Here is a 72,089-nt window from a genome sequence, read left to right as displayed (position 1 = left end):
AGAAATGAAATGAGGTTGATACATTAAATAGTGATAACATTCTGCCTTAAAACTTTTTTGGCAAGAAATGAGCTAGGTTTTATTTTCAGCCCTATTCCAATTCCATCTGCTCATGGTGAGGAGTAATTATCTGGACCCTTGTAATGGAACAAATCCTGTTTTGTTGACTTAACCTGCGACTTGTCAATCAAGTGAATTGAATCCCCGAAATAGATGAACCATTCAGAAACCTACAGGATTCTCCTCTCTTGTCTGTCACCAGTAAATTGACCCCTTATTTGTTAAAACATATAAGTAAATCCATTATTTTCTGTTCTCTCCCTCATTATTTTTTAAATGCGTTGCAAAATGGCTATTTCCTCTTGAGCTGTGGTTACTTTAAATTATGAATTTTAAAATATTATCGAGCTTTTGTGATGTGGTTGGAGTGAAAATTCTGCAGATGCATTTAATTCAGAGTTGTCTTATTACAGTAGCTGGTCGCTCTCCTGACTGTGCTTGGAGTAAATTTTATTAGCTGCTCACTCGTGTCTCATATTGTGCTCCAGACAGTGGGAAATATGTTTCATCTTCTGTCTCCACCCACTCGCTCCACATTGGAAATAAAGCCACCTCCAGAATACAGATACCTCATATAACCCTGGCTCGTGACAAAAGCTTATCTTGCCATCACACCTGAATTTGCCATCCATTTAATGGGGAAGATTATCAAAGGATTCATTCCGGGAATAGGAGCAGCGGGAAGTGCTTGCAAATAGTAGTATTTGAAAACCCTTCTGTGCCGTTAAATCTTGCCATTATTTGTGTGATCTTTAACTTATTTGACGCACCTTCCTCTGATCATCAAACTAACATGTCTCTGCTAATTTCAGGAACCATTTAACCCTTTTTAATCCATCTTTGATCACATCTCATAAATTACTTAATGTCTTACTCTTATTTTTTCTCTGTAAACTATCGATTTACATTTCCAGTTGGCCATTCTGCGTGTCATTAGAAATGAATTTGAAGCCACTCTCCAGACTTTGTCTGTGATGGATCAATCTTTAATTAAGTAAAATCCCCTCAGAGACGCCTGCTGAGAGGGGGTGTTCATACTTGTAAAGTGAGTGAGTGACACTAATAGCATTAATGTTTTTGTCCTGAGGCATCTGATGAACTTTATCTGAAATTAGAGCCTAATTCAGCTGTAGTTTGCTATTATTTAGAAGGGTATCTGAGTCAGTCAACTGGTTCTCCACTTAGCACTGCAGAGACCAACTGTAGCAAAATTGTAGCAGCTGTTTTGAACATTTTGTTCTTTACTAAATGTTAAAAGCACTTCCCATGATTCCACATATTTTAGTAGTAACAGTTGGTTACAATTCCAATCTGCAATCTCCAATTTGTATCAAATCTGAATATTTTTTAAAGAAGTCTCACCAAGGCCGCTTTATTTGATCAAAAATAAAGTAAAAACAGTAATTACCATAAATATGTTTAGTTTTATTCTGTTTTAGTTTGGTTCTGTTCTGTTATTTGCCGGTGTTCCCTTTGCTTGTTTGTTTGTATGGTATCTGATTACTTACACACATGCTTCTGGTTCCAGTTAATTATCTTACCCTCTGTATTTAAGATTAGATTCCTTTGCTCGTTTTGTTTATATTATACATTGTGTTCTCTGAGCATTCTTCCAGTGTATGTCCAGGTTTATTTTTGTTATTAAAGACTTTATTGAATTTCCTGCACAGTATGATTATTACAGCCATGTTTGACAGAACACTGAACCTTAACAAAACCAAAATGGACATGCCAGCAGTCCACTTGCTCAGCCTGAAGCAGGATCAACAAACCCTCAAGGACCACACGAGAGACTTTATAGACCAGGCACAATACTTTTTTCCATGAACAAACTAAAGCATGTCTGCCTGGTGATGTTCCTTGAGGGACATTTTTCACATTTATGGAGTGGGTGCTGATGAACTGCAGGTCTTTGCTAACCATCTGCCCAGCTGAGGAGGACATTACCAGGCCCCCTCCAGACACAGAACCAGGCCAGCCAACTAACACACCCCTCACGGATGAAACACCAGGATCCACTACGGCCTGCCGCGATGCCAGAGCGGACGGCTGAGCCTATCATCGCCTCGGAGCCTGAGCCCAATGAAGAGTCTGACCAGGTGTGTGAGCCACCAACATCGTCCTTCCCAGTGGGTGTGCTCATGGAGTATGAGGACATGGAGGGAAGTCCTGCCTACACTGAGAGTGAGCCGCATATGGTCTCTGTATTAATTGATGAGGAAGTAGAAGAGGATACTCCCTGTGGTCTCCTGTCTCCACTGGTCCCACCCAGCTCCATGTCTCCTGTGGTCCCACCCAGCTCCAAGTCTCCTGCATTTTTGATGGACCCAGCCTCTCTCTCCGGCCTCTTCTACCCAAGACAGCTAGTTCTTCGGCTCCGCATCATCTACCTCCCTTCAGTTCCTCGGCATCTCCTCTGTTTACTCCACTCTGCTGCGCTGATCCGCCTCGGGTCTTCCGGTCGCCAGCTCTGCCTTGGCACATGGATCCCCTGTCTCCACCTCGGGCTGCCGAGGCGGTCACTCTACCTCTGCCCGTCGACCTGTCGGCTCCACCTTGGCTCCTCCCCCCCCTGGCTCCACCTGGGACAGTCGTCCTCATGGCTCTACCGGGATGTAAAATGAAATTTATTCCTGTGATGGCTAAGCTAAATTTTCAGCAGCCATTACTCCAGTTTTCAGTGTCATACAAACCTTCAGAAATCATTCTAATTTGCTGATGTGTTTCTTAAGAACGGGATTGTTAAAAACAGCTGTGCTGCTTTATTTTTTTTAAATGAAGAGATAATTCAAAAGAACAGCATTTATTTGAAAAAGAAATCTTTTTATAACAGAAAGTAAATGTAATAGATAAATGGCATATACATTTTCATTGTATAATATATTTATCGTAAAAAAAATCTTAGAGGAAAGCTTAGAGGATACTGCGCTGTAAGCTTATAACATAGTATTTTGGGGTATTATACCAGGGGTCAGTGTGGTATAGGAATATATGAAAGTTCATGTTCTGTGACATGAACATACTGATATTCCATCTTTCTAACTTACTCCGAAGTCAGCTTACTCTTGTGGTATTACTGATAAAACAAAACTTTATGTGTTTAACTGCAAGCATAAGCAATCATAAAGACAGCACATTCTCATATAACCTGACAGCAGCTTAGAAGCACCTGCAGCCCAACAATTATTCATGCTGTCTTAAGAATCATGACAGTTTTTTTTGTGTTGTATTTCTGTATTCCAGTATTATACTTTATTTTTAATATTTTTTTTCAAACTTGTCCTAGACCATTTGTCTGACACTCACAAATTTAGGTATGCAAAAGTTTAGAAGTTAACATTTATGATTCATTTAATGGTTGTGGAGATGTAGGCCGATATATTTTTGGGTGTGGCCCATAATTACGAAAGGACTCTATCTTGTGAATGCAATGTCCAGACTTCACAAAACTTGGTAAACATGAACAACAGGACAGTCTGAGAAAACATGCCAAATTCCAGGGCGTTGATCTCAAGGTAAACACATTAACAGTGTCTGATATTTAGTTTTTAAATATCTCGGATCTTTTCATTAATTGTATTCCTTTTGAAGTGTGAGGGATGGCAGATGACAGTAGATGTTTGGCCTGAGTTCATGCAGGGAGTTCTAGGGCCGTAGTGGGTTCAGAAAAAACAGAAATGACTTTTGAAGGAGTCTCAAGGTCTACTATATCAGGGCAATGTACTATGAAACTAGTGCAACAGTGCAATATAAAGATACATTTATAAGACTTTCATATACATTTTCTAACAAAATCTCAGAGTAAAACTGGGAGTTGTGAAAAATATGATAGACCAGTGTTTTGCCAGATGAGAAGTTTATCTATGTATTATCTTTTTACTCTTTTAATTCATTTTATAACTGTACCATATATCTCTTTTAATTTCTTTTATAACTGTTTTAATTTTCCTTGCTTTGTGATTATTTTAGTTCCTTTCTGTAAAGCACTTTGAATGCCATAGTGTATGAAATGTGCTATATAAATAAATTTGCCTTGCCTTCAATAGCATGTTGACTATATATATATATAGGGTGAGTTTCTAGTGAGCTAATTAACAAAGCAGTTTATAACACATACCACTGAAGACTTTGAAGGCTGATTTCTTCATGAGTGCACCACAGCCGAAGTCAATCAAATTAAACTCAATGGTGTCCTGCATGGTTCACCAGCAGGTTCTCCAGTTTGATGTCCCAATGGAAGACACCGCACTCACAGCAAACATTAGCGGCGTGAATGACCTGCCACATAACATGTTGTGCTGTCCCCTCATCAAGGTTTCGATGTCATCAATGTCAGGCCGATCTCCAAGGGGAGGCGTTTGGGATGACAAGGCTAAAAGAAACAAAATATGACAGTTACATGGAGGTGGTTTCCCAAATACGGACTTAGTCCATAAATCAAACAATTTGCCACTGAAAAATCATTTGTAGTCTGTGATTAACATGAATATAAGACGTTACAGTATATAAATTGGAAACAGTGACTGAGAAGCAATAACCACTTTGATATATGGCATGTCTAGCATCTTCACTGAAAATTTCACAGCCACCTGATCAACAAAACAAAAAATTAAGTGTGAGAAATTAAGTATAAGAGTGAATGCAATGTTTCTCGGGGGAACGCAAAACATTTGCAAGAGAACGCAAAAGCATTGCCAAATAAATTTTCCTCTCATCTCATTTTTGTTTTCTTCACCATGTCCCTTTAGGTGCTCCGTAATTTCCGAAATTCATCCCATAATAATTTCTTCTTTTTTTTATAATCAGTGAATTTTGAAAAACACTATTAAGGAAGGAGTAAAAATTAAAATATATTGACAATATAATTGGTTGGATCTCTGAAGTAAATTTATGCTACAAAAAAAGTGGACAACTTTTGAGTTCAATATGTTTACATCAAAGTGTGGATTTCAAACACAAGTCTCTTGAGTCAAGTGGAAAGGAGACTGGAGATGCAGTTTTTCTATACCTTTTGAGCTCTAAGCTTGTGTTTGTTATTGCTAGGGATTTGAAGAGAGAGTGAGAAACACACACACACAAAGATTTCAAAGTCTTTCAACTTTTTATAGGGATGTAATCCTTCCATTGAAATCTCCATCTTCCACCCTAATTGAAAAGTCGCTCCATTTGGATAGGTTGTAATTCGCAAATCCTTTTCAACAGCCCTGAACCCCTGAAAATCATCCTTCTCGGTAAGGCTTCTTAAGGCCATCAAAGACTATCAAGCTGCTCCTAAGTTTATTTTGTTTTATCCCACTCCAGTGCTGCCAACAGCCTTCTAAATAATCCGTCCAGCATTCAGCAGGAATGCTGCTCTCTATTGCCCTCTCAGATTCTTCATTTGTCCACACACAGTCCAATTACAAACAAACACAACACACCGATCTGTGATTGACAGCATATCTAAATGTTTCTCCGAGTTGTGCCGCTTCATTTGAATTCCTGTGGCAGTGAGGTCACAATCTGAGCACATACAGTGAGGAAAATAAGTATTTGAACACCCTGCTATTTTGCAAGTTCTCCCACTTGGAAATCATGGAGGGGTCTGAAATTGTCATTGTAGGTGCATGTCCACTGTGAGAGACATAATCTAAAAAAAAAAATCAGAAATCACAATATATGATTTTTTAACTATTTATTTGTATGATACAGCTGCAAATAAGTATTTGAACACCTGTCTATCAGCTAGAATTCTGACCCTCAAAGACCTGTTAGTCTGCCTTTAAAATGTCCACCTCCACTCCATTTATTATCCTAAATTAGATGCACCTGTTTGAGGTCGTTAGCTGCATAAAGACACCTGTCCACCCCATACAATCAGTAAGAATCCAACTACTAACATGGCCAAGACCAAAGAGCTGTCCAAAGACACTAGAGACAAAATTGTACACCTCCACAAGGCTGGAAAGGGCTACGGGGAAATTGCCAAGCAGCTTGATGAAAAAAGGTCCACTGTTGGAGCAATCATTAGAAAATGGAAGAAGCTAAACATGACTGTCAATCTCCCTTGGACTGGGGCTCCATGCAAGATCTCACCTCGTGGGGTCTCAATGATCCTAAGAAAGGTGAGAAATCAGCCCAGAACTACACGGGAAGAGCTGGTCAATGACCTGAAAAGAGCTGGGACCACCGTTTCCAAGGTTACTGTTGGTAATACACTAAGACGTCATGGTTTGAAATCATGCATGGCACGGAAGGTTCCCCTGCTTAAACCAGCACATGTCAAGGCCCGTCTTAAGTTTGCCAATGACCATTTGGATGATCCAGAGGAGTCATGGGAGAAAGTCATGTGGTCAGATGAGACCAAAATAGAACTTTTTGGTCATAATTCCACTAAACGTGTTTGGAGGAAGAAGAATGATGAGTACCATCCCAAGAACACCATCCCTACTGTGAAGCATGGGGGTGGTAGCATCATGCTTTGGGGATGTTTTTCTGCACATGGGACAGGGCGACTGCACTGTATTAAGGAGAGGATGACCGGGGCCATGTATTGCGAGATTTTGGGGAACAACCTCCTTCCCTCAGTTTTGAAGAGCATTGAAGATGGGTCGAGGCTGGGTCTTCCAACATGACAATGACCCGAAGCACACAGCCAGGATAACCAAGGAGTGGCTCTGTAAGAAGCATATCAAGGTTCTGGCGTGGCCTAGCCAGTCTCCAGACCTAAACCCAATAGAGAATCTTTGGAGGGAGCTCAAACTCCGTGTTTCTCAGCGACAGCCCAGAAACCTGACTGATCTAGAGAAGATCTGTGTGGAGGAGTGGGCCAAAATCCCTCCTGCAGTGTGTGCAAACCTGGTGAAAAACTACAGGAAACGTTTCACCTCTGTAATTGCAAACAAAGGCTACTGTACCAAATATTAACATTGATTTTCTCAGGTGTTCAAATACTTATTTGCAGCTGTACCATACAAATAAATAGTTAAAAAATCATACATTGTGATTTCTGGATTTTTTTTTTTAGATTATGTCTCTCACAGTGGACATGCACCTACGATGACAATTTCAGACCCCTCCATGATTTCTAAGTGGGAGAACTTGCAAAATAGCAGGGTGTTCAAATACTTATTTTCCTCACTGTATAGAATGATAACCATTGCTAATGGGAACGCTGAACTCTGATCCGTTTATAGACGTATTTCTATGCATGTCTATTTAAGCCTAAAACAATCATTTGTGTTCAAAATGTGAGGTCATTTATGGGAAACAACTGAAATTCCCAACCAATCCACATGCTAATGACAAATTTATTCCAAGGGCTGCAATGTGACGGGCGCTCATCACACCATCTCCAGAGACCTGTAGCCTAGGTAACAGGAGGTGTTTTCCCCCTCCCCCATCCACCTATTTTCTTCATTTATTTTGTTCTGGACATTTCTGATTTGAGTCCCCATTGCTGAAGTGACAGTCCGCCTTCAACCTCTCTCACATTTGTCTCATTCAAAATAAGAAAGCCGGTGCCCTGAGCAATGACAGTTCAGATCTCCAAGAGAGTTTTTCCACTGTTGTGGCATCTGTGTGACAGATCAAGCTCGGCAGTGTGAAGTCAGCACGGAGAAAAGCCAGGTTTGCAATCCATTCAAGCTGAAAGAGCCAGACAAATTCATGCTACCACAGAGAGGAACGTATTCTGCTGCCATACAGGGACATGTTGCATTTATTAACCATATGCTAATGAAAAAAGCCTGCAAATGGCAGGCAACTTTATGAATTAAGGTTGGAGAGATTCTGCCAATATGAAATGCCACTCTCTGGATAATGAAATCACAGGGAAACTAGCATTTGTTTGTATCTATCATCTATCTATCTATCTATCTATCTATCATTTGTTCGCAAATTGTTGAGGTATGGTTTTGTTTCCAGTTTTCTCAGTCGCTTTGGTGCATTTCTCAGATCACAATTGAAATTCTCAAAATTAACCTCCACATCATCTCACTAATGCACATCATAAAATCAGCTTATCATTATTTTGTACAAATTGCAAACGCTTTCATACATTCATGCAATTGACAATATATGTACAACTGTCTTCTGCTTCCTACGTTATCAATTGCGTCATGTTGATCAAAATATAGTTTTGTTCCTTGCACGAGTCATTAAATGCATAATGGTTGAACTAGTTGTCATAAACTGTCAAGCATTTTCTATACATTTCTATTACAGTTTTTTGTAAATGTGCCCTGAATTGCTAAATTGCAGAGTTGAATTTTGATTTTGACCAATGAAGGGGAATGTAGAGCATTAGATCAACCAATGATCAACCAGTTCTCTAAAATAGCTTGTGCATCTCATGAAGATTCATTTGGCAAGCATATATAGACAGAGTACAACACAGTGTTACACACTCTGACAATGAAAGAACAACAAAGAAACAAACAGGGTCAACAGCCGGGAAGAAGAAGAGGAGTAAGGATGCGTGGACGAAGGGTAAGGAAGCAAAACAGAGGAAGAGGTAGAAGAGGCCAAGATTGTAGAGTTTCTGATGAAATAAGAGCCACTATTGTGGACCATGTTCTCAATCATGACCGTATGGCCGAGGGCGAGGCGAGTCGAAAGGTACAGCCGAATGTTGGGAGAACAACCGTGTCCTCAGTCATTCAAATGTTTGTAGACAGAACAGGTATGTAATCAGTCAATGTTCACTATACTGTAATACTAAATACTATAAGCAATACTGCTGTATTACAGTAGTCCACTTGCATTTTACATTATACCGTAAATATACTTTATAGAGACATAATGTAACACACACACACACACACGCACACACGCACACGTACATACATAGAGTGTGTGTGTGTGTGTGTATATAAATTTTTCTCTTTATATCGCAGTGACATTGTACTGTAAAAGTGAACTGTGAATCCTGTCCAGTCTCTTACAATCAATATCACACATAGAGTAATGTGTAAATTTGTACTGTTCAAATTTATATATGTCATACAGATACAGTAAAGTCTTGTGCATTTTTAATCATTGTCATCAACATCGTATCCATAGTTTACATGTGAAAATGCTGACATAGTACACTATTATATTGACAACATGACTAAGCATTTTGACTATCATGTGAACAATGACACAAGTACTTGTCATTTTGTTGGCACTGAGATTCTAAGAGATGAACTAAGGATTTTGAGCAAGTTACAGGGTTTTGCAGGTAATCCACTGTGTGGTGCTGTTTGTATGAATTGTTTTGAAAAATGCACTTACTGATTTACAAATCTTAAACAGATAGTTACCCAAAAATGTAAATGTTGTCATAATGTACTCACCCTCAAGTTGCTCCAAACCGGTATGAGTTTCTTTCTTCTGCTGAGCACAAAGGAAGATATTTTGAAGAATGTTGGTAACCAGACAGTTGACGGTAGCCACAGAAAATGAAGAAAATACTATTGAAGTGTACTAAACTATCAACTGTCTGATTACCAACATTATTTAAAATGTCTTATTTTGTGTTCAGCAGAAGAAAGAAACTCATACAGGTTTGAAACTACTTGAGGGTAAGTAAATGGGGATAGAAATAACATTTTTGGGTGAACTATCCCTTTAAGGATGATTCGAGAAATGTATCAAAGCGACTGAAAGAACAAGCTCACTAGTCGTTTGTGCGTGAACTCATACACTGGTTGTGCAATGTTTTTGATTCACTAAAAGCAATTGTTTGTGAATTGGATTACAATAGTCATGCTGTATTTGTTTGTGTTTGTGTTTGCATGCAGCCTGCAAGGACAAATTAATATAAATACCTTTTTCTTCACATTATTTTGCAGTGCAAAAAAGAAAACAGTAAGTACCAATGCATATGCACGATAAAAATATATGTCTTTCTAACTGCATTATTAGTGGCGGTTTTATCTCTTGTCCCTATACAAATACTAGGGTCCAAGAAGGCTAATCACTACAACAAGCAGTGTCTGTCCATGGCCTCTTTAAGGGCAAAATCCAATCAATTTTAATTATCCGGGTTTTTGTGTGGCTAACAGAAATACGGTTTAAAAACAGCTGCCATGAATACAGAGGCCTGATAAAGCCTTTCCTTTGTACAAGTAGGCTATAGACAAACTCTCCCACCTGTATGAAGAACAGAATACATTTCATTTATGGTGTCTGGCCCAGCAAATCAATACTGCCATTCTGTAAGATTATGTCATTTTGTAATAATTCGGAGTAATAATTCTGCTCTCATGCTTTAATGATCCAAATCAAGGTACTTGAGGTGAGAATACACTAAAGATCTTGGTATTTGTTTGGAAAGATTGAAACCAAGAAGTTGGTATTAGATTTGGTCACTGTTCTCATTTTGATTTCCCTTCTCTTTTTTCTCATTTTTATATCTCTAGGTATAAGCTCATGAGTATTTATATTGATATGTGTGAATACCAAGATATTTATGTTGCCTGGAGGTAGCAGTATACCCAACATCCACAAAGTGGCTCATAGAAACATCAAAAAGCGTATTCAACTGTTTGTTTCCCCATCACCCTACTTCGCACTGCTGTCTTTTTCCAAAGCAAGGCATCAACAGGGGTAGCACAGTACAGACATTATATGATTTATTCACCCTGTGTTATTCTAAAATATTATAGCCAGAGGAAACTTTAAAATAGGATAGAGAGTCTCCAGCAGCACTGGAAGGATGAACAATTAACCATTTCTGAACTGAGAAAACACAGATTTGTTCTTTGGCTTGGCTCCATTGGCTGTAATGTAATAAATACTAAAAACATTTGATTTGTTTAACTTATTTGGTGCATGTTTTTAATTGAATGAATTATTTAGGATTTGTTTGCTGCTGTTTTCGCTTATATGTGCCCCTGTAATGGAGGCCAGCTAGTAAAGAGCTGTGCTCACCCTCCATGCCTCAAGAGGCGCACTTACAACTGGCTGTGGCCTTTAGCGTCCTTGCAGTGTTGCCAACTATTTTTGAAGGAAAGTAATAACAATAAAGCTGTTCTCATTTACATATTTTCTGTCAGACAACGGAAATAATATGATATAGTGACTGACTACATGTTAACTTGTAGTGCAAAAAGTCACTAGTTTGGTCGCTAGTCACTTTTTTAAAGAAAAAAAAAGTCGCTAAAGTGGTGTGAAAAGTCGCTAATCTAGCGACAAAGGTTTGGCATCCTTGTTAGCACACCTACCTCCCATGCTGGTGACGCTGGTTCGAAGGGAACGGTGCAAGTAGGACCAGTTACACCCCACAGAAACTGACTTAATTGAACCGATTGATTTAAATAGTTTGTTGTTAGCATGTTGCTAAGCTAGTTTTGACAGTCTAATAAGTAAAGAAAAATATTAGGCCTATTTAAAATAATAAATGATTTATCTGTGAAACAGAAATATTAAAAAGGAAAAGGAAAAAGGATAAACAGAAACAGATTTTCAGTTTGGGGTGAAGACCTGCATTTTTTTTCCAGAGGAGTTTAAACATAACAGGTGGTGAACATTTTGCAATAGCTGTTGAGAAATTATGTGAAATTTGCTTTATGGCTCCAGATCTTTGATTTGTATTTCCTTCAGATCCCTGAGATGACATAAAATTCTCCCAGAGAGATGTCTTTGGCTGCTGCTAGTCTTGCTCTGTGATGTTTGAACCGTTAATCTGACAAATTGCGGGAGGGATTTTAGAGTTGTCTTCTTCACACCTAATGCTTCAAACCCAGATCAATGACTCAGATTCACTGGTTTGATCAAGAGCAGTATGGCTCAGAAGAGACAAAAATCATATCAGTGTCTGGACACGTTTCATTTGTACTATTTTGATGGTAAAGTGTACATATGAATAACACTGGTTTTACAGACTTCACTGTCCAAAATGTTCATCTGTTCTAACAGTCAACTTGGCATTATGATAAATCACTGATGATAGATCTGTCTGGTTGCTGTTAAGCCAAAACAAATGATATTCAGAAGGACAGTGTCTCGACTTACTCTTAAATATTTTCATTTCAATGTAAAATGATATTTATAGGCTATTTCAAACCTTGCCTGAAATAAATAACGATTAATTTGAGCTAATTTTTGAAAATGTTCAGATAAAAACATCACAGGCATAGGAATATTTCATTAATATTCATTAAATAATTTAATTAGAAGTATTTGTAATTATACAAAATGAGAGTAATGGTTAACGATCTGAATAATTTCAAGCTGGTTTATTTGATATTCAGCTCTTAAGTTGTTTTGGACTTCACTGACACCTACTGATATGGATGCATGAAATTTGCTTACAATCTGAATGAATCAAAATGATTGTCCATTTAATATACTTTAAATTGTAATGTTGTAAAGCTTTATATTCTGGCTACAAAGACAAAACTTGGCAAGACTTATATAGCAAGAAAAACAAAATGGTTATTCAAACCGGGAGTCAATAAACAAGCAAAGACTGTTCCCCATCACTAAAGTAAGTGGTCCATCACTTCATTGAGTTATGCGCTCTGGCAAAAAATCCAGTTATATATAATCACTAGAACCACTTGAATCTTTTACTTTGTATCTGCACTTTGTTGTTTATGATTAGAGAATTCACGAGAGTGTAGAATTCAGTCAGGACTGCGCACTGAACAAAAATCTTTGTTTTAAAATGACTAAATCTTACTGGCCATTGCATTCATAAGCTCAACAGAAATGTGTGATATATAAATGCTGCCACAAATGATTAAAAAGAAATCTGATGCAGCTTGAAAAGATCTAAATGTAAAACCCCAATCGGGGTTGGTGCTATATAATATGGGGCTGAAAGCGCTATATAAAGTAAACATTATTATTATTGGTTAGGGACTACATTAATATATATATATATATATATATATATATATATGAGATCATTATAACACACACACACACACACACACACATATATATATATATATATATATATATATATATATTGTAATGATAATCAATTCAATAAAATACTCAGTGCACCTTGAAAGACTGTGTGACTAGACGTCGAGTGGTGAACCGTAACGCATGTACAAGCACTCTCTCAGGAGAGAGAGAGAGAGAGAGAGAGAGAGAGAATGCAGACAGGACATCTGGTAGCTCTTTGCGCTCCAAGTCTCTTCAATCAGCAAAATAACTCTTACCGAAAGATGAGAACGCGTCAAAGTGCGATGAAACCTATAGCCTACGGGAAAGAGAATGTGCAAGATGACAAATGATCAAAGATCTCACACGTGCACTTTCTGGAGATAACAAAAATGTTTTGCTTTGGGAAACTCTGCAGATTATCTCCATCTTGAATGCGAAATGAGAGGATCATTGAGCCTTGCTGCATGTACAAATGGATATTATTTTACCGCTTTCTGTTCCTACCGATGCGCATTTTCGCGCTTTTCCTCAGTGGAGGCGGTTGGAGTGTGACGGGTTTTCTTCGCGCTGGGCACCTGTTGTATGTTAGTTAGACGAACCAGTCACGAGTCAGTGCAACATCCAAAATCCAACAGGTGAGGTGATATTCTGTTATTTCATAAAAGGGTAGTTCACTTAAAAATGCTAATTCTGTTCTTTGCTTACAATCATGTTGTTCGAAACCTGAATTTCTTTCGTTAAACACAAAGGGGAAGGGGAAGGTGAAGGGGAAGGGGAGGGGGGGGGGGGTCATCTCAGAATACATCTCATTTTGTGTAACAGAAAAATAACTCGCACATGTTTAGAACAACACGAGGGTGTGTGACTGACAACAGAATTCATTTTAGGTGTTCGATTCCTTTAAAGTAACAACGAGTTCTATTTTATAAACGCGCTCCACACAGTTAAGGAATTATTGTGGTATTTAAAAATAAATAACCTATTAAATCTCAAGTAATTTAATGCTTAACATGAACTACAGCATCGCTTGAAGTGTTGCTTGTTTTCACAATAATACGAGCTGCCTACCTGTTTGTGGCATCATATGCGCGTGCATCATTTTGGGGCATTAGGTGCGCGTGTAGTATTTTTTGGACATTTTGCTAAATCGAAACGCGGCAAAAACAAGCATCTATGGCCAGAAATGCTGCTGAGGTAGACAGCTCACTATATTTTGAGACAACAATCATGAGTGGCGACTAAAGAGCGCACTGCGCACTGAGATGTCTGTGTTCATCAACCCCTTCTGCGCACAGTCTGAAAATGCCCTCATAATATAAAGCCTCTTCACAGGTAAAAGGTTCATAAATAGATCAAAATAATCTCATAATTCAAATCTACGAATTGCAACTTTGTCTAAAAAGCCTTTAAAATCGAAGAAAGTGGTTGAAGTGGACTAAAACTGCATGTCTTCCTCTTATCAAGTTCACATAGTCTTCTCAAAGTGTGGACTGAACCAATTCATTTAAATCAAATATGTTGTTTTTGCTTACTAAAACAATAGCAAATGGTTGGTTAAAAAGGGAATTATGAGTGGCACCTGGGTCAGTTATTAAATTCAGACTTCTCCTCACTACTTCATAGTGCACATACAAAAATATAAACATTTTTATTAAAGGAAATAACAGGCTAAATTCGACACAGGTTCACCAGAGGGAACACTATTCAGACTAATTTAAAGTATGTTTAACCAAAACATCATGATTACTTTTATTAATGACAGGTTTAGGGTTTACAGTGCAACTAACTTTATTAAAACTATAAGAATAGCAAAAAAAATTAGTTTAAGCTTTACAAATTTGTAACAGTAGAAGCCTATGGAAGGTCCTCATATATTGTAAAAGTTTGTACAAGACACGCTGAGAAGCCGAGAAGTGTGTTGGAGATCATAATGTTTTATCAGTAGACTATTTTTCAAACCACACATTAAGCACTGGTCATCATTATTTACAGGTTATGGTTATTTATATCTTGTCAATCAGCCACATTCAGCCCTTATCCAGATGACACATATGCAGATTATCAGATAATGAGTTGGATGACCCATGTTTTCTCTTCATTAATCCAAATGACAGTTTACAAGAGAGCATTTTCATACTTTTACTGTGGTAAAAGAGAGTAATTGTATTTGGCCCTCATCAGACACTCAGGACTGTGTAAGAAACCACATTATGAACATTAAACATATATCTACTAAATGTGTTTATAATTATCTTAACGATAGACGTCTCTAGGAGATAGTCACAAGTATAAGTGTTCATTTAGCTTAATGTACTGTATATTTGGATCATTAAAACACCATGAGGTCACTGAATAGTAACTGTTAAGTCTGTCGAGAACCAAAATGTTTTAACAGCATGTTTCTGTAAAGCACATAAGCACTTGCCATAAAACATCAGCATCATCTGCAGACCCCTGATGCCATGAACCTATTATGACAAATATCCAGCTCATATCCAAAGAACACGTTTATGCAGATTTCAGCGCCTACAAATATTTGACTCATGTTGTCTATAGAGTACTGCAGCGACGACATATCTGGGCCAACCCGGAAGTGAGCATCATCCTGGTTTCCTCAACACAAATCCAACATGATTTTGAAATATTTGCATTAATAAGCTCTGTGACCAACAACAGTTTAATTCATATGCTTTGTTCATCAGAATAATCTTCACAAATGAACACATTTTTTATAAATTTTGAAGCAGTCACCAGATGTAGGATATAAATGATCTACACCACTTTCATATGACTTCAACATCACTATCACTAAGCTTCTGACAACTATTTCAGTCTTTATTTAAGAAAAGTTTTTTTTCTTTTAGAATAGTTTGCAAGAGCATGATTATAAACAGTGAGGCTGTTAAAGTAGGTGGATAAGTTTAGACTGCCTTATTCAAGACAAGTGAAGCTTAAAAAATCACAAGGGGGTATTACTGATGTATTGTATTTTATGTTGTAGAATAAAACGTGAAAATATATTGAGCTTGAGTTAGCCACCCTCTATTGTGATCTATTGTGATCCAAATGACGCTTATAAGAGGGCATTTCCAGAGATCATTTGCGTGTTGAGGGAAAGCAAAACTGATCCCAACATTGAATATTAGATACCTGATATACAGTTTGGATAATCTCAACAGGTTGAATTCCCAGCAGATATTTTATTGATTAACATTAATGATGCATTTTGAAGGTAATGAGTTGCTTATAAACACCAGTCCATGGTATTCATTTATGCCATAATTTATAGCAAGTATTCTCTTAACTCCATTAAGAGCTTGTCCCATTAGAAGTATCTGAGGTTTTCACTGTGGCCTTCAACAAAAAAACTAAATCTAATAACCTCAGAGTCAACAGAAAACCAAGCAAATAAGGGCTGAGTGTCATGCTAATGGGATGTTGGGTGTGGAGATGATGGTTTACGATGCTTAAAGCCATTTCCTGTGTAATGCATGATTCCTACCCACATTTACCAGCATCTCTTCATTTTCTGTACTGGCTCTCTCTGTTTCCATCTCTCTCCATGCCCAGTCGTCTCACATGAAGGCATTGCAGCAATGTCACAGCTCTACTTCCGCAGAACGGACAACTTCGCGTACAGAGACCGGATCCCGCTGCAGATAGTTCGAGCCGAGTCTGAGCTGTCACCGCTGGAGAAGGCCTACCTGTGCGCTGTGGAGAAAGGTGACTACGCCAGCGTCAAACAATCGCTTATAGAAGCAGAGATCTACTTCAAAATCAACATCAACTGCATCGACCCACTGGGACGGACGGCTCTGTTAATTGCCATTGAGAATGAGAATCTGGAAATCGTCGAGATGCTGCTCAGCTTTGGCGTGTACGTGGGGGATGCGCTCTTACACGCCATACGAAAGGAGGTGGTGGGGGCTGTGGAGTTGCTTTTGAACCATAAAAAGCCCAGCAGGGGCATGCAGGTAAGACGGCAATCACTGACAAATTTACTTTAGAGTTTCCAAACCGAAACGATTTGATGTCTCTCCTACTGTAGCAGCTCTTGGGTCCTCCTTTCAATTCAACTTAAACATGCAGGAATTCACAGTTGCCTTGGTATTACTTTCTTTTGCGAAGCGACTGTAAATGTACAGATTACATCCAAACTGTTTCAGACGTTTCAAACGGTTTTCCAGACCATGTCGCAGTGATACCTGGAACCTGATAATACACTAATCCTCTCTGAAAGGGACATTTTTTCCCTGTAGACATGGCTGTTTAATTAAAAGTTTTGAAAGTAGTGTTCTTTTTAATAATATTAATAGTTCTTTTCTTGTTTTTGCATGAAGGTGGCTTGCATTATCTTTCTCACTGTCTTGCAGCTGAAGATTAATTTTTCACTTTGTGACTATCGCCACACAGTGTAGCAAGTTGATCATCATGAGCCATGTCACAGAAAAATAAGGTGAATTTGTCATTTTAGCTGGTTAGGTTTTTTGTGGGATAGCATAGAATAATTGAATCATGCATTGAGCAACTCAGAGGCTTTGCTCAGACGGGCAGCAAAAATCAGATTCCCTTTCAAGGGAACTCGAGCTGCGTCTAGACGATGTGGAACGTCCCTGCGTGATTGCGTCATGAAGCACGTTTGAAATCAGTCCAAAGGTGTGACAGAACGTCATAGGCGGGTCATAGACCAGGAAAATGAAAGCTTTAGCGTAAGTTCTGCCGGGAAGACTCAATTGTTTCGTCACTTATTACCTTCTCATCTATCCAATCGTGTTCTAATACTTGTAGTATAAAATATCGTTACTTACACGTCTGAGTTCGCAGATGCTGACGCTTACATTCAGCTCCATCCTCCCCACCACCACCAGGATGGTTCTTTCCCCTCCATCCTCCCCACCACCACCAGGATGGTCCCTTCCCATACCTCCCAGGGGGTCGGCTGCGCCCCTGCCTTCGTCTTCAGGCAGGAAATGCAGATTCCGTACCCTCGGATTGCGAGCTACGGACGGGGCCTACGCTAAAGAACTTTATATCATAATACTTGCTTGCTGGGCTGTTAATAAATGCATACTTGTTACGTTATTTCGCCTCCCGAGTCTTTCTGGTAGAACTATAAAGCATACCCAGAATCAAACCACGCTAGCTTCTGTGTCTTCAGCAAGCGCTCTCTTGCTCTCAAGTTGTACATTATATAAGAAATATTATGGCGAATGAGCAGCAATTTAAGCCGTGTGCTTTTCCCTGCCCACGCTTCATTACGGGTGGGGATACACACAAACTTTGTGTTGCTTGTTTGGGAGTGGAGCATACCCAGTCAGTCCCTGAGAGGGCTGAGTGTGAGCATTGTGATAAGCTGTCCGTCAGGACGCTCCGCTCCCGCCGAGCGTTCTTTGAGGAGGGCGCTTCAGCACGTGTTCCTCACGGTTCGGGTCCCACTTCTGGTCCCACCAGGAGTATGGCCGCTTCAAAAGCTTTACTGTCGGGTGTCTCCCTTCAGGACATTTGAACAATATCACACGGACAGGTATTTGTTATTATGGCGTAGTGGGTATAAAGTTCCCACAGTGTCTCGATGCAGCTCGAGTTCCCTTGAAAGGGAACGTCTCAGGTTACGTATGCAACCCTGGTTCCCTGAAGAGGAAACGAGACGCTGCGGTGCCCTGCCATACTCCCCGCATGCCTGTGATCGACTTGCTTCAGCCCATCAGAAACTAGCGCGGTTTGATTCTGGGTATGCTTTATAGTTTCCTGGGTCTTCAGGGAACCAGGCTTACCAGACGTTCCCTCTAAAATTTCTTGTAGTCTAAACAGAAAAACGAACCTGATCCAGATCACATTTGTAGGAGGTTTGCAACCCATTTAAAATTGGATTTTTGAAAATTTGTTTCAGTCTAAACAGCTTGTATTTAAAATCTTTGCATCTTTCATGGCACAGCATGTGTGTGGTAATGTCATACACAATAGTGTCCAAATTCACAAATTTTTACCCTAAATGTGGCTAACTATGTTGTACGAAAGTCATTTCATGAGTAGGCTATGAGTAAACAGTAATATAATTATAGGACTAGAAATGGTATTCATTAATGATAACAGGTCTTTTCCAACAAATTTCTTGTGTTATCATAGACGTAGAGCTACACTGCCATTCTAATGTTTGGGGGTTCAGTACGGCATTTAGAAATTGATCAAAAGTGACATAAAAGACATTTTAAAATGTTACAAAAGATTTATATTTCAAATAAATATTTTTCTTTTGAACTTTTGATTCATTTCTATTCAAATGCATCATGGTTTTCATAAAAATATTAAGCAGCACAGCTGTTTTCAACATTTATAATAATAAGAAACATTTTTTGAGCATCAAATTAGCATTTTAAAATGATTTCTGAAGGATCACGTGACACTGAAGACTTGGAGTAATGATGCTGAAAATTCAGCTTTGCCATCACAGGATTAAATTACATTTTAAAATAGAATACAGTTATGTTACATTGTAATAATATTTCAAAATATTACAGATTTTACTGTACTGTTTCAGATGAAACAAATGCAGCCTAATTGGTGACCACTGAGGACTTCAAAAACATAAAAATGTTTACTGACCCCGAACTTCTGAATGTTACTGCATACATTTAGCATTTCATTTAGCACTTTCATTCAAAGCAAATTACATCACAGACATTATAAGGGAGTGGAACAAGAACACTTGTAGAGAAAAACCATAACATTCAATATGGCAGCAAAGCTATTTGATTGGGGGCCTGCTCCCTCATTTATTTCTTTTTTGCAGTGGACTTTCTGTTTACCAGCTCTGGTTTCTTCTTTTTTTTTCTAGGTGCCCCCTATCCTGTTGGATAAACAGTTCTCCGATTTTACCCCTGACATAACGCCCATTATTTTGGCCGCACACACCAACAACTATGAGATCATCAAGATGCTGGTTCAGAAGGGGGTGTCCGTGCCCCAGCCCCACCAGGTGCGTTGCAACTGCATGGAGTGCGTGTCCAGCTCAGACGTGGACAGCCTGCGCCATTCCAGATCCCGTCTCAACATCTACCGGGCCCTGGCCAGTCCTTCGCTCATCGCCCTATCCAGCGAGGACCCCTTCCTGACGGCCTTTCAGCTTAGCTGGGAGCTCCAGGAGCTCAGCAAGGTGGAGAATGAATTCAAGTCAGAGTACGAAGAGCTTTCCCAGCAGTGCAAGCAGTTTGCCAAAGATATGCTCGACCAGACGCGCAGCTCCAGAGAGCTCGAGTTGATTCTGAACTACAAGGATGATATCAATTTCCTGGTGGAGGAAGGGAGTAAAGATCTAGCCAGGCTTAAACTGGCTATCAAGTACCATCAGAAAGAGGTAGGATGTTTGCTCTCCAAATGTCAGCAATGGTTCTGTGACAACACAAGAACTTTGAAAGCAATCCTCAAATGCTTCTAGATCATTAGCAGAAGCGCAAAACAATCACTCCAGATAGGAACAGCACTCAAGCATATTGCAAAGGTTCACAGGTGTTCAGCTGTTTGTTTCAGTAGTCTGGGATTATATTTGGATGGCTGCCCTGCTGATTTAGCAATGTGGTGTATTTTACACAATGTGGATAATTTCAGGTGGTGGTGTGCGTAAATCTAATTAGCAAATTTGGGTCTTTAAAGCTGAGAAGAAAATGTTCAAGATACCTCAAAGATAATAGGTTTTTAGAGTTTTTATGGCCAACTCTGGCCCTCAAGATCTACTTCCCTCTAGAATTTGTCTGCAACCCTGATCAAACAGACTCACCTGCCTGTACCTTTCTAGTAATCCTGAATACCTTGATTAGCTTGTACAGGTGTGTTTGATTAGGACTGGAACTCTGGATGAATCCGAAATCGCCCCCCCATACCCTCAAATAAGGCATTATTTGAGGGAACAGCCATTTGTAGTGGTGTCCGAAACCATAGTGGACGTAATTGAGTGCACTCATTCTATCCCACATTGCACCGCAATAACGAGTGTACAGCCGATGTACGCTCAACAGCTGTCCGAATTCGCTCACTTGTTTTCATTCACTTCTTCAAGTGAACTGTGTTAGTGGACTAACGTAGGGAATAGTGGGCGATTTCTGATTCAGCCTCTGCTGGAAAGTAGATGTTAGGGCCAGAGTTGCCCACCCCAGAGGGATTTTGCAGGGTGGCTGCAACGTTATGTGGATCTATGTTGCCCCCCTCTGTCCAGATGAAACATTACAAGCTCTTTCTGTTTAAAAGGTTGAAGGACATTTTTTTCTTATGCAGGAAAGGTTTCTATGTGGTGATATATGTCATCTTGCAAGCTACTTTGTCATACATGTGGTCAGTACTGTATGTGTGTGCTAAACATGACTGAAAATGGAGAAGTGATGCTTACAAGCTGTGGAAGATGTTGCCCTTTATTCACATGTATAGCATCAATGTAATTTAACAGAGGCACAGCAGAATATTACTTTTCTTTTGCTGTATCATTGAAATTCCTCAGGAAGATCTTCTACATCACAAACAATTGACAACAAGCTAGGCTTAACCATTCTGTTTCATCATTTGTCTTTCATGAAATACAGTCAGAACCAAAAAAGAGATATTAGATATATACTACACTGTTTATTTATTTAATTATTGACAATATATAAATAGTAATTAAAAAATCTGTATTTTTTTTGTGTATATATATATATATATATTTTATAGATTTCTTAGATATTAGATATTAGATATATACTACACTGTTTATTTATTTAATTATTGACAATATATAAATAGTAATTAAAAAATCTGTTTTATATATATATATATATATATATATATATATATTATAGATTTTTTAATTACTATTTATATATTGTCAATAATTATATATATATATACAAAAAAAACAGATTTTTTAATTACTATTTATATATTGTCAATAATTAAATAAATAAACAGTGTAGTATATATCTAATATCTCTTTTTTGGTTCTGACTGTATATATATATATATATATATATAATCATGTTTTTAATTTAATTAATTAAATACATAATTAATATTAAAAAAAACATTACCACATATTCTGCAAATTTGGGAAAAAGTAAGAGTTAAGTATCATTGACATCACAAAAAAGAAAATCACATATATCTATGTTTTATTCAAACATGAGTCAGTGTTTGGCTTGCTGCGTTCCATGTGTGGCCCAGATGGTTTTCAGAAAAGATATAGGGATTTAAACCAGATATGATGAGAACCAGAGAGAGCAGTCTGAGAGAGAAAAAACAGTATGTTACTGTAAGCCTTTTTGTGCCTTTTGTGTTAGCTTTTTTTCAAATGGCACTTGTTTCTCATTAGGCCATGGCTCCGTTATTTGTGTTCTCCCGCAGAGAGCATTCCTTTTGCAACTGTAAAAAAACAAAACAAGATGATGACAGTCTCCATGCATGAAATAAGTCAGAAAATGATTTTTGTTTCACTGCACATTACAGAAAATGCAAGCAAATCGTTAAATTACAGTTCAGGCAAAATCTCAGCACCTCTATACATTACTGTATGTACTGTTTGTCTTGATTTATTTGTGGTTAACAGTGAATTTACTCTTTTAAGAAAGTTCATTTATTTAATTAGTCAATTTCATCTCTTTTCATTACTCTGTGATTAGTTTGTAGCACAGCCAAACTGTCAGCAGCTGCTCGCATCTCGCTGGTACGATGAGTTCCCAGGCTGGAGACGCCGCCACTGGGCCAGCAAGTCTGTCACCTGTATGTTCATCGGATTCCTCTTCCCCTTCTTTTCGCTGTTCTACCTGATCGCCCCCAAGAGCCACTACGGCCTCTTCATCCGAAAACCCTTCATCAAGTTTATATGCCACACTGCTTCTTATCTGACCTTCCTCTTTCTCCTGCTGTTGGCCTCCCAACATGTGGATACCAAAATGAATAACACTAATGACACTATAAACCACTCTAAGCAGGCCTCAAAGCCCACCGTTACCCCTGTGGAATGGATGATTCTACCCTGGGTTTTAGGTAATGTGTTTTTAGGGCTGGATATTTTTTCTGATTTGACCAGTCGGATTTTGATCAGTTGTAGATTCATTTTCTTTCATATATTTTGCTTTACAGGCTTTGTATGGGCTGAGATCAAACAAATGTGGGACGGTGGCTTTCAGGATTACATTCATGACTGGTGGAACCTCATGGACTTTGTCATGAATTCTCTGTATCTGGCCACTATCTCATTGAAGATTGTCTCTCACGTTAGGGTAACAAATTTCAATTATTTTCAAATGTTCTATTTTATTCCTATATAAAATAAACCCTATGGTGGCGGTTTCCCTGTGTGTGTGTGCGCAAAACACAGGCATGCTAGGAAGAGGCGCATTAGCGATCAACGCTAGAGACTAGCGCCCTTGTTAACGCACCTGCTTTCCATGCTGGAGACCCTGGTTCAAATCCTGCTCGGAGTGGGTAGAGTAGGAAACTTTGCGTTCACTCACAACATTTGTGTACGCAAAGTTTCTTGAGGGAATGCAAAAGATTTGTGAGAGAACGCAGAAGTATTGACAAATAATTTGTTCTGCCATCTCATATTTTTCTTCAACCATGCTCCTGGTCCTGGCACTGTCAGGGTTTAGCTCCAACCCTAATCAAACACACATAATTAATCAAGCTCTTCAGGATTTTCTGATAATCACAAGCTGAAACAGGTTGGATATAAACTGTGCAGGGCAGTGACCCTCCAGGAGCAGGGTTGACCTATGCTTTAGGCGCTTAGGTAGATTCCACATCTGATGTGTGCAGTTGTTCTTTGCTGTTTGCTTTAAAAGAGTTATTTTGTTCAGTAAAGTTTTTTTGATTGCAGTCTTTTTTTCTGCTGTCATTGTTTTCCTTGCTTCTCAGTTCCATATAATTTTAAGCTTTGTCAGACCTCTGTCATGCTATTTCAGATTAGCACAGTTTGTTTTAAATTAATCTGGTTTATTTTAGTTCATGACTCCATAGTCCAGGTGTTAGTAATCTGTACTTAATCTGTGTTTCAGAAAACCATTTTTTAAGCCACGATTAACTATTCTAGATTCCCGTCTTAATTTAAACCCTGTCTAGGAAACTGACCAATTAAGTATATTTGCTAAATAAATAATAGAAATAAAATAGAAATTTTAATTCTTACAAATTCAATTTCAGTGAAAATCAAAATCATGGTCCACATAAATGTATATTAAACCTAAAAAAATTGTTTTTGATTAGCATTCAACACATTTCGCCTTTCATTGTGGATTACTTGTTGCTGGAAAACATTTTGGGTTGTGCATGGTTAGGACAAGATGTTAGTCTTATTTGGAAGCAAGAACAGATTATGACCAGAGGTTGAATACGATGATGTACTGTAATTTACAACATTTATCTTTCTGCAGGACTCTGGCAACCTGCCCCGGGACAAGTGGGAGATGTGGCACCCTACCTTGGTGGGGGAGGCCTTGTTCGCCATTGCCAATATATTTAGCTCCCTACGACTGATTTCACTCTTCACAGCCAACTCCCACCTGGGCCCTCTTCAGATCTCCCTTGGCCGAATGCTTCTGGACATCCTCAAATTTCTCTTCATTTACTGCCTGGTGCTGCTCGCCTTTGCAAATGGACTCAATCAACTGTATTTCTATTATGATGATGTTCCAAAAAAACCCGACACATGCAAGGGTATCCGCTGCAAAGAACAGAACAATGCATTCACCACGTGAGGAACTGTAGTTTTCTCAGATCTATAGATTTAACCTTCATTTTACTTGCTGTGCAATAAATAATGATATCATGTTGTTGTTGTTTTTTACAGTATGTTTGAGACACTGCAGTCATTGTTCTGGTCCATATTTGGTCTTGTTCAACTGCATGTGACCAATGTTGAACCCAAACACGAGTTCACAGAGTTTGTTGGAGCCACAATGTTTGGGACCTACAACATAATCTCTCTGGTGGTGCTTCTTAATATGCTTATTGCTATGATGAACAATTCCTACCAACATATTGCTGTAAGTATTATAAATGGTTGCTTTTGTTGCTTTTGGGTACATCAAAATGTATGTATTTACTTATATATTTAACGTTTATTTATAGTATATTTTGTAATCACTTTTTTGCTTTCATTCATTTTGAAAAGGAAATATTCTTCTATACCTTTCAGTTTACTGTTTGATTGGCATGTCTTTGGTTGGTCCACAGGACCATGCTGATATTGAGTGGAAGTTTGCCAGAACTAAACTTTGGATGAGCTACTTCGAAGAGGGCGGAACACTGCCTCCTCCTTTCAACATCATCCCGAGTCCAAAATCAACGTGGTACCTCATCAAATGGATCAAGAGCAACTGCTTCAAAGTTAATCACAGAAAAAGAACAGAGACGCTTGGATCACTTGGGGTAATGAGCTATTTGCTCTCTTTTACTATTAATAATTAATATGAAACATGGGTTAGTTCATATGTCCCTAATGTTGTTTAAATGTTTTTTCCCTCCATGGAACACAATTAGAATGTTCATTCTGCTCTATACCAGACAAAACGTAGATGGTGATTTAAATTGCCAAGATTTATAAAAGCACCATTAAACTAGTCTATAGAACTTGCACAAGTCTTCTTAAGTCATGCGATTGCGATGTATGAGGAATAAACAACAGTCAGTATTAAAAATCTAATATGTTGAAGAAACGAAATGATTCTGTGAACAAAATGATTGGAGCTACTGAGATTTTCACTACCTTGTAGTATAGCAAAGTATAGGTTATTCTCTTTTTTTTACAGATTCGAGCTGCTGAAAATGTCCGCACAAACCGCCAGTACCAGGTAATGGTGTCTCTTTCAAAGCAACTGATCATTAAATGGACCAGATGAAAGGTTACAGCCTGCCACCATTTCATTTTATTTCACACGGTGTCAATCAACTTCTGAATTGAGAGATTAATCTCCCTTTCAAATACACTTCGACTCCTCTGAAGACTCCTCTAAGGGCTGCTTGTTTGGCCTAATCTTTTCTAGGTTCATAACTGAAATAATCTAATTTTTTAGGAGGTACTTAGAAACCTGGTTAAGCGGTATGTGGCTGCAATGATCAGGGATGCCAAAAAAGAAGAGGGACTAACAGAAGAGAACTTTAAGGTAAATTGTGTATGGTTGTTGTTTAATGTTGTAATAAGTAAAGAACAATGATCAGCCAACCAATATCACAAAACAAACCGTGATCAGGTTGTGTAACTCTACAATATTCCACTCCTTACCTGTATTATTTTAGTACTTACTTACTATTATAGTACTTAATAATATTTTGAATTCAATTTTATTTTTACATTTTCTTTTTCGTTTAAGTTTAAAAAAAAAAAGTGTGCTTTTGTCATTTTTATTATTATTTTTATTTAAAATACTAATACTAACTCATTTATTTTTGGGTTTTAGTTTTAGTAATTTAATTTTTTTAACTGAAACTTATTTTATTTCAGTTGTTGCCATTTCTAATTGTTTAATTAAATATTTTTTTTAAGCTTTTTAAGCTTAACATTTTTAAGTTTTTCATCTAATATTTTTAATTTGATCAGTTTTATCAGTTACAACACTGTTTATTACACAGCTACTGAGTAAATAAAAAGTAAATACATATGTAAATGAGTAAATACATATTTATTTATACATTCAAATGGATATTTACTTATGAATTTATTATGAATAAATATAATTTATAAAAAAAAACATAAAAAATAATTTAATTATATGAGATAAAAAAAAAAATAGACTATAGAGTGCTTTAATATGAGACTTGTAAATCTTGGCAGTGTAGGAAATTTTCCAAAATTATACTAAAAGTATTTGACCACAAAATGCCACAACTGGCCAATCTCAATCACAATTTCAAACAATTTAACCTTTAAAAAACAGGTCAGATTAATTCAGTCATGTTTTTGCATTTAAATAGATCCTATTAATTTTTAGTGTGATATAACTGTACATCATGTTTTACTGAGCAATGTTTGAATAATATCATTAATAGGAACTTAAACAGGACATCTCAAGCTTCCGGTATGAGGTGATGGGAATGATGAAGATTGGCACGCCGACCTCAAAAGGGAGCGCAGGAGCCTCAAGCTTTGTGCATCCTGATAACCCTTCGAAGTGCAATTCTGCTTCAGCTGGAAGTCAACTGAAGGGCAAAATGAAACTGAAGAGCGTCACCACCTCTATGATCCAGGAGGGCGCACCCAAAGCCAATGCCTGGAAGCCTGGCGGCTTTAGTGGCCTAGCAGGTGGTTCTATTCCAAACAAGATTGTTAGTCATCAAATGAACTGCAAAGGGCCAAACAACCCGGGAGAGATTTACTCCGTGTCAGAGGAAGCTGGTGAATCCGAAGAACAGGACGATGGCGAACAGGGAGGAAACCTCAATTTCAAGGCAGCAAAGAAGCAAAACAAAGAAACAGAGAGAGACAGTGTAAATGAGACTGAGGAAGAGGACGAGGAAATGGTATACATGCGTAAAATATGTGAGGAAGAAATGAATGAGGAAAACGGATGTGAAGGAAGCAGATTATAACGGCATTCAAACACGGCATCCTAAAGTGACGATCACATGCCGAATGCTGGAAATCAAAGAGAAAGATGCTGTTCTCCTGAACCATTCGCTCTATCTCAGGAGCAGCTGTGGTGACTGTCCAGTGCAGGGCGTTGCATATGTATGATATGAACATCAAGTGTCATTCTGGGTCTCAGGGATGATTGTCTCTTTTAGGAGAAAACGGGGTCCAACGTTGTCATTCACAGTGATTTACACTCTGTCAAGTGTGTAAATGCTCCTGTAGTTTATCGCTGCTCTTCTCTCCTCTCTGCTGAATCATATATGAAGGAGCAATTACTGACCCTTTGCTATTCAGACCTTTCATTCTGCCTTACTCCGTTAGATTTAGCATTTTATGCTATCTGTGGATCCACCGTAAGAGATGTCATTACCGTCATGCAACCTAATATCTTTAATAAAGTTTACTATGCAACTATTTACAACTTTTAAAACTTTTTAGTCACGTTTTGCATTGCGCATATATGAGAGAAGGAACAAGTTGAAGGGTGTCTTTTAATAAACGTGAATGAATTTGGTCATACAAACACGACAAGTCCAAAGTATATCATAAATGTACTGTAAAGTCTTGTTAGAGTAATCATGTATGTTTCATCCTACTCTCAGTTGTATTCATAATGAAGAATGAAAAGGAGAACAAGGTATTATTACAGTTTGCACACCATCAGTTCATTCTTTTTTAAGCACCTGAACATCTTATTCCATCTATCCTCACTGTTTACTTAACAGGTTACTGCCTCATATTACAGATCATGAATTAATGCACAAATATAAATAAATAGTATATGCTGTACTATGACTTGTGAATTATTGGGATCTTGGATCCCATCCAAGTTTATTTCAGAAATAAGATTATGTAATTTGACCATTGCAAAGCTGCATGACTAACATTAACTGTGTAAAGGTGAGTGTTTAGAAATTGGGAAATCAGTATAGTGTAATGTATAGTGTGGGCACAGATTAAACACTAATACATTTGTTGACTAAATATGTAGGGTGTAGGCTGTAGGGTGAAACTGTACTACTCTGAATATATGTCAGTAATATGTCAATCAAGCCATACAGTAGGTTACCATACTAAATTAAAACAAGGGTTTATATGCAGTTTGGAGACTGCAGACTATTTGACATTCTTCACTTAAAAATGTATTCATTGTAAGAATTTGCATAAATTTTGGCATGGAAGAATATTTTCCCACTGGTCTCAGGTGATCGCAACAAAGATAACCATATAAATATGTAAAGTAAATATTTGGCGAACCGCTGTCAACTGCAAATCTACGCAGAACAAGCAAAATAAAATACTGAGGTGACTTGTTTACCAGAAAGCATATTAGTGTTGAAATCATTACTCTATGGAAAATATTAGCAATAGGTAATTCCTCCTTTTTTCTATTTCTGTATTGTTGGTATTCTTTCTAAATCAAGAAAATTGATTGTTCTTGACTAAGAAGACCATTGATTGCATATTGCAATTTAATAAACTATTTCCAGCACCTGGAGAAGAAAAATCTCACACTACACTGCAGTTATATTAGATTTACTGTAAAGATTTACAGTAAAGAAATTCATTTTATTTTGACCCAGTATGCCATATTTAAAGCAGTAACAGGTTATCTACTGTCCTGAAATGGTGGATCAATAATGGTTTTAAATAGACTCCTGCAGTGCTGCACAGTGAGATTGGGTGTGGTGGAGCATTAGGTTTTACTATCTAATTCATTTCACATCCTCCATCCTTCACCAGGGTACAAAGGCCTATCTATAATTTATTTGAATTAGCACCCTTAGAGAGTCCAGTGTGCAGCCCAAGGGCACTTGAATGAAGTTTAAAAGAGCAGTGAGTCATTTGCACCTCAGCAAGGGGAAATGTGCAGACATGCTCTGCTTCTTCATGCTAAAATCCAGAACTGTGGAGGGGACCTCACAGGGACGGAAGAGGTATATCAAAATGCTTAAAATTTTACGTTTGCGCGTTCTAGACAGGCTGTCAGTCTGTGCATTAGTAGTAAGGATTATTTTCAGTAACACTTTCTGAAAGTTACACTCGTAGGTGGCGATACGTGACTTGTGGGTGATTCATTGAATCATTCATTCAACCGTCATTCAAAGACATCTGAATCTGAAATTGCATACTGTCAAGTAATTACTTTGCGTTAAAAACGTATGTTCTGTATAATATGAATGTGTGTAGTATGAATATAATCCGGATGCACTACATCCGTCATGTTGTCACTTTAAAGTGTCAGTTGCGTCGCTTCACTAACCCTCTCTCATGGCCTCATGGGATAGCAAACTGTCCATCAGATGCACACTTTAGAATCTTGTTGGAAGTAATTCGTCTAATTCGTAATTAGTACTTTTCACCCACTGTTTTATGAATTCAGACATACTACTCTTTTCACATAGGCCTACTTTTTTCAGCTACTATATATAAGGTGTATTTCAGATGCAGCCATTGAGTTATTCAGAACCTAAATAACCTTCTGTGAGTCACAGAATCATTCACTCAGTCGATTCATTCAGGAACCATGACACATAACATCTGATACTACTTTGATGTCCTTTGGAACTATTTTCATTGGCGGAGCAAAAATAGATGTTATTTAAATATATCCAATCCGGGCCTGAGTGCACTGTACATGTAGGGGAGACTGGGGCTAGTCGCCACACAGAGAACGAAGGGTTATATTTCAGTAACTAAAAGTACCATTAAACAAATTTGAATTTTCTCTAAGTTGGTTGCAAACAACCTACTGTAATTATTAATCAGAAATGTTATACTATGTAGTTATTGCCATTGAATAGAACATTGTGATGGGAAAAAGTAAAGATGAGAGGAAAAATTATATTTCAATGCTTTTGCAAGATCTCTCAAAACCTTTGCATTCTCTCTGAAAAGTTTCACACTCTTCATGCGAAAGCAAAACTGATTATGGAAATATTATGAGATGGGAAGAAAAAATGGTTTATGGATTTTTGCGAGTGAACGCAAAAGTTTTGCGAGTGAACGCAAAATCATTTAAATATTATTTTATCTTCCCATCTCATATTTTTCCTCCATCACCATGTCCCTTAGAGGCTGAAAAGTTTCACTGATGCGTGTTTTAACATTGTCCGACCCAAATTTGGCAATGATCCAAAGAATCTTCTCTATTAAATTTCAATAGCCCCATGTGCTGCAAGTCATGATGTCCATTATGTTTGTTTGTGTGGGTGTTGCACATTCTAAATTGCTATTCTGGTTAAGCAATTTTAACATAGACTAATTGTGACTGTAATAAATATAAAACATAATCTAAATGACTATATAAAGCAAGACCTTTGTTCAGCCATATGCAAAATTATCTTTATTATCAGTGCATTTCTCAGAAATGTTGAAAAATCGAAAGTTGGCACACCACTATTTAGTGACCCTAGTGGACTTTTTATGGGACTTTGTTAATGTGCAGCAAAATATAGGCAGTCACGTCTTGTAGACACACCGGTTTGGCACTTCTCTTAAACACAAAACCAGGAAACTAGTGTGGTAAGTGTTGTCGAACTGTCTTTCTCCATCTAAATGAACTGAAATGGCAGAAGCTAATATTGCTGTGAGCCGGGAACAGTTCAGCTGTCCAGTCTGTCTAGATCTACTGAACGATCCAGTGACCATCCCCTGTGGACACAGTTATTGTATGGACTGTATTAGACGCTATTGGGATGAAAATGCTCAATTGAGAGTTTACAGCTGTCCTCAGTGCAGAAAGACCTTCAATCAGAGACCAGTTTTAGCGAAGAATGTGGTGGTTGCTGAAATGGTGGAGAAACTGAGGAGGACAGGACCCAAGGCTGGACCCCAGGCTGGACCCCAGGCTGCTCCCCAGGCTGCTCCCCAGGCTGGACCCCAGGCTGCTCCCCAGGCTGCTCCCCAGACTGCTCCCCAGACTGCTCATGTTCCTCACTGTGACGCAAGACCTGGAGATGTGGAGTGTGATGTTTGTACTGGCAGAAAATACAAAGCCATCAAATCCTGTTTGGTGTGTCTGAACTCTTTCTGTCCAATTCACTTTCAAAAACATGAGAATCTCTTCAAAGTTGAGAGACACTGTTTGATAGATGCTACTGAACAACTCCAGGAGATGATCTGTCCAATACACAGTGAGCTTTTGGAGATTTTTTGTCACACTGACCAGATGAGTATTTGTATGCGGTGTACAATGGATATCCACAAAAACCATGACGTGTCACCAGGAGCAGAGAGAATGAATCAGGTATGAATTAGACCAGAAACTTATTTAATAATGCAAGTCTGTGAAAGCCTGGCCAGCGCAACACTTAAGAATCATTTTTGGCTCCCCAAAGAACCCTTCAGTTCCACTGAACAGTGCGAAAGACATTTTAAGGCTTTATATAAATCTTTTTACACTATAATGACACCTTTTGTGATGTTAAAGGTTTCTCATGAAATTATAGATGTCAATAAAGCGTAGTGTAGAGTGTAGTTCCAAATAACTGAATCCAAATCCTTTGGCCAAGCAAGTATATATGGATAGCAGACAGTAGGATATATAAAAACAAACAAACTGAGTAACACTTTACAATAAGGTATTTTTTGTTAACATTAGTAGTTAGTGAATTTAACTATAACACAAACTAACATATACGCTGCCCAGCCCCAAAAAAGTCGCTGTTTGGATTTAAATGGGCAAAAGTCTACGATTGGATCATTATTGCAGTGATTATTATGTTTCTAGCATGTTATATATGTTTGGCAACAGTTCTTATAACCATAATTGATGGAGCATGTACTTTTTCATTTCTTAAACAACCATTTAGGAAGACACATCATGGGCATATTCCAGGATCTTGACCAAAAAATATACACCTCTTGATGGAAATAAGTGTTCTGATGTTATCATGTTTAATTGTTACATTAAATGTTTTCCATTTTTGGTCAAGATCTTGAATTGACAATGCAAGTCAAGCACTCTGTAAAGTCTACTTCAGCACATCCCGAAGACTTTTAATTAATTTAAGGTCTGGACTTGTAAGGTCTATGAAAAAATGATTCTTCCCAACAATTCTTTCATAATTTGAGCCTGATTAATCTTGGCTTTGTCATTCTGGATTATGGCCATGATGTGTCTTCCTAGATGGTTGTTTAAGAAATAAAAAGCTACACATTCCATCAATTAGGGTTAGAAAAACTGTTGCCAAACATATAACATAGAAACATAATAATCACTGCAATAATGATCCAATCATTGACTCTTGAGCATTTGCCCATTTAAATACAAACAGAGATTTTTTTCTTCTTTTTTTCTGGGCAGTTTTAGCAGAATTTTTTAACCTTTGTTAATGTTAGTTAATAAAATGTTCATATTCATGTTAGTTTACAGTACATTAACTATTACAGTTACAACTTTTGATTTTAAAAAATAGTAAATGATAACAAACTTTTAAGATTAATAAATACTTAAGTATTGTCTGTTTACATGTATGTTATCAAATGAAACCTTGTTGTAAAATGTTACCATGTTTACCGTGTTAATTAATTAAAAAATGCATATTAATACACAATTTACACAGGTGAGGTACAATTAATGTGCTTTTTTTCCCTTCAATGATAAACTGTTTTTGCTTTAATTTTGTTGTCAATTTAAACAAACTAACAAACATGATTTTTTAGGTAAATTCTGTATCACACCAAGTTCAGTGATTGAAATACCGCACAACACTGTCAATGTGCTATTAGGTGGCTAAAGACATTATATTGTCATATGTTGAGTAAACATTCACAGTACAATCAAATTATTGTTTAGGTAAATGTGGAAGTGATGAGGATGTTCATTATTATTTTTATTTTTTTCATAGAGTTCTTCGTCTCTCTCTGTTTCTCGTGAACCTACTGACCTTTTAAGCTTTGATGTCAGATCTCGTTCTTCTAATCATCTGAGAAAAACTTTCTCTAAAAAAATTAAGAAAAAAATGGACAATTTCCTACATTCAGAGGTAGTGGTTGTGTCTGGTTTGGGTAAGTATATAGCATTAATTCAGGAATTAATCATTTAAATAAAAACTGTGTGAATATGAAAACAAAGGTGTGACCTTATAAATATATGTATCTTTTTTTTTTCTTAGTAATGCGCTACAACAATCCTACAGATGCACCCAGGAACAGAAATGAGATCCTACAATGTATGTCACACACACACACGACATGACTTTTCATTGACTTCTACTGTTTTTATAGTGATCTTAAACTGTGTTTTATTTCCATCAGATTCACAAGAGCTCTCAATGGATTCAAACACAATGAATGAAATACTCCAACTGTCTGGGGGGAACAGAGTGGCTTCTAACACTGGCAAAGTCCAGCGATATCCCAATCATCCAGAGAGATTTGATTGTTGGCCTCAGGTGTTGTGTAGAGAGAGTGTGTGTGGACGTGCCTACTGGGAAGTTGAGTGGAGTGGGAGTGATGGCGTGGGTATTTCGTTGTCGTATAGGAGCATCTGCAGGAAGGGAAGGGGTGATGAGTGTAAATTTGGAAGCAATGATCAGTCTACGAATTTATACTGCTCTCCTTCCAAATACACATTCTGGGACAGTAACAAAAAGACTAAACTCAATGTAAACACTTCTAAATTAAAGTCTTCTAGATTAGGAGTGTATGTGGATTACAGTGCTGGAATTGTGAACTACTTCAGCATTTCTGACACAATGAAACTCATCTACGTAGTCCAGGGCAAATTCACGCAGCCGATCTATCCTGGGTTTACGGTTTATTTTGGATCAGCAGTGAAACTGTGTGATCCATCAGTGAACTGTAGATGATTTAGGAATGTGAGATTCAGTGAGATGTTATTTCTTATTTTTCTGTCAATAAATGCATACTCACTTCAGTACCATTAAAAAAAGCAACAAAGCAAGGTTATATGCATAACGCCGCTGTGACATATCAAGAAAAAGGAGTTGGCTGAAATTTTTTGAATGATATCAATCTACAATCTGACTTGTGCTCCAGACTGGAGTCATAAATAACACCATGCTCCTTCATTTGGCCAGAGGAGAAATATCCCCCTGACTGAGCCTGGTCTCTCCAAAAAAAAAAAAATCCATTTCTATCACCTGATGGAGTTTGGGTTCCTTGTCATTGTCGCCTTTGGATTGCTTAGTTGGGCTTTAAAAGACACTTAATAGTCAGTGATATTATTGATTTAACTGTACTTACACTATTGGATGAGAACTACATTTGAACTGAATTGAGGTGGACTTCATTTCTTAATAGCATTATGAGCTAAGTTGATCGTCACTATTGGTGGCAATGGTTCTACGATCTACTAGGCTTACTATGCTTTTGGGAAACGCAGCCCTGGACTATGACACCAGTGTTTTCTGCAAAGCTGCTTTATAGCTGATTGGACTTTGTTTTATAATTGACGAATTTGCAACATCAACACTTTACTGAATGAAATCAACTGACTCGAGCTGAATAACCACACTAATTGTCTTCTGTATAGCTGCCTAAAGCTGAATTGAACTCAGTTATTGAACTGACTTGAGCTGTATAGGCTAATTTGAATTGGTAACATATATGTGATGTTTGCATCATTCATTGTTATTTTCCTGATTATTACTGTGAGGCTACTTTGAAACAATCTGTATTGTATAAAGCACTAAATAAAGGCCGTATGATTGTATACAATGTATGATTGGCAGCTACAAGTATTTTCCAAATCAGTAATAATGTTCCATTTCAGTTATTATGCTAATTACAGCCTATCTGAACACCCAGGGCTGGACTGGGGCAAAATTTTATAAAGTTTAATGTATCTCAAAAAAGGAATAATTTACATTACATTAAAGAGTAATAAAACAAGTTCTGGTCATACCACTGTTCCTTTTGTTTGTGTGTCCTTCTCATTTTAAATGTAGACTATCTGACCTAGAATAGCATGTAGCCTATAGAAAGTATTGTGGTATAAAATGACAAAATAGGTTTAAATAGTTCATATAATATCAGTATGCAAATATCCAAAGATACTCACAGCGAAATTCTTTTTTCGTTTTCGAAGTGACTAGAAGCTGGTCCCTATGAGTCACTGAATCATGAACTGATTCTTTTAGAAAAGATGATTCAGTAACTAAATATTAGGCTACTGTTACGTGTTGCTTGTTGCAAAAGTTAATCCTGCTGTGGCGTCGTTTGGTAATTCCCAATCCCTTGGCCTATAGATAGTTTCATGTTATGTGCAAAAATAAAAGCCTTAACAGCGTGTGTGTGTCATGGGACATGAAGACGGTGTCCATGTGGAATACCGACTTGAAGGAAGCCTTTTCAACATCCGTCGGCTCCAGGCCTGCACAAAGACAAAGACCCGCCAAATCTGTGAGCTTTAGTATGCTGATGACTGTGCAGTCTTGTGCGGACTCTATGCAGCACGCCCTTAACACAATTTCCAGTTTGTACCAATCTTTTGGCCTACAGGTTAACACTCAAATATCCGAGGTCATGTCCTATCTCCCACACCCCCCAGTTTTCATATAAATGGTGTTCGACTTAAAACAGTGGACCAATTCACCTACCTCGGCTCCACTTTGTCCTCATGCTGCTCCCTTGACACAGAAATACACATCCGGATAAATAAAGCCTCATCATCTTTTGGACACCAACGCAGCAGGGTTTTTGAAAACCGTAACCTGAAGGTCAGTACCAAGGTCGCTGTTTACAACGTGGTATGTCTCTCCACTCTGCTTTATGGGGCAGAGTCATGGACCCAATACCGCCAGCACATCATCAACCTAGAGGCCTTCCATATCCACTGCCTTGTCCTGGAAAGATCGAATCCCCCATACAGTCATCCTCACTAACACTGACTCAGTATGTACGGAAGCAGCTGTGGCCAAAAAACACTTTTGTGGCCAAAAAACATTACTCTTAAGATCTGGGAGTTCGAACATTCCAACCTATTTTTTACAGTCTATGATTCCAACACACAAAATGAATCACGCACGTGATTGGACAGAAAGTGAGGCTTCTTTTGTCATTGGTCACATGATTTCTACACCAGAACCCTGGCCACGCCCACTTATGCTCGACACGACTCGAGCCATAGATGTCTATGACTCGAGCTCCAACGCCTCGGTTCAAATGTCACGTCACTAGCAACAAGCAATATACATTTCTAAAAATGTAAGTTACGCAACATTAAACTTCTTGTTTGTTTAACTGTCGTGTAAAAGCCTGTGGGTGTGTGGCTACGGTCGAATCACATCCGTGTTGAAAGTAGGAACAACGCCGTCTTGCTCGTAAGATATTGCATACATTTAGCTCGTGACAGCGGTATATTTTAATTCAAGTTACACATTTGATACAATAATTAAATGGCCTAATTAAGGGACGATCCCTATGTTTGTCATTATAGAAAACTGTTCTTGGATATTGCCTTGCTACGTTTCTCAACCTCCTCATCATTAGGCAAGGCAAGCCAAGTTTATTTATATAGCACATTTCATACACTATGGCAATTCAAAGTGCTTTACAGAGAGGAATTAAATTAATCACAAAAATAAAAGCAAGGAAAATGAAAAAAAGTTATAAAATAAATTAAAAGAGATATATGGTACAGTTATAAAAAGAGTTAAAAAAGTAAAAAGATGATAGATAAACTTCTCATCTGGCAAAACACCGGTGTATCATATTTTTCACAACTCCCAGTTTTACTCAGAGATTTTCTCATGGTGATTACACTGTGTCTGTGGTGTTCATTACAGGACGCTGATTATTGTAATTCGTGTACTGCTATGACTCCACCACTAGAGGTAGATGGACACACAGGGTTAAAACATAAGACAAATTAATGACCATAGCTCTTAAACCTGTGTTTTCTGATACTTGTTCAAATCCCTTCACACTATTATTCCCATACTCAGTTCACTTTTTCCCCCACTCACCTTTCCATGCCAGACAGCATGAGATAAATGCAGATGGTTCTTGGGAGGTTTTAAAAAGTTCCCATCTGGCTTTGACTTGTCCAAAGGACCGCCTGAGGCCTGAACCAAGAGCTCCAGCTTAAAACCGACAGATTCCAGATATGGACAATAGCCCGATGATAAAGAAACTGGCAGGAGATTGAACAGTTGCAGTATGATTAGACATTATCCTTTCATCTGATTCCCTCAGTAGCATTCTGCAGACAATGAACATCTTGTTTCTAAGGACAAACCTGCAGAGCACCTGAGTAAGCGATGGTGTAAATGAATGATACAGCTTTTTCTGTCACTTATAAGATTAATATTAAGCTGTAGTGATAAAACAATGTGTAATGATTGCAGAATATGTGTTTTTAAAAGGAACAAAGCATGTCTAAAACATTTGGCATATAATGTAGATGTTTTATATGTAATGCACCTAAACATTTCCAGATGGTCTGGTCATACCATTGTAAAACCTTCTGACTCTCCTCTTTCTGTCTCTGTAAATATGGAAGGTCCTTCTTAGGCGTGCAGGGTTCTCATGGAGGGGGCGGATCCATAGGAAGCAGGTTGATTCTCTGTATTAATCTCTGTCATTGTGTGTGTTTGAGACAGAAAGAGAAGGGGAGGGGTGATATAAAGGCTGGTTCCCTGTTGCTCGCTCCCATTCCTTCTGCAGGGGATTCTCCAGTATGATGTACTTGTTTACGGCCACCTTGACCATCCTGGCACTCAGTTCCCTGGACCAGGTGGAGTCTTCAGCCTATGACAAGATAGTCACACACAGTCGCATCAGGGCTAAGAAAGAAGGGTAAGATTGTTTTAAAAGTTCACCTTTGCTGACTGGGACAGAGGGGGTTAATTTTGTTAATGTTGTTAATGTCTTCAAACATAGAATTTACATTTAAGTCCACTTTAAAAATGCTGGGACTCAAAATTATATTTAAACCTTTAAAAAAACACACAAAAAAACAACCAATGATATGTATGATACATACGTAAAATTATTTTGTACTTTTTCTTATTACTAATTTAATATCATAATTTATATACCTACCAAAAAACAATCTTTTTTTGTGAGCTTTTCTCTCAAATTATGCTGACAAAATATTTGTAATGTGACAAAAATGTATTGAATTATAAGGAAATACAATGTATTGAATTATAAGGAAATACAAATTAAGCATTTTATAGGATTCTCAGACCCCCAGTGTATTTTTTATTGTTATTTTTTGTTATACAGTATGAACCTACAATCATTTAAATAATATCTTGTGAAAACAAATATTGTGATATCTAAAAGATTACTTGTTACATTGATATATTTGTATAAATGTAAATATTTTTATGATATAATATTTCTGTCAAAACATTTTTTTTTTTTTGCTAAACTTATTCACTTTACAATGACAGAAATCTGTGTATCATTAACATGGCATTTAAAAATTGAGAATATTTGAATCTAATTTTATTCATTAACCATAAATGTATTCCTAAAACATAAATAGACTAAAAAGCCATTTTTAATTTGCTCAGTCAGCTCTTTAAAGCAATTTGTCAGGACTTCTATATAATCACCTGCCTAACTGAGTCTGTCATGTCTGCAGTTATCAACCATTCCAAGAGGGGTTTTTTTAACACACATGCTCCCTCCGCTCTTTTTCTTCCAGGCCCAATGTGTGCGCTTTACAGCAGGTCATGGGGACGAAGAAAAAGTACTTCAGCACATGCAGGAACTGGTACAAGAAATCCATCTGTGGCAAGAAGGCGTAAGTCATTCATCGCATTTCACTCTGACACTCTCTGCTTTAGCCAGGTTTCTGCCTGTGATCTCATCAGAGGTCGCCGTGAAACAGCGCCTGTGGTTCTCAGGGTAAAGATGGGTCACAAAGGTGATGGATTACCGGTACATTGATTAGGCTTGTTCTGTGCTGTAGGGTGTGTTCAAGGATAGTGAATGAAACGGAAGCACTTGAAACTATTTTGTACACTTCATACAGATCAGTTTTGTTGTTTGTTTGTTTTGTATTAGTAAGGATTCAAGACAGTTGGATTTTTGCCAAAACAAGCTGGGCCAAATACTTCCTAGAGTGAGATGATTTATTATTAAAAAACATATTACACTTTGGAGCCTTTCTCTCAGCTCTCAGCAGAATGATAGAACAGTTGTCAGCCAAATGCATCTAACTGTACTTGTTTATGGCAGATGAACCTCAGCTCATGTGCGCTACTCTGACTTGACATATTTATTGTTGCTCCAGTGGTTTCTCTCTCCGTTTTCTCCTCAAATGCCACTCTAATTTACTGCATCATCACTGAGAGGATGAGGTAAGCATGTTTCTGGGCTCTGTAAGGCTGCGATGGAAGCCTTAGGGACTGGTGACTATAATTGGCTAAACTTTTCAGGCTCAACTCAGCCTTTCCACTGGCAGAGATCTGCAATATGTAAAAGAACAGAGAAAAACATTTGGCCTCAGGAAAAGTCTGTGTTTGATTGTAGTTTTTTTTTCTTTTTCTTTTTTTTTCTGTCATTTCTGTTTTAGTTTTTTTTTTTACTTATCTCTCTGCATATATCATTGTTGATGGTCATTTGTGTTCATTGTTCATGTTATTTGTTTTTATATTGTCATTTATGTCTAATTGATTATATATATAAATATATATATATATAAATTATATGATACAAAAATCATAAATTGTATCTTTTTAATCATATATATATATATGTATGTATATATGTATATATATATACTTTGTGTGTACAGTATGTGTGTGTGTGTGGCCTGGTAGACTCATTATAATGATAAAATGTCCCCAGAAAGATGGCAATATCTGAAATCCTTGTCCTTGTGGGGACATTTTTGGTCCCCATGAGGAAGACAGCTTATAAATCATACTAAGTAGGATGTCATACGAAAGTTTTCTGTGATGGGTAGGTTAGGTTTAGTAGTAGGGTTAGTGTAAGGGGATAGAATATTCAGTTTGTACAATATAAAATCATTATGTCAATGGAATGTCCCCATAAAACATGAAAATATAACGTGTGTGTGTGTTTGTGTTCGGCTGTGTTCAATCATGCAGCAGCATGTCCAGGAACCTAAATGACTGAGTCTTCTTCATGCCTGTAGTCATCAGACATACATTGATTTTGGTAGAGAGAAAGCAAATAATGAACTCTTTCTTTAAATTATAAAGAAAGAGTCTCCTACGTATGTTAATTAATGTCCTGTGAGATTTATGATACAGCTCAATTGTCATCCTTTTTCTCACCTGCAGTGTTGTTTTACTCTTGGATTTACAGTATGGCTGCAGCCTCTCTGGTCACAGTAGAAAACATATGAAAGCAATTTTAAATGTGTCTACTGGGAGGTAAATAATAAAAGCACAAAATAATCACCCCTGCTTGGCGTCTCCCCCCAGTTCCCCCTGACTAAAATCTGGGCAGCAGTAGGTCCGGAGCTGCCCAGCTTGCTGTCTCTCCTCTGGGCGCCTAGGGGAAAGTTTGAGTCAGGCCTCTCTCAGGGATCCTGCTGGCTTCCTTTTTCCTTCCTTTATCGACACTGGGAACATTGTTCAGTGTCAGTGGATGAACTCCACCACAGCTGCAAAGTCTGCGCCTCTAGACACTATCATGATGATAACAAAAGAAAAAAGAGCAATTTAATCTGTGCAGTGTCAGGTGTGTGTTTACCACCATCTCTGACAAACAGCAGGGCTGCATGGCACGGTAATTCTCAAAAACAAATCTCTTGCTAAGAACTGCGAGTAACGACATTAGTCATGGGAGAATTATATACCCGCCATCTGCAGACAGCTGTTGGAAAGCCTCTTTTTTAATACAAGGTTAGAACTTTTAGCTTTTAGGCAAGTGCTAAGATTCAAATTATTATTTACTCTTAAAGGGATAGTTCACCCCAAAATGAAAATTCGGTCATCATTTACTCACCCTCAAGTTGTTCCAAACATGTTTAAATTTCTTTCTTTTGCTGAACACAAAAGAAGATATTTTGAAGAATATGGGTAACCAAACAGTTGATGGACACCACTGACTTCCACAGTATGAAAAAAAAAAAAAAAAATATATATATATATATATATATATATATATTATAATAAAATTAATATATATATATATTGTAATAAAATTTATATATATATATATATATATATATAATAAAAAAAAAAAAAAAAAAAAAAATATATATATATATATACAGATTTTATTTATTTTTTCATGACGAAAAGGCTTTAAATGTACCAAATGTGTCTCCTCTTGAGTTTCAGAAGAGATTGTGCTAAAAAGTTTTGCATTAAAAGATTTAAATTTGAAATCAGGAATTTGTAAAAGAGTTTTCATTATCACATACATCCCAGCTAACAGGGAACGTTCTCAGAATGTTTTTAAATGTTACTGCTTGTTTCAGAACATTCAGACAACTTTCAAAAGTAATGTTTGCAAAATGATACAATTGAATGTTCCCTTAAAGTTTGCATAACCAAAAAAAGCAAAACATAACAAAAGATGTTTTAGCAAAACATCCCATAATTGTATATGTCTGCTACTATCTAAATTTGCATCAAGTTTTAAATTCCCTTAGGAAGTTAATGAAAAGTATCTAAAACGGAACTGAGACTTGAGCCCCCCCTGAGCGATAAAATTTCCCCTGAGAGCACATATCAAGCTGTACGCTCTTGAAGTGTTCAAGAAACCACTGGAACGCTTCACATGTTTCCCCACTGCATGCCAGATATACTAAAGAATACCAGTTGAAGTTATTTGTCAAAAATGAACATCAATCATTATTCTGTCAAAACAGCCTAAAGGCAAGTGACCTCACACATTTCAGACAATATACTTTCTCTGCCAGGCCTGGCTCAGATTTGGGTCGTTGCCCTCTTATGTTGTCAAATATTTGAGGATTTGCAGATGAGGTAATACTGTGGAACCTACCGTCATAGAACATATATTCTGAGGAGAAGTTATATAGTTGTCTGTAATATATCGATTTTTTTGTCTTTGAATAGATAGGGTATTTTAGTGTCTTTTCATTGGTATTTTCTTAGTCTTGATATAATTATAGTGGATTATGTAAATGTTCATCTTATTTGTAACCATGAATATTAAGTCCAGCAGTTTGTGACACATTTTGATTTATAAAAACTGCAAAAATGTAGAGAAAAAGGCCATGCTAAATTAAAAACAAATCCAGATAAAACTCCAGATGGTTGAACAAACATGTTTTATATGAAAAAGACACATCTGTGTAGACATGCTAAAATAATTTATTGTGAGTTTTCTGGTCAATTCTTCCATTTTGTAACAAAGGAACAAATTAGGTAGAGAATAAAAAAATATTAAATATGCTATACCAAAAACATGTCATAAATTTGACTGTTTTTTTCCCTCTTTTTTCCATGCAGGATGATATTATATGAGTGCTGCCCAGGTTATATGAAGTTAGATGGGAAGCGTGGTTGCCCTGCAGGTCTGTATTCATTCATTCCATCAATAGGAATATTACATAGTGTTTAATTTTTTGATTATGAGTTTGCTGTCTGAGTGGTTGTTAGCAAGTTGCTATATGATTGTTAAACCCAAGAAGCACGATTTGAGGTGTCAATCATGTTTGTAGTGCAAATAACCTAACATTCACATGTCAAAAGTTAATACATATGGTTATTTTTATTGGTATATTGGATTGCGCCAACAATTATAATGCATTTAACTTCAGTTTAAGGTCATACTTAGATTAAATATCAGGTTATTCATTGGCTATGAGTTCAGTGGAGGAGAACATTAGTTTTTGTTCTCTAAACAAACCCCAGACCCAGCTGGCTGTATTTAGACATGAGATTAATGAGCCACAGCTTGTCTTGAACGTGGACTCGAGGCTTACATCATCTGACTTTGGATTATATGCTGTATTGTAACTATATACTGAATCTATTTATTTGATAGAAACTGTGCATGCAACTTTTTCTGCTTATTTCCTGTAAATTTCACTCCACACCCAGTGGCCCCTATCGACAGTGTTTATGGCACCCTGGATCTGGTGAAAGCCAAGATCACCCAGCGATACGCTGACCAATCCAAACTGAGGGAAGAAATCGAGGGAGCAGGATCTTACACAATGTTTGCGCCCAGTGACGATGCCTGGGAAGAGTTAGATCCTGTGAGTCGCATTCCAGGCCATGTTCTGCTTCATTCGAGCCGCAGTATTTGCATGCTATGTTTAATTCGGTTATCAAATGTATGCGTTATTAATAAGCACACTTGGAGCACTGAATGGAACTTATTAAAAAGAAATAAATTGAGGAATATGTCATCATGCTGTCGTTTTCTTCTAACTTTTTTTTCCCAGAGCAAAGTTATTACATTTTAACGTCATTTCTGTATATTTGCAGGCATTGAAAGCTGCCATGGTCAGTGGAAACACTGAGCTTTACAATGCACTCCACTATCACATGGTCAACAAACGGCTTCTCACTAAGGACCTGAAGAATGATATGACCTTGAACTCCATGTATAACAAACAAGGCCTCTATATCAATCACTACTCGAATGGAGTATGTTTCTCTTTTCTTCAAATTTACTGTGTGTGTGAAACTGTGTACAGTATAGGCTTTTTTAGTATTATTTATATACTATTATTCATATTTTGAATTAACTTTCATTTTGATATTAGTATAACATTTAGTAACTTTGTTTTGTGCTTTTGTCATTATTATAGTTTTTTAGTATTTTTTATTTAGCTTAGCTAATTTATTTTAATTTTAATTTTTATGTAGTTTTTTTTTTTTTTTTATTATTTCTTGTAAAATTTTATTTCTGCTTTATTTCAGTTAACAAAAAATATTTTTTAATTGTTTTTAGTTTTAGTTAAAGGGATAGTTCACCCAAAAATGAAAATTCTGTCATCACTTACTTATCCTCAAGTTGTTCCAAACCTGTATGAATTTCATTCTTCTGCTGAACACAAAAGAAGATATTTTGAAGAATGTTGGTAACCAAACAGTTGATGGTAGCCATTGACTTCCATAGTATTTTTTTTCCTACTATGGAAGTTATGGCTACTGTCAACTATTTGGTTACCAACATTCTTTCAAATATCTTCTTTTGTGTTCAACAGAAGAAAGAAACTACTGTATTACGGGTTTGGAACAACTTGAGGGTGACATTTTTGGGTGAATTATCCCTTTAACAATTGCCAAACTGTTATGAAATGCTCTTTGAAGATCCTGCCATCATATAGTCATCCTCATGTCGTTTCAAACCTGCATTACTTTCTTTCTTCTGTGAAAAAAACGAAGATATTTTAAAGAAGACTTCAACAATTTGTGTGCATACAATGCAAGTCAATGGGGTCCAAAACAACCTTGATTGGACCCCATTGACTTTCACTATAAGTCAAGTGAAAAAAAACCCTAAAAAACATTATCTTTTTTTTTTGTGTTCCAAAGAAGAAATAAAGTTGTACAGGTTTGGAACGACATGAGGAAAAGTAAATTATGACATAATTTTCATTTTTGGTTGAACTATCCCTTTCACTTCAGTGTAAAGTCACTAAACTGATCTGTTTCAATGGTTTACAGGTTGTCACTGTGAACTGTGCCCGTATTATTCACGGCAACCAGGTTGCCACTAATGGAGTTGTGCATGTCATTGATCGGGTCATCAGCGCCATAACCCAAACGATAAAGGATGTGATCGAAAACAATGATGATCTGACTACACTGAACGTATGTGTTATTATGACTGTGCTACTCTGTAAATTAATATAACTAAAAATCCTTGGAGGCTTTCTGAACCTTTTGATAGGAACCATTACAGATGAAAAATTATTCTTCAGCAGGGGCATCTGAGAGTCAAGTTTATACAAACATCTTGTTTGACGTCTTTTATAGACAGTTGCTGTGAATTCGGGTCTCCAGAACCAACTGGGAGAGCCCGGACACTACACACTTTTTGCTCCAACCAACGATGCCTTTGATAAACTAAACAGCGACGTCCTGGAGAGACTTATGAGTGACCCAACTGTACTTCAAGGTAAACATATTACTTACTATATATTGTAGTAGACCAGAACCACAGAACATTATTTATTTCTGTTTTCAAGTGTTTTCAAGGGGTTGTAGTCTTGATGCACTACAAAGCTAGAGGTTATACTGCTAATGTGGTTTTAAAGTCTTTATCACATAGTACACTTCCTTTTTAAAAGTTTGTGGTCAGTAATATTTTCTTTTTGAAAGAATTTAATTATTTTATTCAGCAAGGATGCATTAAATTTATCAAAAGTCACAGTAAACACATTTACAAATAATAAATGCTGTTTTCTAACTTTCTATTCATCAAAGAATCCATTTCCCACAACAATATTAAGAAGCACAACTGTTTTGATAATAATAAGAAATTATTCTTGAGCACCAAATCAGCATATTTGAATGATTTCTGACTGGAGTAATGATGCTGAAGAAATTACATTTTAAAATACATTAAAATAGAAAACACTTATTTTGAATTGTAATCATATTTCACAGTATTAGTGTTTTTACTGTATTTTGCGACACAGGAATAAATAGCATTTTAAAACATTTTTACAATATTACAGTTTTTACTTTATATTTGATCAAATAAATGCAGCCTTGGTGAGCAGAAAAGACTTCTTTCAAACTTTTGAACGGTAGTGTATGTGCACACAAAACATGAACAGAATGAAATAATCACCCTCAAAGATTTGAAAGACTAGCAGCCTCATGTTTTAAGTAAACTCCACAAATGTAGTCCAATTCAAACAATGCCACATTCTCAGACGGCGGGCAAACAGCAGATCTGACCGCAGGGATCCAAAATCAAGTTTGGTCAAGAAGTCTAACAGGATGGGAAATGCTTAAATGTTGAATAATACTTCATCGGATTTTGGTGAAAAAGATTAGGTATTTTGTGGTCAGACCATTTTAAGTGTTGTAACAGACAAATGTCTGTCTGTTTTCCCCACGACACAGTTTCACAAAAAAAAGGCCACAAATATTGGTTATGAAAAGGGTCTATTTACAACTAATCTAATCTGTGTGACCTTTTAGATTAGATTATCATTAAAGGAAAAGTGTTAAAAGAAAATAACGTAGAGACCTTTATTCAAAGCAAAGTCTAGCTTTGATGTTAACATGAATTTCTTCTGAGACTACCTATACTGCCTATACCTAGCTATAGAACCTATACTGATGTGGTACAAATGCAGTGTGCAAAACACAAATCATTAAAGCAGATCAGACATCAGGGTTCTGGCCAATAGCATATAGGAAAAAATCAAACTACTCAAAAAAATTCCTCAAGTTTCAAGTACTGAGTGTAATTCAGGGTTAACACATTTTATGACCAGTAAATTTACATGATTTTTCCAGTTGTTTATGATTATGGGATTTATAATTATTATTATTTACTCACAAATATTTTAATTTGAAATTCTAATTTCTACGCAATAAACATTTTAGAGCTTGAAATAACTAGAAAATTCTATATTCATTAAATAATTCCCAATAGCTTTTTAAGATTTTATTAATTTCCTTGACTTTTTAGGTATAGAAATCACGCTTTTAAGAAATCCCATATATGGTTCCTAATAAAAATGACAGTTGTTGAGGAAATCAATTAAAATATAATATAATGTACAATTAAATATAAAAATAATGCCAGATAAGATCTTTATTTTATCTATTTTAGCTTATTTTAAAGTTTACCTTTTCTTTTAAATATCATTTTAATCATCTTGCGGGACCTTGAAAGTGTGCTGAGGCTGTCAAGTGGAATTGTAAACCACTGCTCTAAAGTTTCCCGTTTTTTCCCTTTGTGGCCACCCTTGAGTATTGATGTTGACCCCACAGCAGACTGTTATCCAGTAGTCCATGTTACAAAGTGTAGATTCAGAGAAGGCTATCTTGAATAGTGCCTAAGTGTCTTATGAAGGTGGTTTTGATTTGGATTTTGGTTTGGCGAAGCACTTAAACTTGTCAAAATGCACACGTGTGTACTGCTTAAACAGATGCAGGAAATAAGCTCAGCTGCTGGGAAAGTCATATCACAGATCACAGTTGATGTAAGAGTCTCAACTCTCCACCAGATTGCCCCCGCAAAGGAAGAACTGGGTGTATGTCCCAGTGGTCAACATGAGCTTCTGTGTTTTTAATTGTCTTTGGAGGTCTGTAGACCAAAGCTTTCTGGACTATGAAGATGAAGACATTTCAACAGTTTAGGTCACCACACTGTTTATCTTTCAATCCTTTCTTAATCTCTCTCTTTCTGGTTATTTTTCCAAGCCCTTTTGCAGTACCACCTCCTGAACTCAGTGCAGTGCTCTGAGGCCATTATGGCAGGCTCCATCTACGGGACTCTTGAGGGCAGTAATATTGAGATCGGATGTGATGGCGAGAGCCTTACGGTCAATGGTATCAAGATGGTGCTGAAGAAGGACATTGTCACCAGCAATGGGGTCATTCATTTGATCGACCAGGTGCTCATGCCTGACTCGGGTGAGACTCTGTACATGCCCACTGTGTTTAACCTGACATTATTTGATCTTAAAGGGTTAACGCTCCCAAAAAAAATCACCCCCACATGTCATACATCAACAGATATTAAAATATACAACTTTATTGATGCTAATATAATATCTAAATCTCAATCTGAAGTTTAGTGTGTATCTTTTATATGTCTTGCAGCCAAGCAGGTGATTGAGCTTGTGAGCAAATCTCAGAGCATCTTTGGTGACATGGTGTCCGGGCTCGGCCTCTCCGCAGCCATGCAGCCTGAGACTGAGTATACTCTTCTCGCCCCACTGAATGGAGCCTTCTCCGGTGAGCAAAATACAGGATGTTTCTGCAGAGATAGGAGTCTGTTTTTCCTTTCTTTTTCTTATAGAAAATACCCGGATAAACTTTATTAATGTAAAATATGTAGAATGTGTCTGTATGTATATATATATATATATAGCCTATATATATATATATGTGGTTTTCGTCCCGGTCGTGGAACACTGGACCAGCTCTATACCCTCTACAGGGTGCTGGAGGGCTCATGGGAGTTTGCCCAACCAATCTACATGTGCTTTGTGGATTTGGAGAAGGCATTCGACTGTGTCCCTCGCGGCGGCCTGTGGAGGGTGCTCCGGGAGTATGGGGTCCGGGGCCCTTTGCTAAGGGCTATCCGGTCCCTGTACGACCGGAGCAGGAGCTTGGTTCGTATTGCCAGCAGTAAGTCAGACTTGTTCCCGGTGCGTGTTGGACTCCGGCAGGGCTGCCCTTTGTCGCCGGTTCTGTTCATAATTTTTATGGACAGAATTTCTAGGCGCAGCCAGGGGCCGGAGGGGGTCGGGTTTGGGGACCACACGATTTCATCTCTGCTCTTTGCGGATGATGTGGTCGTGTTGGCCTCATCAGACCAGGACCTCCAGCATGCACTGGGACGGTTTGCAGCCGAGTGTGAAGCGGCTGGGATGAAAATCAGCACCTCCAAGTCCGAGGCCATGGTTCTCAGTCGGAAAAGGGTGGTTTGCCCGCTTCAGGTTGGTGGAGAGCTCCTGCCTCAAGTGGAGGAGTTCAAGTATCTTGGGGTCTTGTTCACGAGTGAGGGAAGGATGGAACGGGAGATTGACAGGCGGATCGGTGCAGCTTCTGCAGTAATGCGGTCCCTGTACCGGTCTGTCGTGGTGAAGAAGGAGCTGAGCCGCAAGGCGAAGCTCTCGATTTACCAGTCAATCTACGTTCCTACTCTCACCTATGGTCATGAGCTGTGGGTCATGACCGAAAGGACAAGATCCCGGATACAAGCGGCCGAAATGAGCTTTCTCCGCAGGGTGGCTGGGCGATCCCTTAGAGATAGGGTGAGAAGCTCGGTCACTCGGGAGGAGCTCAGAGTAGAGCCGCTGCTCCTCCACATCGAGAGGGGTCAGTTGAGGTGGCTCGGGCATCTTTTCCGGATGCCTCCTGGACGCCTTCCCGGGAAGGTGTTCCGGGCATGTCCCACCGGGAGGAGACCCCGGGGAAGACCTAGGACACGCTGGAGAGACTATGTCTCCCGGCTGGCCTGGGAACGCCTCGGTGTCCCCCCGGAAGAGCTGGAGGAAGTGTCTAGGGAGAGGGACGTCTGGGCATCCCTGCTTAGACTGCTGCCCCCGCGACCCGGCCCCGGATAAGCGGTAGAAGATGGATGGATGGATATATATATATATATATATATATATATATATATATAGATACATACTGTACATACATACAATATGTATGTATGTATGATCTTCAGTTTGGGTTTAATATAGTTACACTTCTGAATTCCACTCAGTCCTGGTTAAAATGTCAGAATAACTTCAAATGTCTCCTCATCAAATGTCATGCAGATGAGGTAATGTCCATGGATCAGCGTCTCCTGAAGACTATTCTGGAAAACCACATCCTGAGATTCAAGGTCTCTCTGAATGAACTCTACAACGGCCAGCTGCTCGAGACCCTTGGAGGAAAACTGCTCAGAGTCTTTATTTATCGCACGGTGAGAGACAAGGACTCATAATGTTTTTGTCTTAGAGAAAGAGACTTAGAGAAAGTTTGAGGACCTGCAAACAATTACTGTGTAAACAACCACTTTTTATATGCTTTATTGCTCTGGTCTTTGGCAGTTAAGTTTTATACACTTGTATATTTGCTTCAGGTAAGTTTGTAGACCTGAAATTCCTCCTTGTCTGACTATATTGTTTCTCAATGCACTGTAAAATGTCCAAAGCACAACTATCATTTCATTCTCCTCCTTGTGTGTGTTTTTTAGGCTGTGTGTATTGAGAATGCATGTATGGTCAGAGGCAGCAGAGAAGGCAGTAATGGAGTCCTTCATCTCATGAGGTCCCTGATCCAGCCACCCGAGGCGACCATCTATGAGCTGCTCTTTAAAGATGGACGATTCAAGTGAGATTATCATCGTGATGTGAAACGATTACTATTTTATTAATCTATACACATTTTTTAAAGTATAGAATTCTATTAAAAATATTTCTTAAGTCCATGTGATTTATCAACTGGCTGATCTGTTCCAGAATCTTCCTGTCTCTGATGGAGAGTGCTGGATTGACAGACCTGCTGAAGCAGGAGGGATCGTACACACTCTTTGCTCCTATCGATGCCTCCTTTGGCACCCTCACAGAGGAAGACATCACTCTTTTAAAAAGTAAACAATTTTCCCTCTAACATGTCCAACATTAGCTTGGTCTGCTACCTCACAGGTGACCAGTGACTATTCTCTTATCCAGGTGACATCAACACGCTCAGGGCAATCCTGCTCTACCATTTTAGCAATGGCGTCTTTATTAATGGAGGACTGGAGGGTGGAGTGACTAATCTTCTCAAGACCATACAGGGCAACAACCTTCAAGTGCAGTCTGTAAGTACATTGATAGGATCTCTACCAGTCGTGGTTTTTAGCGACTAACAAGCCAAGTCTATCTGATTAAACACCGTAATCAGTGAAAACACAGAGATTTCCTCAAATGGCAGCTTTTTCCCAACAGTGATCATGAGAAAAAAATTCTATAATTAGCTTTTCCAGTTACATGATTAATGTTTAAAGGCCTTTGCACACCCAGTAATAAAACTGTTTGACTCGGAAAGAGTGACTATTGAATTTGAGCCAATACTAATGTTTTTGTAGCACAAGAGAGGGAAGGACCTGACATGCGATTATCGTCAGACAATGCAATTAGACGCAGGACACATTTCCTGTGTCTGTTCTCAGAAATTCCATGAACCAAATCCAGAACATTCACGTAAATCCTTTACAGGAAACCATACCAGCATGTTAACATTGAGTATAAAACTGACTTGATTATTAAAAAAAAACATACATCATCTCAAAATTAGGACTATGAACTTTTTTATTTGTATGTTTGTGTAGAGCCGAGGGTCTATGGCATTGGGCCTTTTGTGTGTGAATTTAGAGCATTGCTAAGTGATAAGGTCATAACTTCCAGACAGTTTGTTGCCATCAATCAAAATCAACAGAGCTCAAATCTCAGCCTCCAACGCCTCCATCCTAACTCCCTCTAAAAGCTGGAACAATAGGTCTCATAATGTCCAGACACTTCCTGTACTGAAAACAGATATCAGCACTGTAAATGTAAATTTACTTTTAGTCAAGAGATATCTCACAAAAAGAGCAAAAGCTAGGAAGTGACTTCTTAATATAATGTCCAGCTGTTGTATGTTTCTAAATGTGTTGAAGTGTTTCAAAGGGTTTTGTAAGATTATCCCACTTAGGCTCACATTATTATTATTATATATTTTTTATTAATATTATTTTATGATATATATATATATAATGTAATGTGTGTGTATCATATTTTTATGAAATATTAATTGTATATATTTTTTTCCTCTCATCTAATCAATGCTAATTTTAATGAAAAAAAATAATAAAGTAATTTAATGATTAACACCACCTTATACTCAGGTTAACAACTCCATCCATGTAAATTCAGTGGAGGTTCCAGATTCTGATCTTATGGCATCCAATGGAGTGGTCCATGTAGTGAAGACTATATTATATCCACAAGGTAAAGTATTAAAAGCAATGAATGTGCGTTTATATGCAAATATCTTTAAGATGTGATATTGTTTGCTGGGACTTTTACATGCATTAAGTCAAAATCAATTGCATAGATCGACTACATATTCAATGAACCTGATTTCACAACTCTTATATAACTGTACAATTCCTGAAACATAAGAAACAGTCCCTAGAGCTTAATAGAAGATTTTACTGAATTTCACAGATCTGCCAGTTGGCAGTGAAGACATATTGATTCTGCTGAAGAGACTCATCAAATACATGCAGCTGAAGGTACAGCAGAACAAACATCATATCTGAACACTTACTCACATTATATAACAGATCCATCACAGTCCAGTACATCGCAGTACAATCACACATCCTGTTTTATCAGTTGCTTTTATTTGATTTATTTTTGGTTTGGTTTGTGTATAGTTTGTATCTGGATTCACCTACCGTGAGATTCCACTTACATTCATCAGTAAGTTCAGTTTCAACCCTCTCAATTTCATTTCTCTTTAAGTTCCACATAACATCATCAAGGACATATGGGTTATATTTGACATGCTTTTTATTAATGAATATTGTGCTTCTCATTGCAGGGAGGACTACAACTACACATGTTATTGAGAAAGGTAAAACATTATTTCCTCACTTTTGAATTTAATTTAATTTAATTTCACTAAATGGCAACTCTTTTTCCCATCCACTCACACCCTTTCTACATCCATAAACATTCATTTATTTTATATGTGATACTGAGCTCCTCAGGCAAGCCCTTCTTTGCCAGCCAATTATTCCCAGAAGCTCTTTTAGATATTTGTACAATTATACATTTACTCAATTATTATTCAATACAACAACAAGCCTCAACTTCGCCTCAAATGCAACTCCAAGTAAACCTGATTGATCATAGAGCCCCAGAGGAGAGCGAGAACATGTTGTTTTGTTGGCTTGAACCAGCACTGGCATCTCCTGTGGCAGTCACTGGACAGATACAGCAGATAAAGAGCCATTCTAGACAGAGAGAGAGAGGATTTCGCCTCAGACCATGGCAGGAGACCTTCCTGTTGAGTAGGAGTGAATGTCGAAGCTCAGAACATTTTAAATGGAATTTATGTGAATTGAAGCTATTGGAAACTTGGCTTAAAATGTGTATTTGTGAAGGTAAAAACTGATTAAAGCTTAGGTACTGGCAGTGGTTGCGAGAATTACGACCTAGAGCAGAGCTACCTTTCTTCTTAAAAAAAAAAAAAATAGTCCCACAATTTTGTAAAGCTAATATGTGTCAAAACAGCCCGACATTGGCTGAACCAATGTATACACACTGACAGCATCTAAAATTCTGAAGCCTTTTATGTGTTACTTTACAATCACAAGTCTTGATGAATCCTCTGAGGGCTGGCCAGATCTAGAACCTCAGATTCAACCCCAGATTCTCTGGAACCTTTGCGAGGGTACAGCTGTAGCGGGACCCTTACTTATTAGTAAATGATAGACAAACTTTTTCCATGAAAGATCTTTTAATGACAAAGCAAGTTATAAATGAAATACAGATGTGACTGATGAAAGTCAAGTCATTTGGAGTCTTTGTACGGCTTAATTTAATTTAATTTAATTTAAGTCGATGTTACAGGGAAACATTCGCATATGTCATTCATTTATCGAATTGTGCATCTGTCATGGTTCCAATCAGTCTTTAAAACCACACAGAGTACAATGAAACCTTTATAACGACAAAGTAAATGGTTTAATCAGTGAATTAAATGTTGAGTGTGACCAAACCATAATAATAAGATTTTATTAAGCTTTTATTAAGCAAGGGCACAATGAATTGATCATGATAATTATAATAATAATGTTACAAAAGATTTCAATTTAAAATAAATGCTTTTTTACTTTGTTCATCAAGAATCCTAAAAAAGTGTATCATATTTTGTTCCCACAAAAGTATTAAGCAGCACAACTGTTTTTAACATTGATAAAAAAATAAGACGTTTCTTGAGCACTAAATCAGTATATCAGAATGATTTCTGAAGGATTATGTGACACTGAAGACTGTAATTATGCTGAAAATTCAGCATTGCAGCATTGCATCACAGAAATACACTACACAATAATTCACAACAAAATATACTAAAATAGAAAATTCATATAGACACTTCTTGACTGCTTACCAGTCAACACTTCTTGATCACTGAAACATGAAACCGACCCTAAACGGTAGTGTGTGTGTGTGTGTGTAATGTAGTATTTTATTTTTTTACAGTTTCTTATATACAGTCAGTGCACACTGTGTTTGAGTTCCACCATAAATCACAAAGTACCACTTATGCTGAGCCTGCAATCAAAAAAAGTCAGGATCCTGATCCACAGCCACATGTGCACAATGTCTTATCTCGTCTTTGGCAGAATATCCTGATTTTTGTTTAATGAATCCAGCAGTAGAACGAAACGTGACCCCTGTTGCAGTGTCTAGAGAGAAAGGCCGACGTGGTGTTCACTAACAGCTCTGAAAGCTCCAGTGACTATTAATGACTGGCTTTGACTCCCATTCTCATCTTTGATAATTTACTTGTGATTTATTTCACTTTGGCAAAATGCACGAATAGATTTCAGAACAAGTTTGCTGCAATTGGAAGCAAACCTGACTGTAGCAAGGTTAGTAATTCAGGGAAGAAGGAGGCCGGAACAGGCAAACGAGCAACATACTTTAATATCAAAATAAACAAACACAAAACGAAAGTAAAGCGGCAGCCCCTCACGAACGACTGCCGCACCTACATAAACAAAACACAACTTAAAGTCCAGGCTTGGTCCTCTCTCGTCCTTCACTGTCATCTCTCCTCCTTTTATGCATCTGGAGCTTCTCCGTGAGTCACTCAAGGATCCGTTCTCTCGGCTCTCGGGCCCTCCCTGCTTGCCACACTAACTTTAACTTAAAAGTATCTAAAAAGACAGTCGTACTTTATTCCAAGAAAGGAAAATGTCTCTGAATAATTTGTTTTTCACAACTACTGAGAACATTGTTGAAAATATCATGACCACTATTATTTGACATGACACCTGACAGGATCTGTACCTTTCCCACAGGTTCCGAGATCAAGGTCACCAGGGTCATTGAGCATGAGCCCATCAAAGTTACAAGAGTGGTTGAAGGTGAACCAAGCATCACCAAAGTTACAAGAGTGGTTGGAGGAGAACCAGGTTTAACCAAAGTTACAAGAGTGGTTGAAGGAGAACCAAGTTTAACCAAAGTTACAAGAGTGGTTGGAGGAGAACCAAGCATCACCAAAGTTACAAGAGTGGTTGGAGGAGAACCAGGTTTAACCAAAGTTACAAGAGTGGTTGAAGGTGAACCAAGCATCACCAAAGTTACAAGAGTGGTTGGAGGAGAACCAAGTTTAACCAAAGTTACAAGAGTGGTTGAAGGAGAACCAAGTTTAACCAAAGTTACAAGAGTGGTTGAAGGAGAACCAAGTTTAACCAAAGTTACAAGAGTGGTCGAAGGTGAACCAAGCATCACCAAAGTTACAAGAGTGGTTGGAGAACCAAGTTTAACCAAAGTTACACGAGTGGTTCAAGGAAAGCCGTCTGTTTCAAAGGACACAAGGCTCATTGAGAGTATGTCCAAACTTCAAATTAAGTATCAAGGTTAATTTGATTAAAAATACACTGTTTTCTTGTAACATTGATTTTGCATTCATTCTTTTTGCTCAGCTCACAGTGCCTCATCTGATGGTGAAATTGATTCTGAGGGAGAAATCAAGAGAATCACGGGTGAAGGTCATTCATTTGAACAGTTTTATTTGGTTGAATAGTTCAACATTCCTATTTGGCCAAGTTGTTAAGAGTTAAAATGTCCAGTTGGTTTTATACATTTGAGAAAGGATTCTAGTGTAGTAAGAACTGGATTAGAAAGAGACACTCAGCATGTTCAAGTCTGTTCTCAAAACAAGTTACTCGTACTTAAACAATTCAGTTTGGTTCAGAGTGGCTGTAAACAAAGTTGTTTGTCCTATTCTGTCTGATACAACATTGAAAGGATTCTTGTGGCACAGCCATGTCAAATATTATCACTTTATATGTTGTAGATATAACCAAGCTTCAGACGTTTCAGGATGGTGACGTACACATGCTCCGAGAGGACGACATCAGACAAATCACTGACACAATCACTCAGGGAGGTTGGTCTAAGAGAGTTTTAATTGAGTTATGGATTATATTAACAAAAAAAAGCCCATATCCTGGCCGCAATGTTGCTGAATGGTAAAAGCATCCCTTTATCTGATATTAACTGCATTTTAGAACATGACATATTATTTATGTGCTATTAAAGTATTTTTAATTAGCTTTTATTTTTATATTTTCAGTTTTCATTTAAATTTTAGTTTTAGTATTTTATTTTATTTTAGATAGTTGCCAGTCAACATTTAAAAATTGTTAATCTAATATTAATAGTTTATTTTATTTCATCTTTATATCAACTAATGCAAATTATTTTTAATAGTTTTGATTTTAGTCAACAATAACACTGACCTTGGTACTTGTATTTAAAGGTTAATGTATTTTGAACAAATCAAACTTAAATCAGTGAGCCATTTACACTTGACCCAAGAGACAATCACAACAAATCACAATTTTTTCAGATATCTTTCTCTGCTGCCAAACACTTTTTCCCGTAATCCTTGGCATATGTAATGATCAATGATTCTTTCCCATATTGTTTTTTAATTTTTTTATGCCATTGATCCAAACATTAATTTGATTTATGATTTTGAAAGGCTTGCAATCTTTAAGACTCTTTTGTAGCTTCCTAAAGAGCTTGACGTTTTTATTGAGAACAGCTGTGAACTCGGTGATTCATTCTTGTGTAGTAATGTTTAATATTTGTTTGTCTGTCTAATTTTATGCCCATGGATTACAATCCCTAGTTACGTAATAGAATAAAGCTCCGTTGGTTTTCCCATGGCTCACACATATGGCTCTACTCCAGATGCTTTTGGTTTAAGTTCCTACCTTATGGTTTTCATTCATTTTTGGCAAGATCACACTTATGATTTAGCTAAAAGAAAGAATGGTTTTACTCCAGAATCTTTAAGCAGTACAGTTAAAGTAAGATTAAAGCTTTCATTATTGACTATTACTCACTGATTTGGCTCAGGGTTAGTTTCACTTTTGCCCAGAAGTTTGTTCATCCATTGTTCTCATGTCTCCTTGTTCTCAAAGGTGGATCAGGCATCACCACTATAACTAGAGTAATCAAACCAGAGCCCCGGGTTGTTGAAAGTAAGACCTAATAAAGCAAATGATGATATGATATAGGATTTGCCCAGATGTTTGTGTCATAGACTTCTCTTTTTGCTTGAAGGCGAACCAGAGATCACCACCTTTACCAGAGTAATCAAGAAAGAGTCTCAAATCACTGAAGGTGAGACGTAATACATAAATACATAGACATAATATGTGGTTTTAAAATTTGAACCAAATCAAATGTTCATCTTTTTGTGCTCAAAGGTGCACCAGGGGAAACCACTATTACCAGAGTAATTAAACCAGAACCGCAGATCATTGAAGGTAAGATATGATCTTTACACTTCTGATATTAGAGATTTTTTTGTTGTAGTTTTTTTAAATTAAATGGACAGTTGATATTTGATATGTAATTATGCATACTAATTTCCCCTACTTTTACAATCTTTAAAAACACTAATTAATTAACACTAAGATATCTTTATCAACTCTTAAAATGTCATTGTTTAATGCTGTACTTTATAATGTTTTGATGCCTAAATTCAGCTGTGATGTTTAAAGTGAAAGAATTTGATTATTATAACATGACAATTATTGGCTTATCACAATCAGCCAGAATTTAAATATCAGTTTCAATAACTTTACACGGTTAGAAAAAAGGTTCAATTAGGTTTAATATAGAACCTTACAGTTCTTCGCTTAATTTTAAAGAACACTTTATGCCAAAAAGGTTCTGTATAAGGAGAAATGTCATGGCATAATACTTTAAAGTCCCACTCCGATCATATTTTGAGCTATTTTTAAACATTCTCAGTGGTCTTTAAATGATGATTATGCCGTTTTTAGCCAAAATCACAAAACCTGTGCCGTTTTCTGGGACTTTGCTTCAGCAGAGCGGCAGTAGCTCATTAGCAATTCGCCTCTGCGTTGTGGGCGGAGCCGTTGGCACGGAGACGACCCTCCCCCTCGTTCACGCCGCCGCCGACTTGAGCTTCCGAGAAAACGGAGGAGAATCTGATCATCGCCGTTGCTGGGTTTCCTATCATTATCGGATTAATTGCAGTTTAACCATCAGAGTGAAAGTTTATCATTTGCATGTGTTTTTAAGTCCTGCCAGTTTAACAGGGCGCGCTTGACAGGGCATATAAGAACGCAGAGAGAGAGAGAGAGAGAGAGCCTCGGCCGCGCGCGCGCACTCACTATTAATAATAATAAATAATAATGTGACCAAAACGGTTATACAAATGCTGTCATTATAAAAGGTTTCTAGTGTCAATGTATTGCTTGTTTATTTTGTTTACTTTTCATGGTGTGACACTTCTCTTCTCCCATGGTCGAACATAGAATGCTGCTACGTCAGAGCGGCCAAAGCGTCAACAAGCTTCCTCGTACTTTTTGACAAGCGTCCTTGACAGGGCGGCCAGAGCTTCTTTGCCGCTCAAGTCGGCGGCGGTGTGAACGTACAGTTAGCATTGCAACCCGCTACCGCACATAGGTGTTGATCCGCCATCGTCTTCTCTACTCCTCAGAACCTGAGCCACGCGGGCGGGGGCGGGGGCGGAGGGGAGTATGAGCTTGTGGCACCGCCCAGTGGAGTTACTACGTCACAACTCCAGTCTATTTTAGCTGGCATTTTAGCGTCTGCTACTGATTCACAGCCATTTGAATGCAGAAATACTCAGAAATACAACTTTGAACTTATTTTTCTCAAGATATGTCCTCTAACATCAGAAAAATGCCACAAGAACATGTTAACACCTAGAAAAACATGATTTTCATCGGAGTGGGTCTTTAATGTTTAATGGGTTATTTAAAAAATTTCTAGCGATAAAGTATGTTTACAGGCTGTTTAATTCATAAAATGTAATTAAAATAAAAAATCAACCAAACCTAAATCTATAAAATGATCCCATATTGAGAAGGTTCTATATATGAAGTGCCTGACAGAACCCTTTAATGATTGAGTGTAATAATATTACCTATTTGAATATTTACTAAATTTAATTGTATGCCTCTTTTAGTACCAGATATCTCAAAGATTGTATCTTTGAAGGACAATCCAGAACTCTTTGAATCAGAAACTGAGAGAATCACCAGAATCATCAAGGGTTAGTGGCTTCATAGCTCGGTGCGATTGATATGAAGAAGGATCTGATGGCGAAAGTTTAATTGATTTTTTTTTTTCCTTCAGAGGGGCGCTTTAAAAAACGAGCCGCCATCAGACAACCACAAGGTATGCATTTCAGTTCATTAACATCTGATGTGTTCTTGAAGTCATTGTGTTGCTCTTTTTATACCGATTAAGATTTAAAATACTTCAAAATAGTTTTAGCACCTATTTTTTTTTCAAACCCAACTTTGTCATAATCCATAGACAAAGAGGAAAATTAACCATAGATGTGTAGATTAACTTTTATATGTGTGTGTGTGTGTGTGTGTGTGTGTGTGTTTGTTTGTGGACTAAAACACAGGATCAAGACGAAGAGTGAGACTGGTCAGGCATCAGTCCAAACCAAAAAAATGAGATGAATGGACGCTCACTGTACTTGGAGATCCAGCTTAATTGAAAGACAGTGTTGTAGAACAGTGTGTTTGTCCTGAAAATACACTTTTGCTACAAACCGCATGGAATGTTTACACATTACAAACCAGCGCAGTAATATCTTGGATCTGTGTGGCAAACACCCCACTTCAACTCAGATAAGGGGTACTTGAAATGGTGGTGGTTATAAAGAGAGACTTTGCTCCTTTTTTTCCAGCTGTTTATATTGTTTCTTTGAATATATACTGTATGAGCCTTGTCATTGAGCTTGTCGTGCACATTATATTTTATGGTGCTTGCATTCCGACACTTGAATGCGTTTTTATCTGATCAGGATCAGCAAAGCTTTGGCTTTTGTGTTTACTTTAAATTATTCAGCTTTTAACTGTCCATCATTCAGCTATAATTGATTTTTATGAATTTATTCACTTAAAACTCTTTTTTTAAACAGACAAGACTTTTCAATTGTTCAAATTAAAATCATCACATTGAAATAAGCCTCAATGTAGCTAAAATAAATAAATAAAACAATTTCATTTTAAAAGAACTCTACTTGTGATTTTATTGAAAAGTCATGATGATTTGCTATCCATCTTGAGTTTACTGTGAGCTAAACACGTTAATCCCTTTGTGTTCTCATTTATAGATACATAGCATGTCAAAAATGACATGAAGTGAATGCAAAAACTAACACTGCAGAGTAAAAGAAGCACATGTTGACATGTTGCCAGCTTTCAGCACATTTCCTTTAACAGTTCTTTGTGCAAGTGTCATACTGACTAGTGATCTTAGCAAGCCAACAACAACTGACCTTAACTCAAGGACAATAGAAAAGGCTCCACACATTTCTTTCTCCACACAAATGCCACAGAGAAAGTCTTGTGTATTGTGGCTGAACTTGCAGGTTCACATATGTGTTCTATTATTGTGTAATAATGTATGTGAGCTCTTGCATGGGGACATTTCTGCATAACGAACAGAATTTCTCATGTTTGGAGAGATGAGAGATGCTTGGATAACTACACACTACTAGAAGTTACAGCCCAGAATCAAATTTGATTTGAGGTCGGGAAGTTCGGTCTGTACTTGATCCGTTGTGAAGCAACAATGCTCGAACCAGAGCCGTTCGGACCAATCCAATTGTCAGGACGGGCTTTATACGATGATGGACAGATGATCAACAGTAACGTAAACATCCACGTCACCAAAGAGCGCTTGGGTTGAATTTGTTTACAACAAAGATGGCTGCCGCTGGAGAGTTGAGATGTGTAGATTCCGCCATCGTGTCTGTTATAGAAGATATCGACAGCGCATTCATTTTAAAAGAGGAACAGAGAACCGCGATCAAGACATTTGTCGATCGGAAAGATGAATGAAGAACATAGGCCCACGTCACTTACTCCGTTGCTCTGATTGGTTGTAGGCATAGACAGTAAAATAAAGGTTGTAGGCCTAGGTCTATCCAGGGGGCCAATGTTTCGTAAAAAATTGAAGCTTCTCCGGGCGCCGCCATTGATTAGCGGACCCCCACCTGCTGTTAGCATTCCATTGACTCCCATTCATTTTGGCGTCACTTTGACAGCGAATAACTTTACATCTGAGGCGTTTAAAGACTCCATTTGTCCATTATTTATTTCTAAAGAAACACGACAATGTATAAAAGGCTCCATTACCTTGTATCTTACGTTATGGCCCCGTAGAAGCAGTTTTTGTAAAAATAGGCTAACGATTGCGTTATAACCACGTGACTCTCTGTCGCACAGTAGAGAGATTACCATATGTACAGGAGGAGAAGCTCGCGGGCAATCGTGGGGACGTGGAGGCAAAATGACACAATAATTAATCAGAATACTTAGCAAAAGTTTCTCCTGCTCCTAGCTCATGGACACCTCCTACTCACACTCTCCGTCTCTGCAAGTTTCGGAAGGGAATGATTCAGATTTCTCTTGGCACAGCTACTAGAAGACAGACAGGTTGGTCACGTCACATCTACGTCGTCAAGCTCAGTTTGAGTCTGAGCAGTACGCTCAGCCATCAGGAAGTGAGAGCTTCTAATTTGCTTCACTTTTCTCCGTTGAAACCTATATGGGGTCGCTGTGTCCAGTTTATATACTGTCTATGGGTCTATCTAATTGAGTGCAGAGGCATTTTATTTCCTGGTTCGGTTGAAACACGCCCCTTAATCACAGCCCAATGGAGCAGTATCAGACTCATATTCTGACTAGAATCTGAGTGTGACAACGTCAGGCTAATAAAATATATTATTTATATAAAAACATTTGTTATGACCAATTCAACTAATCAACTGTATTTAATATTTTTAATACAATTAATGTATTTATATTTTTGAGCAATTATGATTACTTTTCTATTTACCACAAATGCCCTTAATGGAGTGCAATATCACTGATATTTAATTAGTAACTTTGTGTCAAGATCGGCAGTGATGTGAATGATAGAGCTGAGAAGCACCTCCTTCTGTTTATCAAGATGCTGTCCGTGACATAAGTGTGTTGGCATGCCTTTGACTCCAGTCATATATCTGATATAAAGTCGTCATGTCTGTAAGCATGTAGTTTTACAGTGATTTATATAGGGAGTGAGGTGATGAGGAGTGATATGCCTACAGGGTTCAAGAACTCCTTCATTAGGCTGCTTCAGTATTGAGAGATGGGCTCCAACTAAGAAAGTCAAAAGTACATCTGCTGATATGCCATTGGCAAGAGAACTGAATAAACACTCTTTTCACTGCATTCATGTTGAAATATGGGAATTTAAGTGATAAACCAGAGAGATGATTATTAAAGGGTTAGTTCACCCAAAAATGAAAATTCTGTCAGTAATTGCTCACCCTCATGTTGTTCCACCCCCGTAAGACTTTCGTTCATCTTCAGAACACAAATTAAGATATTTTCGAACTTAGGCTCAGGACGTTGCGCTGTATTCTCGTCGCTTGATAAACTTATGGTTGAGCCACTGTAGTCACATGGACTATTTTAAACACTGTCTTTACTAACTTTCTGGGCCGGCAAGTTTCAATAACATGGAAGCCTATCTATCTGTCTGTCTGTCTGTCTGTCTGTCTGTCTGTCTGTCTGATGGTTTATCCATTCATCCATCCATTGGTTTAAAGTTTAAATTTTACATTTTTATTGTAAACACAGTGAACATTCTAGTAGATAAAATAGGATAATTTGTGTGAGTTTTGGACTTGTATCAGTTGTGGACTTCTGACAGATCCTCTATGGAAGATCAGACTGTGTGTGTCAAGTTGCAGAAAGGAGAAGGCTCTCTGGCAGTGCACAACCGTCACGTGCACATGGGGATGATTGCTGTGATTAGGAGTTTTTACGAGAGCAAACGGGTCATAAAACATACTGTAGCAGCTGTGGTCCGTTTCATCATGGGGCTTCAGACCTTTCAAACCAAGTAAATCTGTACTTCTGCTTCTTGCTGTCACCGAAAGTTATTATGGTCTCTAACTTTTTTCTGACTTGCAAAAAATCACTTAGCAGTTAGCACAGTTTAAAGGTGAATAAGGGTGATTTTATGGCTACTTTTAAGTCTAAGGTGGTAAACATTACAGTTTTGTTTTTTAAATATGAAAATCCATCATAAAAATATGTTTTTAATTGCCATGAGATTGTTGAAACACCAAAACATGTAAGCATGCCTTATTTCTCTCTAGCAGAGCACAGCAGGAAGTTTATTGAATAGAATATAGAGCAAATCAATGGCAGTAAGGTCAATAACACAAATCTGTAAGACTAATGGCTTTGGAGAGTCTTACACAAAGCTGTAAAAATGACAGATAGCGTGCAGCTTGCTGGCAAAATGGTGACTTTGCTGTTTGTATGCAACACTGGAGGCCAAAAAGCCCAAATTCAGAGTAAAATATGTTCTCTTGTGACTTTCATGTCAAGAATCGTTCTCATTGATTTGACAGCCAAGGAACACTCTTGATGGACACTGGCTTGGAGCCAGACTTCACTGGAAGCTCTGCGTCAGTTCTTAGAGATCGAATTTAACAATAAACGAGTTGTGAAGAGGGACTTGTTGCACACAACAGTATATCCATGACTTTCCATGGTCACTTAGCCAAGTAAGACATGTTCCTGGATCAACATATTCTGTTGATCCTGAAACAACATTCCTGTCCAAAAATGTTGTTAACCTTATCCCTACCCGTGAAACCTAACCCTACCCATAAGTTATCCCTAAAATCTGAGGGAAATGATAGGTGAATATCACTGATGTAGAAGCCCTGGTTGTAAGCCTAAACTGACTTTAACTGTAAACTTGTCTCTCAAATTTGATTGGTTGATTGGAATTTAGTTCCAGGAAATGTTGATCCAGGAACATGTTGCACTTGGTGAAATGACGTTCACTGTCTTTCCATGTTGCTGGAGCCCTATGCAACACTTGGTGGAGCAGGGTCCTGTCTATTACACATTTTAGAGTGCATTCACGATTTAAAGGAGTACATTCACAAAAATGATGATAAAATCTTGTCATTTCAATCCCGTGTATCCACACTCTCTGGAAGATGGTTATGGAAATATTTTCACTAATCCAATATGTCAATATTGCCGCACCCTCTAGGCAAAGCTAGTAGTTCTCGCAAAGAACTACTAGTAGTAAAGTCGGCATAAAAAGGTTGTAATAGTATTTTCTTTGCTATGATGTGTATCTGAGCGGAATGGCTTCTCAAACAAGAAAAAATGAAAGGCGGGACTTGATTTTGTCCATCATGAATTGATTGGATCATTGTAGTTTGTTATATTGCTGCTACATTAGCCCACTACTTTACAGTTCACTTGAAAGAATTCAGACACTGAATGCACCAGAAGGGCTGCCGTTTTTGTGTAGTTATTTTGCCTTACTGAAGGTGGAAACCCTAATGATGTCTGTGTGCAATTTCTTCCGCTCCGTTTTCTGTCTCCTTATAGAGCACGTTCACAAGTGCCACGCGTAAACAAACAGTCGTCAAATTCAAATTTTGTTAACGTTATTAACGACTTCAATTTTCGTCTGTTTTTCACACAATGCTATCGTATGACTTCTGAAGATGACACGAATCATATGGATAGCCTGTTACAATCACCAACCTATCTTGAGGTGAGGATTTTCAAAAAAATATTCCTTTCAAATTACTCCTTACATAAAGAAGTATCAGTTTTATATAGGCCTATATTTATATTGCAAAAGCTAATTTGTCATCAAAATGTAGCTATTTCTATCACATAAAGTTTATAAGGAAAATTAAGTCGTCATTAACAGAAGAGCCAAAACTGAAAGAACATTTTTCTTTAGAATTTCAGTTTTGTTATTCATTTAACCCTTGTGTTATGTTGGAATTCTGTGCACTCCCCTTATGGTTCGGGTCAAATTGACCCTAATTGGATTCAATACAATTCCTCAAAAATCACACTATGAAAAACAACAAAGATTCAGGTACAAACTGTAAACTTTTAATATCAACATTTGTCAAATATTCCAAAAAATATATATCTGAAGATATGATTTAATGAAAATGTTTTTTAACCATTTTTTAAAAACTGTTTTGTTTTGACAAAATTTTAATATACATTGTATTTATATATATTTGCATATACATTTTTTTTTTACTTTTTTTTTCTTTTTTTTTTGCTTAGAACATCATAACTGAACAATTAATCAATTAATCTGAGCTAATTTTTCCTGCTGTCTATGTCGAAGTCTCAAGATATTTCAGATATCTTGAATATATAAATGAGAGCTTATTTTACTATCTGTGTCTGTCAAATATTTTCATTTGTAATTTGCAATTAACTCTGAACACCATGATTTAGCTTTTTCAAGTGTGTTTGGTTTGGGTTAGAGCACTTTTAGATACACTTACACTTTAGAACTGGAGTTGATGCCCTGACATACATAAAATAAATGTTTTTATTTTGTGTCTGTACAGTTGCTTTTGAATAGCTGCCTATGAGGGTCAAATTGACCTGCGAACATCATAAATGTAATAGTAATTTTGTTTGTATATGTCAAAACAAAAAACACCAGCATGTTGAAACTTTGCATGCATGTTCATGATGATAAATGTGAAAAAGTCACAAAATATCAAGAAGAAAAAAAAGGTTTAATATTATTTCAGGTAGCTTGAAAAAATAAATGATAGGTAATTTTTACCATCTGTGGCTGACAAAATATTTTTCTGTATTGAAATAAGTGTGGAAAACCTTTTTTTTTTTAGCTTCATAAGGTAGTAAAAAAAAAAAAAAAAAAAAAATATAACCAAGAAATGTTATTATTTTGGGTCCGTACAGTTGCCTTAGAGCGTTAAAATATGCGGGTCAAATTGACCCGTGAACATCACGAAAGTACCAGTAATTTTGTTTGTATATGTCAAAAAACACCAGCATGTTGAAACTTTGCATGCATGTTCATGATGATAAATGAGAAAAAGTCACAAAATATCAAGAAAAAAAACATAGGTTAACCAGTATTTCCAACAACTAGAAAATCTAAACGGGTCAAATTGACCCGCAACATAACACAAGGGTTAAATAAACAAATAAGCAATCAAGCAAGCTAGCTAAAAGGAATCCATCAATTTAATATTTTGCCTCTGCAGTTTTCAATACAAACTGTTAATATAACTGCTAATATGGTAATATTCCTGTTTTTCCCCTGTCAGTCAGGCACACTTTTGCTATCATATGGGTTTAGTTTTAATTTTGTTGTGCTTTTAGGCTTTTATGGCTTCTATGACTGAGAACATTATGTTCATCAGTAATTTTACCGTGTTGCTCCTGTGGGTTTGTGTTTTATTTGGAATTTTCTATTAAGCTCTTTAAGAGACATGTTAGATGAAGCAGACATATTCCAATGGAGTGCATGAAGTTCAGCTTCACGCCTCTTAGCTCATTATTTTACAGGTCATATCTGAAATTCCTCAGCTGTGCACCATACTGAGAGAATAAATTAACTGATTTGAACTTCATTTATGACATTTCATCATATTGAAACACCACGGCTATAACATTTTTGTTTGACATTCGCTCTGAGTTCTGTGTAATTCCAATCATATTGGCCAATAATTCATCGTTTTGTTTGATAAACTAAACAATTTTTGTCTATAAGAGGCTGCAGTTATTTTATGCTCTGAGTGAATGGATGATTTGCATTTTTCATTTCTGAAATGTATGAAATGTAAATGTAGGCTTATTTAACAAATTATAGTGCTTTAAGCTGAATGTGTCTGTGGTAGATAACAAGCAGAAGACATGCATTCATTTGTCATCTGTCATACCTGGCTCTAGGGAAAATCTGATGAAATATGATATGTGAGAGATGAGACCATTTTAAAGTGTTTTATTTTACTCATAAGAATAGGAGTGACCTTGGTTTTGGAGCTACAGTAGAACTCAGGCCTACAGCTGTTTAAGCTTTTTTCAGGAACAGAGGTAAAATACAAAGTGTGAAAGAAGCTTTACATTAGTCCCAGTGTCATCTGGAACATGTTTTTTTTTTTTAATGAAAAATTACAATTATTTACTCATTCTATGTTGTTTCAAGTGACTTTCTTTCTTCTGATGTTGTGTATTACAAGAAGATATGTAAAAAAAAAAAAATAAAAAAAAAAAAAAAAATATATATATATATATATATATTTCAGTGCTTTTTTCCCATTTATACAAGTCAGTCCAGTGTTGATTTGAATCCCACTGACTTTCATCACACAGAAACATTCTTCAAAATATCTTATTTTGTGTTCCAAGACACCGATATGAGAGTGAGTAGCCTAAATGATGACATCATTTCTCATTTTTGAGCAAACTATCCCTTTAAAATGGCTCACAACACAGTAACTGAGTGCCAAAATGATCTCATTCCTTTTCATGACATTTGGAGAGAAGAATCATTTGTTAGATTGCCTTGATCTCTTTTACCTCAAATCACTTCAGCACAGTTCTTATGAACTCTGGATCCCAAAACTCCTAAAATTGCAAGCCTTCTAAAATGGAGCCATAAAGAATTGAGATCCTAAAATATAATGTCTAGGTTTGTCATTATTACCACTATTTATGTTCTGAAAGGCTGTATTAAGCAACAAAGAGTTTATGGAAAGCTCACAGGGTTTCAACCTCAGTTTCAACCTGGCATGTTAAAAAATTCTTTGAATAAACGTGTTTCAAGTCATACATCCATGCGCAGTCACACAAGCATGTGTGACCTTGTCACGGCTAGTTACAAAGAAACAAAGACCCGATGACATGCATGTATCTTCAGGCTGCTTTTTCAAAAGATGCAGGACACACATGATAGACAAGAACATTACACCCAGCAAATCAATCTTTTATGTAAGGACACGCTTTGATTTTCAAAATTAGTTACAGCCCACTGTGTTTATGATGCTTGCATCCTTCATAAGGTTCTAGAATCAAACATAACAAATAAATACATCCATATGTTTATGTGACATCTATAAACATGTACAGACCTATTTATTGCCTATTAACCACAGAATGCTTTGGTTTCAGTGTTATTGTGCATTTAATTGTGTGAGGATAATTGATGGTATAAAAGTAGTCCTTGTTTTAAAATGCGTTGTGCATTATGTAGTACTTTTTGGGGATGAATCAGAATCCAAACTGCAATCAGTTAGTGTTTCTGAACAATCACAACACAAACTGTGATGTAAACACATATGGATCTGTAATTTACCCTTGGCACAGTCCACATTTTGGCGACCATTTGGCGGCCAACCATGTGTTTTTAAGTTTAATTCACTAAAACTTCTGGGTACAAGTTGCGCTCATAATTACAAGAGACAAAGTGCCAAAAATCAACCTTAGGACTGGATTAAGGTGAAGAAATATGGCACAGGAAACATGAATGTTGCCTCCACAAATGAAACAGCAGGAGACAGTGCACTTAGCTAACAAGTTAGCACTGCCAAAAGGGTCAATTTCAATAAATGGACATGAAAGTCCTGGAAGTCTGACTAGATTATTATGTCTAAAGAGTTCGCCAAACCTCTGGGTATAGCACAATTTAAAGTGAATTGGAAAACAGATGCTTTTCACGGATATAAAATAAGCCTTTATTCGTTATTTGTCTTGCCTGCATGCAGCCCAACGTTTCAATGATTGCTGTATAGGCCTAAATATCACGGTCTGTTCTGTTTGGTTTCGTTTTCCCTGTCACTATTTGAGTTCTTGGTCATTGTTTGTTGTTATGGTTTCTAATTAGTTACACACCTGTTCCTTTTTCCGTTGATTATCATTCCATGCGTATTTAAGTCCTCGGTTTTCTTAGTTCTTTAATCTGTGTTGTATATGTTTGATGTGTTTTGAAGTCCCATTAGTCTACAAGCTTGTGAAGCTCTGTCTTTTTCAGAGAAATCTTGTGTTTGTGTGCTTTGTCTGTCTTGGAACATCATGGTCATCTTGCAAGGGTCAGCTTTTAATGTCCCCTACTGTGGAACCATCTTTTCCCCATTAAGGTTAAAATGTGCTCTCTTGACAACTGCTTACATAAAGACCGTCTCAAATTGTGATCATCAAAATGGTGCTATTTCATTAAGTCACATTTTGCCAAGATTATCTACACTGGCAACAGACAACATTGCTTGTTTTGACCTTATTCTGTCAGGGTTCTGTCACCTCTGTTTGGTTTATATCTGGTTTGGTGACATTCTGACATTCCCGGTTTGTCCATGTGTTTATTTAGTCTGGTTTGTTGTGAGCACATGGCTTGTCTTGTATTTCCTTGTGCCATGTGCTCTCTCTTGTCAATTGTCTGGCCCCTCCCATCTTGTTACCTGATTATTGATTAATTTGCCACACCTGCCTTTGTTCGTTACCTTCTTTTGTTTGCTTCCTATTTAGTCTCCCTGTGTTTGCAGTCCTGTGCTGGTTCGTTGTCTATGTTTCCCTAGTGTTATGTTCCTGACTGTTGCCTGTCTAGTTTTTCCCCCCATAGGGAGGTTTTTGTTTGTAGTTCTGTTTGTTTAATTATTTAATAAATATCCTTATCTGCATTTGAATCCTCACTTTACTTTTTCTTTACTCCGTGACATATTTTCCAGAGAAACAATTGCTCTGCCATCTTTTGAATTTTGTCTTGGAACTTCCATTTTTGCAGTAGCACTGTATATTTCTATGGCATCGCTGTCAAAGTGTAATAAGCTGGTGAAGAGGATTTACTTGTAGAGTTAATGAAAGCTATCGAAAGCAAGTCAACGAAAGCGGCAAGATTTTAAAACAAGCGGTTCATTTACAAATACGTAAGATTTTATATTCATTCTGTTGAAATACAAACTGGAAGACAGAACACAACGAGCACAGCAAGTTCATTTTATGAAGTATACTTAAGTTCAAGTATATTTTAAGTATACTTTATATAGTAAGTATGCTAATATTGATGTACTAGTAGTAAACATTTAAGTGTACTATTTCAATAATGCTTGGGACAAAAGTGGCCAACTTTTTAGTATATAAATACTATAAGTGTAACAGTAGTAAACTTTAAGTTCACAACTAAATTTCTACGTATAGTTAACTATTTATATATTCATTTTACACTTTTAGTACTATACTACTATTTAAAGGTATGAAATATACCTTTAAATGTGCTGTAACTCTTTGCATTTTAAAAACATTTTATTTTAGCTTCATGCCCCCTTTTTTATCAACACTTGAATCTGGGTAAGTTTAATTTAAAAAAGCAACATTTTAAACAAAAAGCTGAGAAAATCGCATTTTTGTCAAAGACTTCGTTGGGATCGGATTCAGAATGATGATCAAAACATAGATGGAGTAGATCGAATTTCTCAACACGCAAAGCTTCAGTCTACACCTTCCTGGTCGACATTTCATTCGGTAGCGTTAGGCAGTTTATATGTTTAATGTTTGATAATCATGTTGTTTTACATTTACGCAAGCAATCTTCTCACTTGTTTCTGATTCTTCACCTGTGTTTTGATCCGGAGTTTCTGAATGTGTGATGAATGATGTGTAATAGCGCCCCCTACCATATAACGGTGACAACATGGATAGATAAAAAATTGTTATTTTAAAGTTCATGCCATCAAATTCTGTTAGATCACTTCTCCATAAATACTTCACATGTTTACATGATGTTAACATGTGTTCTGTTATGTTTGGACCATATCTTGTCATCAGCCTCCGAAACAATATGAAAATTGTGCTTCAGATGTGGTGGGGAAATCACTGTTGATTTGGTCTGAATGTCTCTTACAATTAGCGTAAATGCACCTGATATAATCAATCCTTCCTTTTTTGATCTTGACTTGATATTGATTTTGTAGTGACTCTAAGTGGAGTAATCAGGAACTTGATGATGGCACCACAGGGTCCCGTTCACCTAAACTCACAGACAGAGAATATTCTCAGCCCCACCTCAGTCCACAGTGAGTCACCATCTGACAGCTGGCCCAAAGTGACTCAGGCCAGGGTCATCACACAAATGTTTACCTTGCCCACAGTGTTGCGTAACACCCTTGAGATATTGCAGGACTTATTTACTTGAGATGAAATGGAGAGTTAAGTAGACTTTTTGATGCTTGAAGACACAGTATACCTGCCAAAGAAGAACTATACTCCAAACTGTTTAAGCGCACGTGCATGATGATTTCTTGATTTATGAACTAAATACAAAGTTCAAAGAGTGCATTCTTTATGACTGTTACTCTAAAGTGTCAAGATTAATGACTACATTTTTGCATCTGGCCCCCTAAAGACATTTCTAAAGAACATTAAAAAAATGATTTGAATGTGACCAAAGTTCGTTGGCTAATCAGACAGATGGGGTGCTCCGAGGCTTGGAACGTGTTTTATGCAGCTCTTTTAACTGAAGCCATTGAGGTAACAGTATCTCTTAAATTGGATTGGCTAATCTGGATGGGACTCAAGTTGGATCCTTGTTTCTGGCATTTACACATTTTGCTTTCTAAAGAAAGATCATCATCTAAAAGTGAAAAAGTGCATGTTTGTACTGTACGTGCTTAGCTGTGGTTTAGAGACTTAAATGTCCCCAAAAGAGAACTAAATATGGCAAAGTCTCTCTTTGGGGACATCTTAAATTGGAAAATCAATTCATAAATAAAGAGAAGAGAAGATGTAATTTGTATGATATGCTGAAATTGTGATCATAATGGATTGTAGAAAAACATTCGCTGACAGCTTCTTCGCCAGATCCATCAAGTGACAGTGACACTTGCATTTGATT

The 72,089-nt window shown here is 37.3% G+C and overlaps 3 protein-coding genes across 4 annotated transcripts; all 3 read left to right on the top strand.

Annotated features, from left to right (window-relative positions):
* Positions 1–13,460: 13,460 nt before the first annotated feature.
* On the top strand, positions 13,461–28,298 carry trpc4a (transient receptor potential cation channel, subfamily C, member 4a). The gene is made up of 11 exons (XM_084105554.1): positions 13,461–13,559; positions 16,495–16,898; positions 19,760–20,278; positions 22,566–22,932; positions 23,029–23,168; positions 24,321–24,640; positions 24,737–24,932; positions 25,123–25,317; positions 25,698–25,739; positions 25,962–26,051; positions 26,935–28,298. The coding sequence occupies exons 2-11, from the start codon at positions 16,521–16,523 to the stop codon at positions 27,472–27,474; spliced, it is 2,787 nt and encodes a 928-aa protein (XP_083961680.1). The 5' UTR covers positions 13,461–13,559; positions 16,495–16,520; the 3' UTR covers positions 27,475–28,298.
* Positions 28,299–31,085: 2,787 nt separating this feature from the next.
* ftr54 (finTRIM family, member 54) lies at positions 31,086–34,332 on the top strand (the record flags this gene model as incomplete). The annotated part of the gene is made up of 4 exons (XM_084105392.1): positions 31,086–31,766; positions 33,370–33,529; positions 33,637–33,693; positions 33,779–34,332. 4 exons carry the CDS (start codon positions 31,086–31,088, stop codon positions 34,330–34,332), a joined length of 1,452 nt encoding a protein of 483 aa, XP_083961518.1.
* Positions 34,333–38,083: 3,751 nt separating this feature from the next.
* postna (periostin, osteoblast specific factor a) lies at positions 38,084–60,392 on the top strand. Of its 2 annotated transcripts, none has more exons than XM_084104872.1 (26): positions 38,084–38,284; positions 39,144–39,242; positions 42,895–42,959; positions 43,489–43,646; positions 43,879–44,040; positions 45,067–45,213; positions 45,379–45,520; positions 47,788–48,000; positions 48,190–48,324; positions 49,863–50,011; positions 50,285–50,421; positions 50,550–50,680; positions 50,763–50,893; positions 51,959–52,061; positions 52,281–52,348; positions 52,493–52,538; positions 52,660–52,692; positions 55,151–55,681; positions 55,778–55,837; positions 56,152–56,244; positions 57,287–57,346; positions 57,429–57,488; positions 57,575–57,634; positions 59,332–59,418; positions 59,502–59,543; positions 59,782–60,392. In XM_084104872.1, exons 1-26 carry the CDS (start codon positions 38,166–38,168, stop codon positions 59,832–59,834), a joined length of 3,084 nt encoding a protein of 1,027 aa, XP_083960998.1. In that variant the 5' UTR covers positions 38,084–38,165; the 3' UTR covers positions 59,835–60,392. The 2 variants fall into 2 exon arrangements, with proteins under 2 accessions (XP_083960998.1, XP_083960997.1); XM_084104871.1 differs by having other exon boundaries at positions 38,087–38,284; positions 55,778–55,843.
* The last annotated feature ends 11,697 nt before the right edge of the window (positions 60,393–72,089 follow it).

This window comes from Abramis brama (genome assembly GCF_963993115.1).
Source record: "Abramis brama genome assembly, chromosome: 25".
NCBI classification, from domain to species: domain Eukaryota; kingdom Metazoa; phylum Chordata; class Actinopteri; order Cypriniformes; family Leuciscidae; genus Abramis; species Abramis brama.
This window is presented reverse-complemented; position numbering and strand designations above follow the sequence as displayed.

Excerpts from the sequence above, each read along its gene's own strand:
- trpc4a (XM_084105554.1), top strand. The coding sequence starts at position 16,521 with ATGTCACAGCTCTACTTCCGCAGAACGGACAACTTCGCGTACAGAGAC. Across the intron at positions 22,933-23,028 it reads GATTCTACCCTGGGTTTTAG|GCTTTGTATGGGCTGAGATC; the intron begins GTAATGTGTTTT and ends TTTGCTTTACAG. Across the intron at positions 25,740-25,961 it reads GCACAAACCGCCAGTACCAG|GAGGTACTTAGAAACCTGGT; the intron begins GTAATGGTGTCT and ends CTAATTTTTTAG.
- postna (XM_084104871.1), top strand. The coding sequence starts at position 38,166 with ATGATGTACTTGTTTACGGCCACCTTGACCATCCTGGCACTCAGTTCC. Across the intron at positions 52,349-52,492 it reads TCAAATACATGCAGCTGAAG|TTTGTATCTGGATTCACCTA; the intron begins GTACAGCAGAAC and ends GTTTGTGTATAG. Across the intron at positions 55,682-55,777 it reads GGACACAAGGCTCATTGAGA|CTCACAGTGCCTCATCTGAT; the intron begins GTATGTCCAAAC and ends CTTTTTGCTCAG.